At 43.0% G+C, this 72089-nt stretch overlaps 2 protein-coding genes across 2 annotated transcripts in view; both read left to right on the top strand.

The window, feature by feature from the left end:
- The window catches only part of LOC149450014 (peptidyl-prolyl cis-trans isomerase-like), a 13942-nt gene extending 7362 nt beyond the window's left edge, over nt 1–6580 (top strand). The window contains exons 2-5 of the mRNA XM_089692439.1: nt 1664–1694; nt 3677–3765; nt 4146–4318; nt 6257–6580. Coding sequence (XP_089548565.1) covers nt 1664–1694; nt 3677–3765; nt 4146–4318; nt 6257–6389 — 426 coding nt within the window. The 3' untranslated portion in view covers nt 6390–6580. The remainder of the gene's footprint in view (nt 1–1663; nt 1695–3676; nt 3766–4145; nt 4319–6256) is intronic.
- A 19634-nt stretch (nt 6581–26214) lies between these two features.
- Nucleotides 26215–64867, top strand: LOC149450013 (peptidyl-prolyl cis-trans isomerase-like). The gene is made up of 5 exons (XM_089692438.1): nt 26215–26359; nt 48082–48112; nt 49096–49184; nt 59898–60070; nt 64291–64867. The coding sequence occupies exons 1-5, from the start codon at nt 26291–26293 to the stop codon at nt 64439–64441; spliced, it is 513 nt and encodes a 170-aa protein (XP_089548564.1). The 5' UTR covers nt 26215–26290; the 3' UTR covers nt 64442–64867.
- The last annotated feature ends 7222 nt before the right edge of the window (nt 64868–72089 follow it).

Raw genomic sequence — 72089 nt, 5'->3', positions numbered from 1 at the left:
GGAGAGAAGGTCATTGAGGCTAGTACTCTGACTGTCTCATTGTGAGAAAATAAAACTGCAAACATATTGAAATTGACATAAATTAGCAGTGTATAGTTCAAGAGCATCCACTGCTCAATCTGGTGCCCCCTTCCCCAATGCAGATACATATAGCACTGGCTGTGGGAGTCAAATCGGCCCTCTGCAAGTCCATGCTGGGGAGCTGCCCCACTTAACATGAGTATGTTGGGGTGACATCCTGGGCAGACACTGGCAGCATGTTTTGTTTGTGGATAAAGCTTGACAAATGATCCATGTGTGAAACCTTTGTATTAATGTGTAAGTACCAGTGTCTTGGTGTCTGCCTCCTGTACAGCAGACTTCCAACTAAGGCTCCATTCACATTAGGGAGTTTTAAATCGCAGGCAGAATTGCCATGTGTGATAAAATGAAGATATGCAGTCACATTTGGAGGTGCCATTCATTTCAAGGGAACCTGAAAATGAGGGGCATTTTTCTGCACAACAAATGCACTGCGATCACACAAACAATTGTAGGATGTGCAAAAATGGTTTAGGAATACTGTGATTTTTGTATGCATGATCGTTGTTTGTTGCATGGAAAACCACACCACAATTGTGGCAAAAAAATGCCCCATGTTTTCAGGTGCCATTGAAATGAATGGCACCTCCAAATGCATTGCTGTTACACTGTTTTAAAATCACAGGCAGAATAGGTGATTCGACCTGTGATTTGAAATGCCCTAATGTGACTAGCGTGCTGGTGGGAGAAGGCGTGAAGTGTTTGTACAACTAACATTCTTGTTTCTGAAAGTAGAACGTAGCTGGCTAATGTGAGGATGCAGGTCTTTGCTATGTCAGTCTTGCTGTTGGAGGGCCTTGGTTCTGCTATTGACCTCCAGTGCTCTAGGATCCTACACGAGAGAGCATACCAGAGCCTTTGGGAAACTGGGAGCAGATTCCAAGCTTTGGTGTGGTGGGGGGGGGGGGGTTTACTTGTTGACACCACTGTAGTTGGCTGGACATTGAACAACTTTTGCTAAATATTCAAGCTGGTATTTACCATAGTTCAGCTAACCTGTTTCAGCTTATTGTGTTGCACAATGCTAATATGTGCTGTAAATCTGTCTGACATGGGACTGTACAGTAGCCTATAATGGACACATGCTAGATTAAGGTACTATGAAAACCACTCGGTACTAAAAGACTTTGATCAAAGGTTTGTTCAGTGCAAACACTGATCTTTGTACTGGGGGTTTTCTCCATTGCTGAAGGTGTCTGCTAGCCTAAATCCTCTTGTTTGCTTTTGGTGCCTTTAATCTATACTGGGAGGCTACACATGTTCTTCAAATGAAGTCAACACGCTGTAAGACCTGTTCACCAATGAATCAAGGCAGCATTAGAGCTCCCTAATAACATAATCTGCTATGAACATGTGCGTGTCTACCCTTAATGTTTATAAGCCTGTAGACTCTGGGCATGGTGTAGTGAATAGCAGTTACTTATGACCTACTATTAAAGTTATGTGCCACATGCCAGCTTAAGTAAACAGGCTTCCCATCTCATTCCAGTCCTGTATCCTCTGGCACAAGTGTGCCAATCAGTCTAACCTCTTGTAACCAAATATAAACACTTCTGACTTTTTTTTTTTTCTCCTTTTGCAGCTGAGATTTGATGTTTGTCCAAAGACCTGTGGTATGTATGACACTTTATCTGTTTTACGGGGCTAGTGACACTGCATTCTCATATTGGCATGCTGTATGTGGTGGGGAGGTTTAGGGGCAAGGTTTAGACTTTGGTTGCTCATTCATTAGTGGTTGCCAGATTCCTTAAACATTACAAGTTTATTTACTTCACCTAATGTGAGCTTGTCTCATTTGGCCCCTTTCACACTAGCAGACCAATTTGGGTGTTTTACCTCAGACCCTCCAATCTCCTGAGTAGCATATGTAAATGGTCATGTCCATTTTACACCCACCTACATTTGATCCTAGCCACTAAAGACAGGCTGAGGATTGTTTCCCTATCCATCAGATAAATGTAAACTTGCTACCTGTCTGTCACACCCAACTGCCCATAGACAGGGCTGTGTCTTGCTCTGCATAAGCAGTGGGTAGACCAGCCATCTGCTTGTTCAGCAGGGGATCAGCAGACAGACCCCTGCTGAGCAAGCTAACTCAACAGAGCCTACCCCATGTGGAAGGGGCCTTATAGTAATGTTTTTGTTAAGCTTTGCAAGAGTTTGCTTAAGAGTTTAATATTGCATTAGCAGTCAATTGGGCTGTAAATTGTTTTTTATATTTTTTCTGGTACTTGTATAGCACCAGCCATCTACACAGCACTTTACATATATATTGTACATTCAAATCAGCCCCTAACCCTCAAGAGGTGTACAATCTATGGTCCCTAACTCACATTCACATTGATATATACATATGAAGAGCTAACACTTGTTAGGCTACATCAGTGTTTCTCAACTACAGTCCTCATGGACCCCCAACAGGTCATGTTATCAGGGTTTCCCTCAGATGAAACAGCTGTGGTAATTACTAAGGCAGTGAAACTGATCAAATCACCTGTGCAAAATGGAAATCCTGAAAACATGACCTGTTGGGGGTCCATGAGGACTGGAGTTGAGAAACACTGGGCTACATCCAGGCAGACATTTTCAAGTTAATATAAATGCCAAGGTGCCCAGTCCCCTACCTAGCAAAGTGGCTTGCAGTCCCTAGTTTTACACAAACTGTACACTAGATTTCCTGTGTTTGAACACATTTAATGTTCTGAGAATTTTCATACAAAATGTTTAAAGGTACTTCAAACATTTTTTTTTTTTCTATTCAATTGACTCTTCCAAAAACCCTTTTCATGGTGATTTAGTGAACTCACAGCAGAAGCTGATCTGAGTCCTGGTGAACAGATCTTCACTGTCACCTACCAGACCTGCAGATTGTTGGGCAGAGTAAGAATAGAGCTGTGCCTATGTTTGTGAGGGGAGTCATGGATCATACCCCTGCAGAGTTGGGAACACTTATCAATCACGTCCCCTTTAGTGTTTTACAGAACTCCTAGAAGTTTTTTTTCTTTCTTTTTTTGTGCCACTGCATGGACCCTTAAAATATGCCAATAACATTTTTAATCTGGACAGTTGGCACGGTTTTTCATTTGCATGGTAAATTGGTTTACAGCCATACTAAAGTGTAGCCACCCCCCACTGTCATGTTTGAACAATAGTCTAACATGAGCCCTTCCTTATCTGGGGTTTATTCTATAAGTGCACGGTCCTTGCTCTGTATTAAAGGGGCTGTCAGGCCATGGCAGATAGCAGCAGTCTGGCTGTTGCATAATGGTGGGGGGACAAGACTTTATGGCTGTGGGCTGCTTTACATTCTAAATGTTCAGCAAATGGCGTCGACTTTCCCCTAATGAACAAGGAAGCTTGAATCTTTTTGGTTTAGTGGGCTTCAAGGCCCGCCACACAATAATTGGCTTCACAGAACGTTTCATGCTAGGGCCATGTCTTTATGGAGTCTGATCAGGCTCTGATGTCAATGTGGCTTCTGTAAGTGTAAAGGTCTGGCTGACTTCAATATGTAGTCAGCCTGGGAGCTGAGCTAAACAGTTGTCCTGTTGATATAATTCAGCTAAATTTAGTATGACTGTTTTAATTTCTACAGAGAACTTCCTTCAGTTGTGCACTGGAAAACCAGGATTTGGTTACAAAGGCTCTTGCTTCCACAGAATCATCCCAGACTTCATGTGCCAGGTATGATTGCTTTCCTTAGTGTAAAGCTATACAGCATACCAACCTCTAAAATTCTTCAACCTATTTCTTGCCTTTTCAGCCTATACCCTAATGCTTCACCCTACATTGTGGGTGATGCCTTTCATGCTTTTTTTGCTACCTCCCACAGCCATAGTCTTAACTTATTTGCTTGTAAATTGCACAAATAAAGCGCTTATACTTTTTGGTACCAGGAGTGTATAGTGGAGTAAATGGGGAAGGCTGTGCAAAAAGCAATTTGGCAAAGTGTGCCAATGCAGTGGGAAAAACCAATGTTGGTTGAGCACATGCTGTATTCCAAACTGCAAGTAAGTAGAGGATGACTTAACCAGTTACATTAATATCACATTGTTTCCTGATAGGGTGGAGACTTTACCCACCACAATGGAACTGGTGGAAAATCTATCTATGGAAACAAGTTTGCTGATGAGAACTTTTCCCTGAAGCACACTGGACCAGGAATTCTGTCTATGGCCAATGCTGGCCCTAACACAAATGGCTCCCAGTTCTTCATCTGTACTTCTCAAACAAGTTGGTAAGTTACTATTGCAAATTGTTGACAAAGCACCCTATAAGACTTGGTTCACAATGGTATGACTTATGCAATTTGACAGTTTCAAATCTAATGACAAGTTGCTCCCTATTGGCAATAGAACCGCTCAAATCGGTGCTACGAAGACTTTGCAGTGCCATGCTGATTTGAGAAGGTTCCTGCACAATTTTGTAATTCCAGGTGTTGCATACACATCTCTGCATGAAGTCGCACAGATGCAACTTTAAAACTTGTGCAATTTCTTCAAGTGAAGTCACATTATTTCAAAGTTTGATTTGGTGTGAACACAGTAAAAGAATAAAACCAAATAAAGTGAATTCAAAGGTTTATCTTGACATGCACTCATGTATCCCTGTTTTGTGACTAGTAACAGGTGGCATTTCATTTGATCAGGATGTAACTGACATTTACTTGAGTTTATTTGGTTAATTGCATGTTTATCTGATGTACTACTCTGCATATGTGCTCCTGAGCCTACTGTATCTAAGGTAAAGACCATAGTTTCTGGCTAACAGTCTGCTTATAATATCTGTAGACTATTGGGTGAAGTTTAAGCCACAAATGTGGCACTCCCGGTGTGTAGAATGGTTAAATGCCCCACCCTTATTTCAAGCTGTAAGATTTGAGACTTTTATAAGATCTAAATGTGGACTATGTGAAAAGCTAGGACCAGATTCTAGTTCCATCCTCTAACTGCCAGATACTTTAGTATAGCTGAGTTGGTATGCATCACTGTAACCAGTCAAGCCTGAAATGCATAAGACTTTGGCAGGGCTTCTGTTTCAGCATGGCTGTAGTGCACCATTTGGCTACTTCTGAGTCTGGGATACTTGCTGGGCTCACAATGCATTTGAACCATACAGTTGCTGCATATTCCTTGCCAGTCATCTCTAAAATTGCTTTAGTGGATTACACCACTCAAGGTACACTTTTCTGTCTCTAGCATTAGAAGGCAGTGGCAGCCAGTGGTTTTAACTTGTCTGCATCAGTCATACTGGAGTGGAGATCTTGAAACTTTTTGCTTATACACATTGAATGGGGGGGTGTAATTCTGTTCCACTGACATTGAGCCATGGAGCTAGTCCCATACTATTGGCTTGCTAGAGTGTTCTACTTATTACTACTGCCATTGAAGTCTTGAATCCACATGCAAATCACAGCTAGAACAAAGCCTAATGCTGGCATCTAGCATTAATGCTTAAAGATGGGAAAACAGAAGGCAATGGGGCAGGAAATCGGACTAACTTTACTTCAGCACTGTCTGCACATTATTTTGTATTAGACTGCTAACAAAAATATTTGCAAGTTCGTAGACTCCCTCTGTGGAGGGGGGGGGGGGGGCACAACTGCCTAGGGTACTTGCATAGCTAGCACTTGGGGTCTGCAATAGAAGCCTGTTTGAGGAGACAAGCCAAAGCTCATATGGTTGGTTCTAGTTCTGTGGATCACAGGACTGCAGTTTGTTCTGTCCTGTCAGATTTTCAATTAATAGGCTGAAGCCGACTGACACCAAGCCAGTCCAGGCTGTGGGAAAACCTGACTTTAAAGCTTGGATCCACCCCATTCTGGAGCAGAACCTGGCTCTACCTGTCAGCAGTCTGGTAGCCTGAGCCAGCTGCTCCCTAACTCTGCACCCCCCCTCCCCCACAGCCCAGCGCACCAGTGACCATAGGGGGTAGAGCAGACAGCAGTGGTGAGAATCAGCTGAGTTCTTGCACTTAAAGCTGGCAGGGGACAGATTTGGCATCAGACCATTGCTGCATCTACTTTAGTGAGTTCATTTTGAGAAACCATCCCATACTGAAGTCATGGGTATATAGGGAGCCAATGTTTGGCAGTGGCAGATGTGCATTAAGTATACTTTTGCTTTTTTATATATACTTGAACAGCTGTTTAATTGCCATTATGATTCCTTTGCAGGCTCGATGGAAAGCATGTTGTGTTTGGTTCAGTTGTGGACGGCATGGATGTTGTGAGGAAAATGGAAAGCTTTGGATCTCAGTCAGGGAAGACTTCTAAGAAACTTGTGATTGCTGACTGTGGCCAGATTTAAAGGAACTTGGAACTTGCATCTTCATCCTAGTCTTAACATCACAAGCATTCCTTCTCAATCTGCTTCAGAATTCTTCAGTCCTTGACTGTCTCTGGAGTTAAATCGCATCTTGCAAAATCCTTGTTTTGTTCATTTTTTTTCACATGTTCTGTTCTTTGCAGAACACACTCTAAATAAAAAAATAAACAATTTACTGGGTCTTGTGCAAATTTATTGCTGCAACTATACCAGGCTGAGCATGCAAATTGTGTAGTGAATATGGGGGCACCAGTGACTAAGTGGTTAGCACTTCCACCTTTCAACACTTGAGTGGTTGGTTTGAATCTCAACCATGGCACGAACTATGTAGTTTGCATGTTCTCCCTGTGCCTGTGTGGTTTTCTTCCCACTCAAGACATGCTGGCAAGTTGACCACTTGCCCTCTAGAGGATTTACCCCCTTGACGGGCAATTTTTTTTTTTGGCACGGTCTTCAACTGGGTACAGTATTTCACGACTGCACTTGCCAAACAATTTGTCATATTTTTTTTCATGCAAATGGAGCTTTTTTTGGGTGGTATTTGATCACCTTTTGGCTTTATTTTTTGCACTATAAACAACCAAAAATGCTGAAACTATTCAATTTTGGTTATATAAAAAATAATCACAAATTTAGGTTAATGTATTCTGCTGCATATCTTCAGTTTAAAAAAAACTCAAATGTATGTTGGTTTGTGAAGTTATAGCATCTACAAACTATGGTGTATGTATATTGTAATTTTACATAGCTTTTTACTTTGACTGCCTATCACATTTCTTGAGATGCTGAAATGCCAGAGCAGTAAATACCCCAAGGATTTTGCAGAGGCATGTTGAGTGCAATTGAATTCTTTTGGCCACTTTTTTGAATGACTGACTTTTTTCATGGAGTATGGGGATACCACATGTGAGACTTTTTGGCAGCCTAGCCACATACAGGCCCCCAAAATCCAATGACCACCTCCCAGGCTTTCAAAAGGCATATTTCCCCACTACCTATCAGTTTGTACTATCCTGGCATTTTAGAGCCTCAAACACCCCATAACCCCTTTTTGAAAAGTAGACACCCCAAGGAATTTGATAAAAGGCATGGTAAGTATTTTACAGATAAGAATTTGTCACAGGGTTTTGAAAGGATCCCACCCCAAAAAAACACATGGCAAATGAGTTCTGCAAAACACTCACCATGCCTATTGGTAAATACCTTGGATTGTCTACTTTCCAAAAGTCATTTGGAGGGGGGTTGCTTATAATAGCCCGGCATTTCAGGGCTAACTTTAGAAGCTTATGCCATACACCCATTCTTTAAGACCAAGCCTTTTCTGACTTTTTTTTTTTTACTTTTTGAACCCCCTAAACATTATTTTCTAGCAGAGGTGCTAGCAAATAAAACAGTGGGTTAATTTTTACATCACAGTATTTGCACTTTTTTTCTACCCCCCCCCCCCCCCTTATCTGTGGTCTCAGACTAGATATCTCCTCTGCACTTACAGAGGAGGTAATGTCCCTTCCTGCTGCTCATAAAAAAATTCAGCAAGTAATTGACCACTAGGATTGCTTTTACATGAAAGCCAACCACCAGCTGAAACCAGTACCAGAGTGATGCCTGTAGCTGCAGGCATCCCAGTATAACTACTCAGTCCAGCAACGTACCAGTACATTGCATGTCAATGTTTTGCATATATGTAACCAGAGGACATGGGCATACAATGAATCGGCTCTGGACCAATATGACCGTAATTCTTTTTGTAATGGCAATGTTGAGGGTTGGGCCCAAAGTTTTAAATAGAGACTAATAGATTTCCATGTGAATTGTTTGGCAAGAGCTGAATTTGTGTGGGTGGCAATGTATTGTGCATATAAATATATTTGGCCCACAATCAATTGATACAAGTCTGAGAAACAGGAGAGGGGCTTAACTCTAGTCCTGGCAGCAAATGGGGCTGGTCCTTCTAACACTGCATTTTCAGGGACACTATACAAAGGAGGCACTAGTTTAGTTCATACAAACACTATACTAGTAATAGTGGTGATCAGTGACCTATAGTGGGGCATTACAGCATTAGCTGACCCTGGCTGGGTGGGGTTGCTTACTGACCCTGATGCTATCTGATGTTGCTAGTGACTGTAATGGTGATCAGTAAAATTCTATATACTGGCACTGGTTGGGTGATCAAAGGGCTAAATGTGGGGACGCTTAACCATATTGAGACTTTTTTTTTTTTCTCCAATGCAAATCTTTCTCTCATGAATTAAGTTTGACAGCTCAGGATAGTGATCTGGCTGAAGCTGGTCACAGGGTACAGTGATTGACCCCTTGTGGCAGCTGTGGGCCAATCACAGCTCACTAGGAAGAGGAGCAGAGCTGCTATGAATGAGCAATTCATAGCAGCTTTGCTTAAATTGTCATGTGATTGCATAGTGTTCACATAATCACCAGGTCCCATTCACTGGTATCTTCATTCCACTGTGTCTGCTGGACACAGCAGTTGGGAGGGAGCACTGCATGCCTGTAGCTGCCACAGTACATTGCAGGTGGAAAGCAGTTAAATGGCTCCTGTCTAAATTGGCCCTAGTATGTATGAACGATTTGGCAACCTTAGATTGTATACTCCTTGAGGGCAGAGACTGGTGTGCATGTTTAACATGTAAGGTGCTACATAAATTGACAGCACTATATATGTACCTGTAGTAATAAAGGGTGAAGTCAGTACTATCTATTGCATTGCAAAACAGTCATCACATGGGCAGAATTGTTCTGTGTCCATACTGCAACACAACCTGGAGCTGTGATAAAATGCGGGTATTATGCATACTGTACAGCAGTTCATTATACTGTTCTACAGGTCAATTAACAGAGTGCACTTCTGTAAATGTCAAGGTTTGTACAAAAGCTGTGATGCACTGAATTGTACATTAGACTAGGAGGAAGCTAAAGGGCTTCAGCTGTCCATTTAGGTGAATTTGCTCCAAGGCCCAGAACAGTACCTTGAGACCTCAGCTCCTCCCCCACCTGAGGAAACACTGCCACTCCCCTCCGACCTCAGTTTTTGGTGTTTCCTCCAGTGGAGACATCTTTGAAGGCCTCTCCAGGTACTGTTGGGACAGCGAGACCTGGTGGGTTTAGGGTGGAGATTATGCAGTGATGGGGTGGAGGCTGGAGAGTCAGCTGCTATCCCCCAGAACACTGCATGGTCAGGGCTGCTGCCTCTAGTGACCGGGGAGGATGCTGCATTGACCTACTTATACTATGCCCTGGCCCCCTCCGGAAGTTTGTGGGAGCTGGGACATCCTCGTGTCGAAGTCTAGGGAGACCGGGGGAGGAGTCACGCTCTTCCCATGCGTGCCAGCCTTGGAGCAGGCCAGATGGCGGGGGATGTCATTTCCGGCGTAAGGGGCAGGGCTTCTCCTGGGGTCATGGCTTCCGGCAGTGGCCCTGAAGACACAGGGCAGTGGTGAAGATGGCAGTGCTGTATCCTGTGGAGACATCAAGGTAACCACCCTCCTGAAACATGTCCGGAGCAGAGGCGCTGGGACCAGGGGAGGCCAGGCACAGGTAGGTGACTGAGTCTTTCCTACCTGTGGGCCCCTAGCTCCAGGGGGTGTTCCTGGCCCTCTTTGTGGTCAGAGGTGCCAGGGCGGGAGGGGGCAGAGAACCCAAGGTCAGGCCCCCTACTCTCTGCCAGGGAGAAAAGGAGAAAATTGGGGGGGGGGAGCTGGGCAGGTGGCTTGGATGAAGGGTAATAGGTTCCCTAGATCTCCTCGTTTATGCATGGTAAAGCCTGTGAAAAACTCAAGCACCAGGTGCCTAAACGGATGTGCCCGTCATGTAGGGCGGCCCTGAAAGATTTTTGGAAAAGGGCTATGTGGGCCCTGTATTGAGGCGTTAGGGAGGAGAGTCCATCACATGGGAACTTGGTTAAATCAGAGAACTAATACCTTTCACGCCTTCAAATCACTAGTTGAGGATTTGGTGTTACCCCTGGCCACGCCCCAACCACCCAGCAGGTGCTTCCTTCAACTAGTCTAGGGATGGAAGGCCAGGAGGGTGAGCCATCCCTGGACTCCCAGTCTGAGGATTTTGAAGGGGAGGGCCCCTCAGACGATCCCAGTGGCCCCTCTAGATACAAATTGTCCCTGGAGGAGGTAGACTACTTGTTGGGGGCTATTTATGCCAAGCTGGACATTAAAGAGGATAAAAAAAAAACTCACTGCACAACCAGTTGTATCAGGGTATGGAAGAGCAAAAGCGGAGGGTTTTTCCCATTCACGAGGTATTGGTGGATACGATAAGAGTAGCAGGATCCTGAGAGGAAGCCCTTTTTTGCTAAATCCCTTAAACGCAGATTTCCGTTCGATGAAGATCCGTCTGCTTTGTGGAATAAAAATCCCAGGCTGGATGCTGCATTTTCCCAAATAGCTAGAAGGATGGACTTGGCTTTTGAGAATATGGGGGTTCTATCAGATCTTATGGACAGGAGGGCAGATTCCCTCCTTAAAAAGTCCTGGGAATCTACCTTGTCCAATTTGAAGCCCGCCATGGCCACTACAGTAGTGGCCAGAAACATGGAATACTGGCGCACGCAATTGCACATCATGGCTGATTCCCCTAAGGATAGGATCCTAGCATCTTTTCAGACGTTACTACAGGGAGTAGGTTACATTGCAGATGCTTCGGCGGAGTCTGTGAGGTTGTCCACTGGGTCAGTGGCCCTTACCAATAGGTCCCTATGGCTCAAAATGTGGCAGGGAGATATTGCCTCTAAAGTTATGTGGCATTCCTTTTACAGGAGATCTCCTGTTTGGCCCAGGATTGGAGACTGCTAGATCGGCGGAAGGAAGAAGTCCTTTCCTCTTAAGCGGAAAATGCAGGCGCAGGGGGGAAAGAAGTTTCGTCCCCCAAAGAGGATGCAGGTCCTTAGGCCAGAGGGTCAGAAAAGGCCATGGGGGCAGAGAGGTAGGGGCAAAGGAGGAGCAATTTTCCGTCCTGAGCAGCCCCAGAAGCCGCAATGACTTTGTTCCTTGGTGGGAGGAAGATTGGGGGTCTTCCTCCCACAGTGGGAAGCAGAGATCACCAGCCCCTTTGTACTAGACATCGTGAGAAGGGGGTACCGCCTGGAGTTCTCAAAGCCCCTGCCGCGCAGGTTATTGGTAATGAACCTGCCCAGGTGTCCACAAATGGCGTCAGCCTTGCTCGCTTCTCTACGGGAGTTAGAGGAGCAGAATGTAGTGGTAAAAGTCCCCAATAAAGAGATATGGTGGGGTTTCTACTCACATGTTTTTGTGGTCCAGAAACCATCGAGAGCTTACAGGTTAATTCTAAATCTGAAGCCCCTGAATGAAACTATCCGATACAAGAGGTTTCGGATGGACTCAATTTTTACAGTCAGAGCCTTGCTTCCGCCAGGTTCGTTCCTAGCCTCGATAGATTTAAAGGATGCCTATCTGCACGTACCTATTGCGGAAACGTGCCAGAAGTTTCTCAGGCTAGCAGTTCAGGGTCCAGGGGGGGAAGCGTCACCTGCAGTTTCAGGCCTTGCCCTTTGGGCTCTCCTCCTCTCTGAGGATCTTCACAAAGGTTATGTCTGAGGCGCTGGTTCCACTTCGGGTGAAGGGAATTTCAGTAATGGCCTACCTAGACGATCTTTTGTTCGAAAGCTCGGAGGAGCAGCTTGCGCGGGACATAACCGTGGTGAGGAATCATTTGGAGGGTTTGGGCTGGCTGTTGAACCTGGCCAAGTCCAGTTTAATTCCAGCCCAGAGGATGACATATCTGGACTATATACTGGATTCCACCTGTCAGAAAACCTTTCTAACCCCAGAGAAGCTCGTCAAGTTAGACGGAGGAATCAGGTGGTTACTAGAGAGCCAGGGGGTATCGTTGAGGCTGGCAATGTCAATTTTGGGTCTACTAACCTTGTCCATTCCGGCGGTACAATGGGCGGGGTTGCATCTACGTCCCCTCCAGCTGTTCATTTTGAACGTCTGGGACCGGCAGCAGACGTCATTAGATTCCTGGGTGCGAGTTCCCTCCAGGGTAAAGAGATCCCTTTGGTGGTGGAGAAAGGCAGCCAACGTAACCCAGGGGTTACTGTGGAACTTTCCGGTGGCCAGGGAGATCACGACGGACACGAGCACCCAGGGATGGGGAGTGCACCTGGAGGAATCCGTGGTACAGGACGTTTGGTCTCGGGAGGAGAGAAATGAATCCTCAAACTGGAAGGAACTCAGGGCAGTTTGGAAGGCCCTTCTTTCCTTCCAGGACTTGACTGGGGGCCGTCACGTTCGCGTCCTTTCGGACAATTCAATGGTGGTAGCCTATGTGAACAGGCAGGGAGGAACACAAAGCAGGTCCCTATGGGTCTTCACTGCGGTGCTGCTGTCATGGGCAGAGGCAAATCTAGCCGCCTTATCTGCCGTCCACCTGAAAGGGGAGTTAAATCAGGTAGCTGATTTTCTCAGGCAGCATTTGAGAGAGTTGGACTGGGTTCTCAATGGGGAGATTTATCAGACCATTGTAAATGAATGGGGGTCCCCAGCCATAGACCTCTTTGCGTCGGGTCAGAACAGCAAGGTCCCGGTCTTCTCACTAAGTCGGTGGGACGGGGCTCGGGCAGTGGATGAGCTGGCACAGAAGTGGAATTTTCCCCTATGTTATGCCTTTCCCCCGTCGCCTTGCTGTCGGCAATAATAAAAAAAAATTCAGAACAGAGCGGACCTCTCTGATCTTAATAGCTCCATATTGGCCCTGGCGAGCGTGGTTCTCGACGCTGGTGACCTTAGCAATTCGGCCCGCCTTGGGTACTACCGCTTCTGAAAGACTTGCTATCGCAGGGCCCGGTCTTATGTCCCAGGGTGGAGAGATGGAATTTGGCGGTGTGGTTTCTGAGGAACAACTCCTGCTAGTGAAAAGATTCTCAGCTAGGGTAGTGGCCACGCTCCTAGCTAGTAGGAAGAAGGAAACCTGAGCAATCTATTTGAAGGTCTGGAGGTGCTTCGATGAGTGGTGCTCCCGGGCCTCGATGGATGTTTATAGCCTGATGTCGGTCCTAGAATTTTTGCAGGCGGGGCCGATAAAGGGTTAACAGTCAGTACGCTTAAGAGCCAGATATCTGCTCCAAATGTGTTTTTTGAGTCCCCATTGGCAAAAGAAGCATTGGTGGTTAGATTTTTTTTAGGGCCTTGTCAAGAAAGAGACCGGCAGGAAATAGACCATTTCCAAAGTGGGATCTGTCGAGGGTGCTTAAGGTACTAATGGAGTCTCCGTTTTGAGCCTTTAGGTTCCAGCTCCCTGAGGGCCCTCACGTTCACGTAGTTATCACCACAGCAAGGAGGGTGAGTGAGCTAGAAGCTCTGTCAATCAGAGCACCTTTTTTTCAAGTTTTTTCAGACAGGGTTACATTCAGAACGGATCCGGCCTTTGTACCCAAAGTGGCCTCAAGTTTTCACAGAGGTCAGGACATTATTGTACCTTCAATTTGCGCTAATCCTTCATGTGAAAAAGTAAAGTTTTACATGTTGGATGTGAGGAGGTGTCTGCTCCTTTATCTGGATAGGACGAAGGAGTTTCGTAAATCCAATTCATTTTTTTGTTTCTTTTTTGGGGGCAGGAAAGGGACAGAAAGCTTCCACACATAGGCTAGGTGGTTGAGATTGGCAATCAAGCAGGCATATCTGGTTGAGGGCCTAGAGGTTCCAGAGGGCATCAGGGCGCATTCTACGCATGTCATGGCGGCCACACAAGCTGAACAGGCAGGGGCTTCCCCAGGACAGATCTGTAGGGCTGCAACTTGGTCCAGTTATGGGACCTTTGTTAGGCATTACAGACTCGACCTGGTCTTGGTGCAGGAACAGGCCTTCGGACGTAAGATTCTGCAAGCAGTGGTCCTGCCCTAGGGGTGAGTACTCGCTTATCCTCTCAAGGTGCTGTCCTGAAAGATGAAAGGGGAAAATCAAAGTTACACTTACGGTAACGTCTTTTCCAGTAGTCTTTCAGGACAGCACCTGTTACCCACCCTCTGTTGTATAATATTTATGAGAAATGTTTTATTGTGTTTTGGTGTCTCATGTTATGTCTCCCCAGGTGACCGGAGGTGCTAATCCAAGAACTGAGGTCGGAGGGGAGTGGCAGAGGTTTTATTTTGGGTGAAGGTGTTTCCTCAGGTGGGGAGGAGCCAAGGTCTCTCAAGGTGCTGTACTGAAAGACTACTGGCAAAGACGTTACCGTAAGTGTAACTGATTTTATTTTCCATTACAAAAAACACAGCAAAGTATTAGTTACATCCAAAATGTAAACCTTCCCATAAGTTTTACAATTTACCCCAGTCCATATAACTTCCCTTCTCTTTCCATATTTCCATTCTATACCTATGATCTTTCTCTTTGAGGCTTCTTTCTCTTTTTTTTTTCTTCACTATTCTATCTTTCCTTCCAACCTTTCTTTTCCCTTCTCCTATTTCTGCTACTGCCTTACAAATCAATCCTTTTGTTTTCCTACCTCATGGCTGATTCCTGGGCCTCCCACTACTTCCATAAATTATCCAGATGCTGTAAAATAAGACAATCTTCCCCATTCCTTTCTAAATTTACCCATACAACCTTCATCTATATGGTATAACTCCTCTGTTATTTATATATTGCACCTAACCAGTCCCTCAATGATGGAGTCTCCTGTACTTGCCATAACTTAGGAATAAGCCCCTTGGCTGCACTAATTAGATGGTATAATAAACTGTTTATACGGCTTCACTGGTTCTTCTGTCCTATAAAACAAACACACCCACAGATCCTTCTGTATAGTTCTCCCCGATATCGCTTGTATGAAGTGGATTACGTCTTGCCAAAACCTCTGTATTTTTTGAACATTCCCACCATATATGTGCCATTGTTCCCTTTAGATCCACATCTCCTCCAACATAACGGTGAAACTTCTGTTTGTTTATGTACAACACTTGGTGTCAAATACCATCTCGTTAAACATTTATAATTCATTCTAACCGTATTCATGTTAACCACCCTGTGTATTAATGTAAACTTTTTACTTTTCTGTGATTCATTCATTTTTGTTCCTAGTACCCTTTCCCATTTCTCTAAGAACAGCGGAGGACCAGCCCCCCCCCCCCCCCCCCCAAATTGGACGAGGATCTTATATAATCTCAGAAGTAACATGTTTTGATGCTGTACTGGAGCCGAACATCTTTTCAAACGGGAGCATGTCCTCCGCCATCCTCAGTGGCTGAGGCAACGTCGCAAAATTTGTCTTAAGTGATAGTATCTCAATTCATCTAATAACACAAATAACGATTTTTTACTCTTTAAGTCTTAAAGTGCCCAACTTCTTCAACCACTATATCCCCCAAACGTGAATCTACATCTTTAAACCATTTCCCCGAAATATTGTCCTTCCCTGGCAGGAAAAACTCAGTACCGACCAGGGGAATCAACAGTGAATTATACTTCCAATCGATTTGGTTGTGCATTCTATCCCATACTGTTAATACCTCCTGTGTCAATGTACTACTAGTCTCATCCAAAGTGCGGTACTTTTGTGGTATCCAAATAATCCTCTCTAATCGTGTGTTACTTAATATACTTTCTATTTTAAGCCAACTTTTCCCATGTGAATTATATGTCCAATCTGGTGTACTCACTTCTGTGAGATACTGTACAAGTTTAAGCCCTGGTGCAGCTTGTCATGTCGTGACAATTCCAAATTGCATGGCAGGTCACGCCCTATTTTGCCAATAGAACCATTCTAATCAGTGTGACTCAAGCTTTTTGTAATTTACTTTTTATTAATTTTCAAAAATTTACAACAAACAAGCTGCATAGGCAAACATAAAGCAATAGAAGAGAGAGAGAGAGAGAAAACTGAAAAATAGGCTCATCGATCAGAGGTACAAGTATCCCATGGGTCCCAAACTGCCTCAAATGTAGAAACAGAATTGTGACTCAAGCTTTGCGTAGCTGGCTGCACAGATTTGGGAAAAGGATCCTGCACTATGTGCAATTTCATGTGTGACTTGTATAGACATCTGTACATGAACTTGCACAGATGTCAGGTAAGTCACACATGAAACTGCCCTACAAGTGCCTGTGTTGAATAGATGGTGATGGCACTAAATCCTAAACCGCTTTTTTTTTTTTTTCCAATAACTGGAGAGGCTTATTACAGATACGGGGATTTCATTTAAAACTGAACTCTAGTCAAATTGGCACAAACTGATGCAGCTTTTCTGCAAACTGCTTTACCTGCAATAACCAGTTGGTTTGTGTGCAGACAAGGATGCTATAGGAGGGAACCGATGTATCACTTTACTGCCTCTTTCACAGTCAAGTCAAGGTTGAAGTGGGTCCAGGACAACCTGGACTCGGAGGAAGTGGGTTGAATGATGAAGGGAGGAAGTGGATTGAATGAAGGCTATCAGACTAAAGATCTTGCAGATTGAGGACAACTGCAGTAAAAGCTGCTTTATTTTCTTTAATTGGATTTATTTATGTAGCCAAGCCTCCTCCCTTGCAGTGGGGCTGTTCCAACACTGCATGGACTGCATTAATTGTTTAGTATGTTACTTCTAAAAGTGCTTAGACTGGTCATTAGACAGGGCTTTGACCAGTCCTGTAAGCCGCCTCTTGCCTGTACTCTAGAAGTCCATAGCCCTGCATTGGGTATTCCACCTCTGGAGCATCATTGAGTGCCATCAGACAGTGAAATGCTTTTTGTATCTTGCATTCCCTGCTGCAAAGGAGTAATTTTTTAGTATTACTGGAGTTGGGCTTTAAATCTAATGTAACTATACTTGCCTTCACTCAATGCAATATCAAGGAACTGCTGGAATCTTATGAGTTTGTCTATTTTGATTGGCTAGCCTGATGTCTTGTGCAAGAAGTCATTCATTTCAGTATGACAAGTGTCAACGTGTGGACAGGCACATGCTGCGTACATTAACAGCACTATACAGTTGCCTAAAATAAAGAAGCCTTAAAGGATAAGTTCACCTTTTTAAAAATACTGGTGGTTGTTGTGGGTTTTTCTTTTCCAGAAAAGTGCATTTACTTTAGGAGCCTCTAAAGCAGGGACCTGTGATCAGCAGATTGTGGGTGCAATGTCCAGCTCCTGCAGACTGTGTAGCTGTTGGCCTGTAGCTCCAATAGGGGTAGGCAGTTACTGAATGATAGGAAGCTCAATGGACAATGTCTGTTGGTTTTCTGTGTAATTGAAGTGGGCGTGTTCAAAATAGCAGTGTGGAGTTCAATTACGGAGGTCATTGAGTCTGAAAAAAACAGATGTCAATCAGGTGGCCTTTATTTAAGGAGGGATGCAGAAAATATTGTATATGCTGGGTATAGTGCGTTTCTATCTGAATAAAATGGGTCGTTACAGACATCCTTCAGAAGAACAGCATACTTTGATTAAAAAGTTGTTTGGAAAGGGGAAAAACATAAAGAAGTGCAGAAACTGATAAGCTGCTCAGCTAAAATGGATTGAAGAAATAACCAAAATGGCAGACTCAGCCAGTGATCAAAGAAGGTCTAAGTTACCTGTAAGTACTGTAACAATTAGAAGACACCTATGTGAAGCCCAGTTGTCAGCAAGAAGCCCCTGCAAAGTCCCATTGCTGAAAAAAAATTTGCTGAAGACAGGGATCCGCAAATCACATTGCCCAGTGGCAGGGACATCCAGTTCCAGGGGCTGGGCAGGTGGCTTTTTTTTTTTGCAAATTTATCCCTGTTGGGGGTAAGCAGCAGGGTCAGGGGTGGACTGACTACTCTGGGCCAGCAGGGGGCCCCATAAGAGGCTCTATATATCAGTGTGGTATACGATTTATGAATGTATCACAATAAATAGTGATGTATTTCTTTCTGTCCCCCTCCTTGATGATCACCCAGAGCAGCTTCCCCTGGGCACACCCTGGCACCCCTGCCTCCTAAGTATGGTGATCCACCCCCAGGCGGTCCCTGCTCATCTCCCAGGCTCACCCCGCCCACATTTTGAGTATCGGGATCGCCATTAGTTGTTCCTGGCTCCTCCCCCTGGACTTACCCCTCTCCCCCCGGCCTGGCTCCCAAGTATGGTGATTGCCCCAAATGTTCCTGGCTGCTCCCCCAGGCTCACCCTGCCCAGCTGTCGAGTATGTTGATTGCACTCAGGTCTTTCTGGCTTCCCCCAACAGCACATCTCACCCAGTGTCCCCATTTCCCCGACCTCTCCAGGGAAGGATACTAGGGCTGTGAGGACCAAACTCCACCAGGGTCTGCTCTTCCTCCCCAGTACCCAGGATCGTCCTCACCTGGGGTGCAGGAGTTGCTCCAGGCTGAGGACCTGAGCATGGTGCAGAAGCTGCTGCAGAGACCCAAGGTGGGCAAAGTCAGTGAGTACACCCACTATTCTACTCTTTGTCCAATCTACCTACCTACTGTGATGGTGATGGGTTTAATTGGATCAGTCAGATCAGAGTATACTAAGTAGAGAAGGAGGGGGGGGTCAGGAGAGGCTGGGGGCAGGGGCAGACTGACCATTTGGGCACTGCCCAGGAGCCCTATTCCCGCAGATCACACCTACAGTCCTATCCTCCCTTAGTTAAACTATCCTTACAGGTGGTGTCCTCACTCCCTGAAATATTTGGGTACCAACCTGACTTCCTCATATCACTCCATTTATGCGGCTAACTTCCCTCCTCTGTTCCATGCAATTTCCCAATCCTTCAAATCCTGGGACACCCTTCCCATTTCTTTCCTTGGATGGATCAACGTACTGAAAATTACTATATTACCCAAGCTTCTGTATCTGTTTAAGACACTTCCTGTCCCTATCCCCATGCCCAAATTGCGCTCTCTTCAGAAGTCTTTCCTCCATTTCATCTGGCACAACAAATTGCATTGGATTGCCCATACTGTCCTTCTTTCTCCTCGATCTAGGGGGGGTCTGGGGGCCCCAGACATTGTGACATAATATTTAGCTACCCACCTCCGGACCCTTGTCTCGTGGTCCTCCCAGCTCCCCCCTATAAAATGCACCGAGATTGAATCTCTACAACGCACCCTTGTTCTCTCCTCTGTTCTTTGACCAACGCTGACTTCTTCTCTTATAAACGTTTCCTACTAGGACCCATGCAGTTTACGTTGTCTATATGGCGGAGGTGTAGGGTTCGATTCGCCCTAGGCTCCAAGTGTTCCCTCTTGACCAATGTCATTTTTATTCCAAACCTCCCGGATAGTCTGGCCATGGCTCATGTGTGTCCTTGGGCTGAGGCTAACATATTCCAGTTGTGAAATTTGGCCAATCCAGCGACTCACGAGCTTAAATCCTTCCCTGGCATCCAAAAAGCCACTCGTATGACACCCCACCAGTATTTTGTTCATCTACAGATACGTCATATTTTTTTCTCCAAAGCCTCTTCTCTGACTCTTGAGAAGCCTACCCCTTTTGAGCATATCTGCATCCAAGGCTCATACCAACAGGGCATAATATCCGCTGCATATAAACTGCTTTTAGATGCCTGCCCCCTTTCTATTGATGCTCACCTTTATATGTGTAAATGGCCCAGATTCCTCCAATGCGATATTGGTTTGGATCAATGGAACAGGATTTAGGAAGCCCTCTAAATCTTCTATATTTGTAGTATATAAAGAAACCACATATAAAATCCTGATGTTTTGGTATAGGACTCCTGAGATTCTCCATGCTCGTAACCCGAATATTTCTTCTGTCTGCTGGCATTGTGGGAAGGAAACTGACACTCTTTTTCACATTTTCTGGGATTGCCGGTCCATTGCGCCCTTTTGGAGAAAGGTCCTTACCCTATTGCAGTTACTTTTGCGGGCTACTGTCCCTTTTGAGCCCATTTACGTTTCGCTGGGCCTACCTTTTTCGGGCCTCTCTAAATATGCAAGGAAACTTTCTGCCCACATCCTAACGGCAGCCAGGAGAACCATTCCCATGCATTGGCTTTCTTCTATACCCCCTATGTTACTGGAATTGATGAAGGTTATAGCAGAGCTTAGAAAGATGGAGTACCTAACTTTTTTACATGCTGATTCTGTTCCTGCGTTTGAGGCAGTTTGGGACCCATGGGACACTTATAACGCTGACTTGTCTGCTCAGATTGTTTGTGATTGATTGCCATTTCACTGTTCACTGTATATACTTATGAACCGCTCATCGATGAGCCTGTTTTTCGGCTTTCTCTCTTTTTCTTCTTTTACTTTATGTTTACCTATGCGACTTGTTTGTTGTAATATGTTTGAAAAATCAATAAAATTTAATTAAAAAGAAAAAAAAATCTTACATCTGTCCCATTCGGCTTTGATTCAGCTCATCTGAGCACTACACACTTACTTTTATGCAGCCAGCTTGCATGAAGAGGTATGTAGGCTCTAGGGGGGACTTGGAAAAACAAAACACAAAGAAGCACCACAACAGACTTGTAGTGCAGTCGTTTAAAACAACATTTAATAAAAAGCTAATAAAAATACACTCACATTGGAGTAGAGGATGGCAAAACTGCAGGGGATAGGAACAGTGTCTCAGTGAGAGATTTCCAGCCCTGGCCACAGACAGAGTCCTCAGAAGGAAGAAGAAGTTACTCTGGGATTCACAGGAAAACATTCAGAGTCCACTCATCAGGATGTACTCACAATCGTGTTATTAGAGCAATGTATTAACCACTTGCCGCCCAGCCACTGTAGATATACGGCGGCAGGGCGGCACTGGCAGGCAAAACCACGTTTTAAAACGTGTGTTTTGTAAACAAATAGGGGGTGCGCACGAGTTGCGCTGCCGCCCTATCTGTTCCGCCGATCACCGCCGCGGATGTCAGTAGCCAGGTCACAGCTGGTCCTTAGCGGCTGTTTCCCGGTAAACAGTGACAGAGCACAGCTGAAGTAGCTGTGCTGTCTGTCACTTCCTTGTCAGCTCCAGGACGAGCTGATCGAGACAGAAGAGTTTCTCTCTCTCGATCAGCCTTGTCCCGCCCAGCACACACCCCCGCCCCCTAGTAAAACACTCCTCTCACTCAGATAACCCTTCCCTGCAAAATAAAGTTAACCCCTTCCTCCCCAGTGCCATTAGTACAGTGTCAGTGTTTTTCTTTTTGCACTGATCACTGTATTAGTGTTTTTGGGGATGTCAGTGACCCCAAGTCAGTACCCCCCAATGTCAGAATGTCAGCTGCAATCCCGCCATAAGTCGCTGGTCGCTGCCATAAGTCACTGATCGCCGCCATAAGTCGCTGATCGCTGCCATTATTAGTATAACAAAAACCCTAAAAATCCCAGTATCTTTCCCGCCATTTGTAAACGCTATAACTTTCACATAAACCAATTAATTTACACGTATTGTTTTTTTTTTTTTTAGCAAAGACATGTCGCAGAATGCATTTTGACAGAAATTTATGACTAAATTTGAGTTTTGCATTTTTTTTTACTGGACATGTTTTATAGTAAAAAGTCCAAAATATTGTTTTTTTTCCTCAAAATTGTCAGCCTTTTTTTTTATAGCGCAAAAAATAAAAACCGCACAGGCGATCAAATACCACCAAAAGAAAGCTCAATTTGTGGGGAAAAAAAGGATGTAAATTTCATTTATGTACCGTATTGCATGACCGTGCAATTGTCCGTTAAACTAGCGCAGCGCTGTATAGCAGAAAAATGGCGTAAGTTGCAGTATTTATACCATAGTTTGTAGACGCTATAACTTCCACACAAAGCAATCAATATACACTTATTGGGATTTTTTTTTACCAAAAACATGTAGCAGAATACATTTTGGCCTAAATTTATAACCAACTTTGAGTTTACTATATATTTTTTATAGCTGAAAGTAAAAAATATTGTTTTTCTTCAAAATTTTTGGCTTTTTTTTGTTTATAGCGTGAAAAATAAAAAGCACACAGATGATCAAATACCACCAAAAGAAAGCTCTATTTGTGTGAAAAAAAGGACGTAAATTTTGTTTGGGTGCAGCATTGCATGACCGCGCAATTATCAGCTGAATTAGTGCAGTGCCGAGTAGCAAAAAGAGGCCTGGTCATTAAGGGGGGTAAATCCTCTGGAGCTCAAGTGGTTAATGCGTTTCAGGGAAGACATTCCCTTCATCAGCCTACCTAGGGGACTTCCACAATTGCCTAAATATCAGACACCAAATACATATTAACCTGTAGGTGCCAGAAGGGAACTAGAGCTAATGTCAAACAGTGATTCATTCAGTGTTTTACCTCCACAATGGAAAGACTTTAGTATAAAGGTATATGTACCAATCAAACTACCACAAATACATCAGTTACTATATACAGTATATCTTATATCGTACTATATAAGGCAACATACATCCATTATACCCACAAACACATACTTAGTGGGAATAAAGCATTATAAATCATAAATTATAAATCTCAACATATATAAAAATACACATAATGACAATAAAAATTAAAAAATAGGGCCAAATGGATCCACATTCTAGAACTCAAAGGGAACGCCAAAGATTAGTAGTGTGTAGTTATTTTATCATTAGTCATACTCAAATTTTCATAACTAAAACCCTATCAGTAGGACATTACTGTACCATTATCATAAAACATTATTGGCAGCACGAAAAAATATAATCACAAGGAGTCAGATATAATCAATGGCACAAAAATATTGTCGAATGACAACTCTGATGGCACAAATATATTATCAGATAATTGTCAACAAGTCCTTTAGGGTGCAAGATATTAAGCTGGAAAATCCAATAAATCTCCTCAGCCTCATGTCCAATCTGTCGCCATCCAGCAGGTATGAAGGGATCGATTGAATAGCAATAAGGTCCAATTCGCTGGGGTCTTTATTATGATGTGATGTTGAGAGACATGGCATTTTGACAATCCTTTCTCCAAGCTGCTTCCAAAAACGCATGGAGGCAGGGTTCTTCTATATGAGTAGAACCATTAGACCCCTATGGGTGCATTTTGGGGAACATAGAAGAAACATGGAAAAAATATTATCTAAGTGCATTGGGCTTGATTTACTAAAACTGGAGAGTGCAAAATCTGGTGCAACTCTGCATAGAAACCAATCAACTTCCATGTTTTTTGTCAAAGTTTAATTGAACAAGCTAAAGTTAGAAGCTGTTTGGCTACCATGCACAGCTGCACCATATTTTCTACTTAGACTTTCTCTTACATCATAATAAAAACCCCAGCAAGTTGGGTCTTTTTGCTATTTAAGAAATCCCTTCACACCCAGGGGGGACAATTTTGACACAGTTAGTAAAAAATAGATTTAGAGGTTCAAATATAAATTACTGTATCACCCAATATATGGCTTCCATCCAGTAGCAAAAAAATATGCAGACCAAAAAAGAGATTTGTGAAAAGAGATTCACAGAAGAAACGGCTACATTATGGACAGAATGCGATACTCAGAAAGAATTTCCAAATTGGCGATATACACGCCGACCTACAAGGAGGCAGCCATCTTCACATGCCATGAGTCATGCAAAAGCTGTACAGGCGTCATGGAGAGGTCGGAACCCGCGAAATGTCGGCTGATGTAAGCGGTAGTTCCCTGGATCAACACGGCAGTACCTATGAAGGATATTTCTATTTTTTACTACCCATGGCACAGGTGGTGAGTGGACTTTAAACAGGAATAACGAAGAAGGTTTCTTGTTACTTATACTACATATACATCAGAGTGAGAGTACCCAGAGTGACTATCCTCATATTATTTGTCTTATTTCAGGATGGGGACATTATGATGCATTACCTAGATGCAAGGCACACAACATATATTGCAACAGGCGGAAGACCCATTGGGCCTCACTCCATCTCAAATATTAAAGTGGTTTGCAGTCCACATGTTGTGGTGAAGAAACCATATATAGCAGGCCTCTGCTATCTTCGTTTAACTCTCCATCAAGACATCAACAGGGACTCTTGCATCTACAAGAATCTTTGCAACTATTTGCATCTACCACGAGCCCCAATCACATATGCCTATATAGGGTGGTACTGCTTGAATCCATAATTACATATTTGGGGTACTTTTTTCTCCCCCCCTTTCTCATTCCAATTTTTTACCCATATTGCCTTTCATAGGCTTAGGGTTATGTCTCTCTCCATGTGGTAACTGTATTTTGCCTATTTGCATAGCATGTGATATATTATATACCTATGGTACAATTTTTGAAAACACCTCCTACAGGGAGTGTAACCAATGTGCGGTGCTGCAAAGACTTTTAGACTATGGTTGTCACAACCTTTGCAGCACACTTATATCCAGACCGGTCTTGGTGTCATTTTAAATGGTTTTAGGTCTGTGTGTATTGTCTCATACTGAGGTGATGGAAAACCAGGGCGATTGCCCAATTGTCTAATATTAATGTGTAATAAAGCATAATTTTTGGAAATTCTTTTTGAGTATCACATTCTGTCCATAATGTAGCCGCTTCTTCTGTGAATCTCTTTTCACAAATCTCTTTTTTGGGACAATTTTGACCCCTTGATGAGTGGAAACTACCTGCCTGCAAACCAGATGCTCTATGGGTACAACACCAACACAATAGTGCCACCAATTGGAACATAAAATGATCATCAGTCTTTAGATTCTGGTTCCACTGATCTTCCCCCAGAAGAACTACTACCCCTAAGGCCAGTTTAGCCTTCTCTGCAGTGTGGCCCTTTTTAACTATGCCTGCTGCCAACAATAGTTTTGTTACCTGCAACCTCTGCTGGAAGCACATGCACCTAGTACCCACTTTTGGGTTCTACCATAAAGCACAAGCAGTTGACTCAGAAACACGGAAGTTAATGGGAGCTGCAGCTATCCGAGAGAAGGTGGGGACATTTCAGGTTTCCCTCCCCCAAATCCTGCTGCCAAAAGAGTCACCCGGTCCTAGTATTGCTGGCACTACAACTGCTTGAGAGCAGTTGTAGTTCCAGCAATACTAGGACCGGGTGACTCTTTTGGCAACAGGATTTTTGTATGAGTAAAACCAGGTGGAAAAAAACCTCTGCCATTTCATAGCCAGAGCTGCTCCTGGGTGGTAGGAACCAGCTGTCATTGCTTTTCCCAGAAGGACGTCCCTGCTGTCTTCGTTCACTTTAAGGAAATCATGTCTCAGTCGCTGGACTACGCTGTCTGTGGGAGGGTACTTATGACCCCTGGCAATGCATATGCATAGGTATAAATGGGCCCTAAATTTGTAAAGCAAACTTTGTATAGAGAGAGAATCGGATATAAAACATTAATTTCAAAACATAAACTTAAAAAAAAAAAACTTGACACAACTATTATTTTCACTTTAGAAAGAACGCTGTCCACAATGAGACACCTGATTTATATATAGAGACAGACAAATACCTTGGCAGTTATCTGAATACATGTCATTTTCTGCATAGCCAAAAACTTCACATAGTATTAAATCATTTTGCATGACTAGGGGGGCAAAGCAGATTTTAAGTGCTGGCAGTACATTTTTTAAAATAAAAATCCCCATCAAAGTGTCAGACAAAGATATGATAGTGACAATGGATTTGGTTCAGAACCGGGAATGTCCCAGTAAGAGGTGGACACTTCGGGGGCATGTGCCAAAATAATACAAGTTTAGTCATCAGATGGTTCTAACGTTACCAAAATAGCTTTGTCTTCTCTGCCCCTGCTCACCCTCCCTAATCACACAGCATTTGGTGCTACCCACATTATATCTGACAGGATTAGTGAGGAAATATCCTAAGCTAGTATCAAATATTCTTAGGTTCATTGTTACAGGAAAGAGGAGGGAGGTATTATCTGCTATTGTGTGAGACTGACACACTACTGGTAAGCTAAGTATATAAGGCAGTGAACACAAAGCTCCCTGTGCAGCATCTCAGAGGCTTCTGCGACGTGACCACCTTCATCATGGAAAACAAAAGGGTGTTCTTTGACATAACAGCAGATGGGATTCCCCTTGGCCGCATAGTGATGGAGGTACAGTCTGATGAAAAAAGTGATGTTCACTGTTGATTTGAATTTTTTTTTTCTTAATAGTGAGTGTCATATAATTGACTTTGGTGGTCTCAATTTAAAATACCTAGGACATATAACTGGTCATAGACATCACAAAACGATTGGACACACAGCACTAATCATCTCATGATGCCTTCTGTGCAAGCTTCACCTCTAAAGGGCACAGCTTCACTTTCTGCAGACAGTCTTGACACAGGCTTACCTTGGGGAAATAAAAAGTTTATCTCCTTGAGAACAGTCGTGAGGCTACTCTATTGACATAGAATTGTCATCTGACTGCCAAAAAATGTAATGTCTAAAAGCACCTGTAAACCAAATAAAAAAGCGGAAGCAGTTGTAATTGGTCTCATGAGATTGTGGGGTCCAAGAAAAACTGTTACTTGTCTAATTTACCAGTGTGATCAAAGTACATGAAGAATGCTGCCTTATTCTATTAATCACCCTTCTTTAATTATGTTATCTCTTTTTCTATTATGTAGATTATGGAAATGTATTCATTCCGGTAACAAGTATGAATATCACATATTGTTTTTTTTCTTAAATGTTGTACTATCCTTTTAAATTATAAAGCTAAACCTGATTTTGAGGGGAACCAGATTTCTAAGATCATGTGTGAGATAGTTGGTGGCCCATTTCAGATTTGCTCCAGGTCTCTGTACACAACGTATATAGATATATTTATCATTTTTACTCTTTGCTTGCACATTTCTAATGATTTTTATAGTGTCACAATGTATGGAAATCAGACAATTTAAGAAATTACATATTATCACAAACAATAAGATGTATTTTGAAGATTTCTGTATGCAAAATCTTACAAACACAATCTATAGGAAATGTTTAGGTGAGACATAAGAACAGATGCAATTTTTTTTACAGATGAGTAGTTATGTCTAAAATAATTCTACAATATTATGACATGAAGCAGTCAGCTAGTTAGACTTTTAATGGAGAGATAAAAATGTTGGTAAAGCAGCAGAAGCACTGATAATAATAAGTAAAGTAATGATAGTGAAGAAAAAGTGATTAGCTATGCAGCTGGAAACAGCAATGAAGAAAACTGTAAATTTAAAGAATGGTGCCAAATACCCAGGGCCGTCCTTAACACGGGGCAAATTGGGCAGCTTCCCTGGGCTCAGTCATTATTGTGGGGCCCAAAGCAGCTGTCCCTTAAACCTGCGCTTTTCAAGGTTTGCTGGCACTGGCCACGGATAGAGAAGTCAGCCACATTCACGTCCTCTAGTCCCGGCTGCAGCCCTGTCAGGATGGAGTAATCTGTCCTCTTCCGCTCCCCGCACAACTTCAATTCCACTGGGGGGAGCTTCTGCTGCTGTGGAGGCTCCTGCAGGGAGTCTGGGGCCATCTGCCCCTGTGCCCCCCCCCTCCGAGGCTCTACTGTGACAGTGCCAGACCGATCCCATTGCCACACAGCAAGTGCCCCATACCGCCCTGTGCCCACAGTAACAAACCTGACAGAGTCAACTCAGGTGAGACCACATACAGGACACATGCTGGGTGGGCACCTTAACCCCTACACTGCAGTGTTCCTGCACTCTGCACTGATTCACTATCCCAGGGGCTTTTCATTCTAATGTCACCCTACAATAGGAGGGGCCCTGGACTAGAGGTAGCTGTCTTTCTATGGAGGGGCCCCTGGACTAGAGATAGTAGTCTCTCTATGGAGGGGCCCCCGGTCCCTAAACCAGAGGTGGCAGTCTCCCAATGGAGGGGCCACTGGAATGGAGGTAGCAGCCTCTCTATGTAGGGCATCCATAAAGAGATTGCAACCTTCAGTCCAGGGGCACCTTCATTAAGAGATTGCCACCTCCAGTCCAGGGGCCCCTCCATAGGGAGAGTGCTGCACTCAGTCAAGGGGCCCCTCCACAGAAAGATTGCCATGTTAACCACTAGCAACCAAGCAGTGAGTGGTGATGATGTGCAGTAACCTCTAGGAACCAATCAGTGAGTGGAAATGATGTGCAGTAGCCGCTAGCATCCAATCAGTGAGTGGTGATTATGTGCAGTAACCTCTAGCATCCAATCAGTGAGTGGTAATGATGTGCAGTAACCACTAGCAACCAATCAGTAAGTGGTAGTGATGTGCAGTAACCTCTAGCAACCATCAGTGAGTTGTAAGGGTGTTCAGTAATCTTTAGCAACCAATCAGTGAGTGGTGAGGATGTGCAGTAACTTCTAGCAACCAATCAATTAGCAGTAATGATGTGCAGTAGCCTCTAGCAATCAGTGAGTGGTAAGATTGTGCAGTAACCTCTAGCAACCAGTCAGTGAGTGGTAATGATATTCTGTAACCTCAGGTAACCAATTGCTGACTGATCTGCTGCAGTAAACTGATTTTGAGTCTAGTTGCTATTTATGGTATGTCTCAAAGCAGGGGGAGAGCAAAATTAAATGGGGGAGGTCGGGGCCCAAAAAAATGTTTGCTTGGGGGCCAATCAATATTAAAGACGGCCCTGCAAATACCCAGTTTCATTTGGCATTAATATTGGCTACATGCAACCATGTACCTTTCAGTATATGGAAACATTGGAAGTATATAGTTTTTTTTACCAGTTATTTAATTGTGAACACAAATAACTTCAACACCTGCCACAGGATACACTATAAGGCATTAAATCTGTCTTGCTATGGAAAAATAGTGCAGTTATGTGTTGATTAGAAAATCAACAAATGTACTTTTGAATGCAACTTGTGAAAGTACCAGAATTTGTCTTTATGTCAGCTTGTTATTCCCTGCATAGACGGAATCCTACTGGAAGAGAGAGGATCAGCAGTGTCAACCAATCAAGGCTGTTAATCTTGTTTAGGCACAATAGAGCTTTAAAAAAAAAAAAAAAAAAATCTATGTCCAATAGGAAGTGATTGAGGGGGGAGGAGGCAGGGCAAGAGGAGATTGGGTTTAAAGTGAAGGCCCTCTTTAAATACATATGTCACTGGGGGTACAATGTACACAAATAGCTGTGGTTAAAAGGGGTGTCCAGGGGCACACATCCATCCCTGTATGCAAGTTAAAGTGTAGATGTGCAGTTCCCAGTGTACAGCTGCATTCTGTTATTGATTTTAACAGGCAGCAGTAGACAAACACCTGTCACTCACAGATGCTCACTTTTCACTATGTACAACTATCTGGCCCTGTGTGAATGAGCTCTTAATGCCCAACTCCAGGAAGCATCAAAATGTACCATTGCGGTGGGGCTGGGCCCATACTGCAAGGGTTAATTGCTTGTTTAGGTCTAGGGGACACAGAAAAGAATATCTAATTACCCAATCCCCCATGCTACTAGACCTCTCCCCACAGTGTCTTTTCTCCTATGCTACAGTGGTCTAGGGTCCTGACATCATAAAAGGTCGATAGTCCTACACTGAATATAATGATGCAGAAGGACAGTCCACTGCCAGAGTGTGGAGGAGCAAAATTTACCAGGGAAGCAGAGAACAAGTAGGTAACCCTTGCAGTGCAGACATAGCCCCACTGTAAGGGATTATTTTTACCTTTCCCAGAGTTGGGCTTTAAACAAGCCTTCATTCCCCTCTGTAGCGTTACGTATTGTGGAGAAATTTATCTTTAAAATTCACAAAAGCAGCACTGAGATCTTACCTTTTACCTATTACATAAAATTGCACTCAAATCTTGATAAACTTTGGAGTCATTGATTTGATCTCTGAGAATTATTACTGCTTATTAAGAGTATGTAAATCCTTTAATGTCCATTGTATAGGCACAGGTGCACTTTAATGTATACACTGAGATAATAATGCATGTTAGGTCCACATATATTTGGACACAGACACAATTTTCATACTTTTGGCTCTGTATGCCAGCAGAATAAATTAAAACGAAACAATCCAAATGGATTTGAAGTGCAGACTTTCAGCTTTAATTCAAGGGGTTGAACATAAATATCAAGTACATATTTTAGGAACTGCAACCATTTTTATAAACAGTCCCTCCATTTTCAGGGGCTCAAATGTAATTGGACAAATGAATATAATCATAAATAAAATGTTAATTTTTAATATTTTTCTGAGGATCCTTTACTGGCAATGACTGCCTGAAGTCTGGAACCCATGGACATTACCAAAGACTGGGTTTCCTCCTTTCTGATGTTTTGCTAGGCTCTAACTGCAGCTCTCTTTGGTCGTTCTTTGTTTGTGGGTCTTTATGCCTTTAGTTTTGCCTTCAGCAAGTGAACTGCATGCTCAATTGGGTTGTGATCAGGTGATTGACTCGGCCATTGCAGAATATTCCACTTCTTTTCCTTCAAAAGCTCCTGGGTTGCTTTTGCAGTTTGTTTTGGATCATTGTCCATCTGTACTGTAAAGCGCCATCCAATCTACTGCGTTTGGCTGAACTGGGCTGACAGTATATCTCTAAACACTGCAAAATTAATCCGGCTGCTTCTGTCACATCATTAGTAAACATCAATGACCCAGTGCCACTGGAAGCCATGCATGCCCATGCCATCACACTGCCTCCACCATGTTTTACAGATGACGTTGTGTGCTTTGGATCATGGGCTGTTCCAAGCCTTCTCCACACTTTTTTCTTCCCATCATTCTGGTACAGATTAATCTTAGTTTCATCCATTCAGAGAATGCTTTTCCAGAACTGGTCTGGCTTTTTTAGATTTTTTTTAGATGTGGAATATACTATATGTTTTCTATAAGGGTTTAATCATACAAGAAAGGTTTTCCTTGGCAAGGAACGATGTATTATTTTGTACTCTATTTTCTGTTTGGGTGTTTTACCACACATTTCCTATACATAATCACACGTGAAATGCACAGACTTATGTCAATGTACAGCAAAAGTATCACACACAGGCTCAAAATCCTTACCTGTGGGAGCAGCACACTGGTTAAATGGTTAGCACTTCAGCCTGGCAGTACTAGGGTCATTGATTCAAATCCCAAACAAGGCACCACCTGCCTGGAGTTTGCATGTTCTCCCTGTGCCTGCGTGGGCTTCCTCCGGGTACTTGAGTTTCCTCCCACACTCCAAAGACATGCTGGTCGGTTAGTAGGATCCAGTCTAAATTGTCCCTGGTATGTATACATATGAATGTAAGTTAGAATGTAAGTTAGATTGTACACCCCTAGAGGGTTAGGGACTGGTGTGACTGTGGCGCTATATAAGTACCTAAAATAAACTGTAGGTAATATACCATTTTTATGTAAATTACACCAATGGCTGTCCAAAGTATCACCTAATAACCTCTCCCCCCCGACTTTAAAGATATAGTTCACCTTTACCAAAAAACTGCCTATGCAGATAAAGCAGATCCGTAGATGAGACAAGCTGTGCAGCTTTGACCAAAATTGAATAATTCCCTTGCTATAGGTGTAGGCCATTTACGTACCTCATGAAGCCAGACTGGAAAACTCCCTTGATGTTGCTAAGAAAGGCCCAGCTATTACAGTTTGCCTTCTTTCTCTCACCTGATGCAACAGCATGAAGGTGAAGGGTGAACAGTAATAGCTGGGCCTCTCATAGCAACATCCTGGGAGTTTTTCAGCCAGGCTTCATGAGGTACATAAATTTCCTGCACCTATAGCAAGGGTATTATTCAACTTTAACCACTAGCCTACAGGGCACTTATACCCCCTTCCGGCCCAAGCCAATTTCCAGCGTTGTCACACTTTGAATGACAATTGCGCGGTCATGCAACACTGTACCCATAAGGAAATTTTTACCATTTTTTTGAGACAGATAGAGCTTTCTTTTGGTGGTATTTAATCACCTCTGGGGTTTTTCTTTTTTCTTAAACCAAAAACCACTGAAAATTTTGAAAAAAACCCATTTTTCTTAGTTTTGTTATACAATTTTGTAAATAAGTGAATTTTCTCCTTCACTGATGTGCGCTAATAAGGCTGCAGTGATGGGCACTGATAGGCTGCACTGATGGACACTGATAGGTGGCTCTGATGGGCACTGATGAGGAGGCACTGGTAGGTTGCACTGATGGGCATTGACAGGTATCACTGATGGGCACTGAAAGGCAGCACTGATACATGACACTGATATATGGCACTGATAGGCAGCACTGACTGGCACTGATAGGCGGCACTGACTGGCACTGTTAGGCAGCACTGACTGGCACTGTTAGGCAGCACTGACTGGCACTGATAGGTGGCACTGATTGGCATTGATAGGTGGCACTGACTGGCACTGATGGGTGACATTGAAAGGCAGCTCAGATGGACACTGATATGTGGCATTGATGTGCACTGGTATGCAATGATATGTGGCATTGATGTGGCACTGATGGGCACTGGCACGTGGCACTGATGAGCACTGACTGCTGGCACTGACGGACACTGACAGGTGGCACTTCTGGGGCCACACTGATCATCAGGGCACACTGATCATCAGTGCCCTGATGATCAGCGTACATGTCCCCTCTGCAGAAAGCCGATTACCGCCTCTCCTCACCTCTCGAACTGTCAGCGTGACAGCTTGAGAGGAGAGAAATGCCGATAAGCGGCATTTCCATGTTTACATGTGATCAGCTGTGATTGGACACAGCTGATCACATGACCGAGCCGACATCTTCGGCTCTTTCCATGATCCACTGTGTCCGAGGGAAACAGCGCACCGGCGATCGCCGCGCTGCGCGCTCCGTAAGCCGCGCATGCGCAGTGAGAATGGAAGGAAGTCATATGATGTCCTATCAGAACGAGAGAACCACCTTGCGCCCGTCGTTGTACTATATGGCAGGCGGAAGGTGGTTAATCAAAGCTGCACAGCTTATTTTTATCTACAGACACCCCTTATCTGTACAGGCAGTTTATTTCTTTAAATAAACCTGTGCTTTGCCCAGTATCACTTGTCTCTCTCTCTCATATCCTTCACTCTCCTGGTGCTCCGTTTATCTGCCGGAAGTGAAGAGAAACACCAGGTATTTTGTGGCAAAGGAGAGTATATAATTGACTCCTTTTCCTTGCCAATGATGGCAGGTATGTATGGGCAGGTAGAGAGTTTTCAGTCCAGTGTAATATCCAAATTGCAACTTGAAGCTCATAGAGGACCTCCTCTCCTCCTTCCCAGTGGCTGAACAGAGCAGCAGGAGAGTAAGGGAAGGAGAGCAGATGCTGCTGGAAGATGAGGAATGTACGTAAACTGGTGTTGATGAGCAAAGCTAGCAGTCCTTTGCCAATAAATACCTGCACCCAAACCAAAGGATCCAGCACTATTCTATATCCCTATGTTTGAATACACACTACGTGACACATTCAGTATCACATTACAAATCACACGTACTTATGTCCAACATGAACCAACATGACTGAGGATTAGAAAAAGAGCCATCTGAAAAAGAACTCATGATCTATAGAAAACAGTCCTATAGAGAGAAGCTGTGTAAATTGCAGTAGCGCTGAAGTAACACATAACTGAACACTGAGACTCCTATTAATAGCTTCTCTGACTGGTGCATTGATTAATAGCAGTAGGACCTGGTATAAAGTCAAAGCCTCGCAAGCTCAATCCCAAATCTGCAATGCAGAAAATGCCCAGCACATTAATGCCTTTAATACAAGGAAAAAAATAGATTTTATCCTGTCATCTCAGCTAACCTTCATCAGGGAACCCCCAGAGGCCTCCTAATCCTTGAAATAATGGAAATACCCTCTCTACAAAGGATCAAAGAGATGACAGGATGGGCTGTTATGATACCTTCACGTCTTGTATCAGTTACACTTTACTAATAAATTGTAAGCTCCTGGGGACAGATTGCTTATCCCCTTTTGTTTCATCTAGCATTAGCATAGGTATTGCATCCCTCCCAGTATCTAGAGCTATGTGTCTGTACTCTGTGTCTTTATATATATATATATATATATATCATTATGATGTGGAATACACTGTTACTGACAGATCACATACACTCAATATAAATACAATCTCAACACTCAATACAAATTCAAAAAGGTATAGGCCTTGTGTATAAGACTATAGAAAAGATGTACTAACGGTATTTTCCACAGAAACTGATTAACCTCCCTATCTATCTTCTTAGGGCTCCTGGGCACAAAATCATATTTGGCTATCAATCAGTGCCTGTCACCATTGTCCTCAGAGCATGCTCTTTTGTAATTCTGCCCACTACTTGCCATATTATACCATGTATCACATCATGTGCAGCCAATGTGCCCTTGCCTATATCACCATCTTGAGACTCAGCCCTGTTATTGCACCTCACCAATGCACTTAGCAATTAAAGCAGAAGGACACTGCATCAGAGCACCACAAATAAAAATGCTATTTATTTCATTTTTATTATTCAAGGCAAACTCACCCATCCATCCATGTCTCCATGCTTTATTTTTCTGAGAAATCACTTTGAAAAATTCCTCCCTAGCATTTCTGACCATGGCCATCTTAAGTAAGGGCAGATGATTAATGTAGGATTTACTTACTGGAGTCCATCTGCCCTTAGCTCAGGCATTCAGGCAGGAGGGTGTGCTTAGCTAAGAAAAACCCTCCTGAAGACTCCTAGGATTTATGACATCACATGCCAAGGCATGGAAACCAGGAAGTAACTGAAGAAATGTAAAAAAAAAAAGTTTAAAATAAGTAAATATAATATACTTTCCTATCTATTTACTAATGCTAGCAGCATAAGGATTACAAATAGTCATTGTTGACTAAGAGAGTGAAATTCCACTTTAAACAATCCAATTTGTGTCGTTCTTATACTCTTCTTCAAAGCCAGGCTTCCCCTTGCACTGCCTTGATGACGCCTATTGTTCTTTGGGACACTAGCATAGCCTTTACAGTGCCAACAAAATGATCAGAAGATGCTGGTTTGGCCACTATAGGCAACATACAGTAGCTCTTTCAGGCACTTTTAGACATGTTTGCTTTATTTAAAAAAGCGAATGTGTTATAGCAATTAAATTCCATGTCTCATTTTCTTATTTGCACATGAAGCCTTACTTTTAGTATGGTGCAGTTTTACAGACTCCTCTTCTGTACTGAAATTGCTTACTCTGATATTACTGCACACTGTAATACTATTACTAGGCTGCAGCTAGAAGGAACTCTAATGATTTGTAGTATGACTTTAGGAGACTAGCAACCAACAAGCTCATCAGGAATGAGCAAGTGGTCATTATGTGTTTTCTGTTATCCTCTTGATGCAGGTTCATTACACTTTGTTTATGCCATTTTTGTTCAGTTCTGTGTTTGTACTGACATTCACTTTCTCTATTTAATATCCTCTATGTTAGTAATGGTAAAACTCTAACACAAATTGATACACTTTTTCCATGTGGTCTGTGCTGCCACTAAGAGAAAGTAATTATCTGTACAATGTGATCCATTTCTGTTTGTCACATTAAACTTGGAATGAGCTAGTGAGCAACATGTGTTTTCTGTTCTCCTCTTGACACTTAGATCACCGATAGTCCTGTAATGTCAGCATCTCAGAGTGTGCATTTAAACCCTGACTGTTCCTGGCCGATCACTTTAATTCATTAGGTTTCAAGTCTCTCAACTGTGAAGGATGAGCATCACATGTGGGTGTTAACTAGCATCAATTCAGCATGCAAATACAGCCCGCCTAATAATGCTCACTCCTCCAGACTGACACCCATCCAACAAGATATTTGATATATTTCCTTCCAAGAGCCAGCTTACTGCTTGTATCAGGATGGAGTGCTCTGGATAGGGGTACTGAAGTACGGCACTTTTGTTTTCAAGAACCTATGTACAGCACCCTGCTGGACCTTTAAACTAGCCTTGATCTGCCTGCATTGCATAAAGACACAGAGACGCTGTCACAGAATTTAATATTAGACATATAATGAAAATGGAAAAGTTATATTTAAAAATGTGGATGGCATATCTGGTGGTCATGCCCGAGGCTGCTTCGTTTTTGGTCTCGTGTGTTTGGCCTCCTTTTCACCTTGTTCCATCTTTCTATACGACAGGATTTTCGGTATGCTTTGCTTCATTGTCCCATACCGGGCCTCTTGGCTCACCAGCAGAAGTTGGCTTCCTATTTGTTTTTGTGGGCCTCTAGAACAATTTCTCAGGCCTGGAAGAGCCCGTTTGTCCCTCTTCTGGGGGTGCGGGACAGATGTTGAGTATCTGCAACAACTCCCAATGTAAATTCTTGAAAATATGGGAGCCGTGGTTGCAATATACCTTTCCCATGCTCAACCCCGGCTAGCCTGGGGATGTGATGTTGTTCGGCTTTGGCGTTCTTGGATCCCTGCTCTTGGTTTGGCTATCCTTTTTTCTTTTGTACTCCTCCTTCCTTCCCCCCCTTTTTTTCTCTGTTTTCTTTGGTGTCGCAGTGGCTAGGTGCCTATAGTCTGAGTTATTATCAGTGTTATATTTATGTTTTGTTATTTAAGTGCCATTGATGGCCCCTGCGTGGGCGTATCTTTTGCCCTGTTGGTGTTAGAGCACTGATTTCTCTAATTTCTAGTTCCTCTATGTGCAATTGATAGCCCCTGCATGAGCGTGATTTGTTGCTTCTGTGTTAATTGTTATAAATATAAAAACCATTGAAATACAAAAATGTCGTTGGGATGGGGGGGGATCAGGGAAGGCAAACTATAAGCAGATTATACTTCATCTTTAATTAAATAGTGCAAAAAGCAATACCCCATAGCAATCAATCGCATTTCCCATTTCAGTCAGTTACAATGCTCAGAACAAACACAAAGACTGTACATGGATTACTATAGATTATCTGCACTTCGCACAAGACTCTCCTACCATCCGGGTTTTAAAAATCAGACTCAGAATGTAATTTAATAAACACATATAGGTAGCATACTGCTGGGGCACCAGGGGGATATGATGACGTTGTATACTAAAGATTGCTATGGGATGGTGGCACGTCACAATATAGGAACAGATGTCACTTGATTATAAAGAGGGACAAAGGAATTACTTCCCAAATCTGATTAATCCTCAACCAGCCTTACTGGAGCCGCTCCCTCCACTGTTGGCATGCCGGTCAGGAACTCATTACTGATGCTGGATTAATGTGGCAGCATTTACAGTGTTAAATGCAGCTCCTCTGTACAGCTGTGTCAATTTTACAGTGCATGCAGTTTTATATAGCTTAACAAGATCTGTGTCAGAGGTATGGAGTCTCTGAATGAAATGTATATCTGCGGTACCTCAGCTGTTCTCGTTATTTTTCTGCAGCAGTTGGGCACACTGCGATGTCTGTCACCCCAGGGAAGATGGCTGATGATGTCATCGCAGTGCGTGGGTGCAAAATATAGGACAGCAACACCAATTCTAGCAAAGTAAGACACAATTAATTCATTACCGAGTATATATCCAGCTTTTCTTACATACTGCATGCTGTAGGAGCAACACGTTCTCCTCCGACTAATAAGCATATAGGATATATAGAAGTGATTCATTAAAAGGAAAGAATAGTGTATTGTCAGTGAACGAACACTCTTACTGTAGCTATTGCAATGCAAGCTAAAGTGATTTTTACAGGACACATGAAAAAAATGAGCTACCTCCTTGCCTCCTTCTGAAAATGATATTTATCTCAAGAGGTAAAATAAAAGAAATTATATTATGCAATATATATGTAAAGCGCTGTGTAAATTGACGGCGCTATATAAGTACCTGAAATAAATAAATAAATAATATTCATTAATTTATTGCCACTCAGTCAAGATTCCCAGCTCATTGCATTTAGCACTGTTCATTTTGGTATGGTGTGATTAAATTTGAAAGCCTGAATTATATAGAGTAGGGGTCTCCAAATTGCAGCCCATGGGCTGAATGTGGCCCTTTGCTTACCTTTATCTGGCCCTTGGGGCACTATTCCTTCCACTGACACCAAAGACAGGGCACTATTCCTCCCACTGACACCCACGATGTGGCACTATTCCTTTCACTGACACCCATGATGGTTCGCTATTCCTGACACTGACGATGGGGCACTATTCCTCCCACTGATACTGAGGATGGGGCACTATTCCTCCCACTGACACCTATGATAGGGCACTATCCCTCCCACTGACACCAACAATGGGGCACTATCCCTCCCACTAACACCGACCATGGGGCACTATTCCTCCCACTGACATTAACGATGGGGCACAATTCCTCCCATTGACACCAAATATGTACATTTTTTTACTCCCACTGACCATGAAGCCTATGGCATGGCTTACTCCCATCAATGCCATGGTATTATCTACTCCCACTGGCCATAGTCTTGCCCCCCTAAAGTTTGGAGGGCAGTAAACTGGCCCTTTGTTTTGAAAGTTTGGAGACCCCTGCTATAGAGCATCAAGAAAAGTGCAGGTTTACTGTCACCTACCTGCATGTGGAGCTTGAGATGGCAGGAATGGCCTCTCTTTCTGCTCCAGTCCAAACACCCCTGAGTTGGAGGAAACAGAACATAGGGTTAAAGAAGTGGCACAAATGCCAATACTGTAATTAAAGAGTTTGCACATAATCTATGTGCCTGTGTGGGTTTCCTCCGGGCACTCTGGTTTCCTCCCATACTCTAAAGACATGCTGGTAGGTTAATTGGCTCCCGTCCAAATTGGCCCTAGTATGTGTATGAATGAATGTGAGTTAGAGACCTTAGATTGTAAACCCCTTTAGGGTAAGGACTGATGTAAATGTAGAATATATATATATATTGCACCCATATACATACAGTGTATATATATATATATATATATATATATACACACACTGTATGTAAAGTGCTGTATTAATTGTCAGCGCTATATTAGTAGCTGAAATAAATAAATAATAAAACTGGCACTGGAACTCGAGAATGGCATTTCCAAGCAGACTGGAGTATCAGGCTAGTGTGGGTCATTGAATGAGATGAGGCAGAAAAAACAAGCCAGAGTCAGGAGAGGAGGGGATACAAAACTAGTAACAGGGACTGGTTAGGTCAGCAACTTGCGGTCAACAAGGTAACAGGACAGCAGGCAGAATCGTAAGCCAGAACTGATGAAAGAGTAGATTTGAGCAGACAGGTAAGCCCTGGTTCCCAATACTGCGAATTGTCATGTGATTTGACTGCATGAAAAATCACATGCAATGGTCAGCAATGGAACTGTTCTAATGTAATCGACTTAGAAAAGTAGTTCCCGCACTACTTTCGCCGATTTGGTGCATGATTTGCGTAGACATCTGTGCATGAAGTCGCACAGATGTCTAGCAAGTTGCACCCCAAGTCGCACTGCCATCCAACTTTGAAATCATGCGACTTCAAGTGAAATTGCACGATTTCAAAGTCGATACAGTGTGAACCAGGGCTAAAAGGACAAGCCGTCTCAGTAAGAGGCGTAAAAAAAGAATGAGGTTGCAGGATAACAAATCAAGGGTAAACTGCTGAAGAGTTTTGTGCACTAAGGTCTAGTAGGGCTCAGCTTTAAATAGCCTGTTTGGTGCCACTGCTATTGGTGAGCGTGCTCGCATGTTCACACACATGTAACAATATATACAAATCATATGGTGCAAACCTCAAGTGCAAAAACAATACAGAAAATTAATTAAAACTAGCAGTGGCGCAAACAATTATAAGTCCATATAGTCCATATCATTTTGGAAGTCCATAATCAATAATCAGTAAAAAGCACACAGTAGGCAGCTCCACTAAGAGACTGAAATATATCCCTGTAAAAAGAAAGAGTAACACAAGGGGGCGCCACTAAGTGCAGTATTAAAAGCAATTTTAATAAACCATAAGTATTGCACTCACATGATACCAGAAGTAAAGAGCATTGTGTGACATAGATAACTCCGACATTAGGGATCACAGCAGCTCCTAAGTTTATATATCTATGGCAGCATGGGGGACCAGACACAGCCAGAGGGCAATCCAGACTTTCACACTTCACAGAAGGCACCAACTTCCGAAATTGTCCTGAGAAGCGGAAGCGGAAGTGACGTCAAGGACCATCGTGGACCGCACGACCGGAAGTGGAGTCAGGGGAGGGAGGATCCGTACCCTAGGTGACGTGTTTTGGAGCACCAATTAGCTCCTTTATCAGGTTTGATAAACAAAAAGTTAATTTATTTCAAAAATTCAATTCAAAAAGTGAAACTCATATATTATATAGATTCATTACACACAGAGTGATATATTTCAAGCATTTATTTATTTTAATTTTGATGATTATGGCTTATAGCTAGTGAAAACCCAAAATTCAGTAACTCATAAAATTAGAATATTACATAAGACCAATAAAAAAAAGGATTTTCAATACAGAACTGTTGGCTTACTGAAAAGTATGTATATGTACAGTATAGTATGCACTCAATACTTGGTCAAGGCTCAGCCTGTGGCACTGCAGAGGTGTTGTGGAAGCCCAGATTGCTTTGATAGTGGCCTTCAGCTCATCTGCATTGTTGGGTCTGGTGTCCCTCATCTTCCTCTTGACAAAAACCCACAGATTCTTTATGGGGTTTAAGTCAGGCAAGTTTGCTGGCCAATCTAGCACAATTATATCATGATCATTAAACCTGAAAAGTATGTCCATGTACAGTATAGTATGCACTCAATACTTGGTCAAGGCTCAGCCTGTGGCACTGCAGAGGTGTTGTGGAAGCCCAGATTGCTTTGATAGCGGCCTTCAGCTCATCTGCATTGCTGGGTCTGGTGTCCCTCATCTTCCTCTTGACAAAAACCCACAGATTCTTTATGGGGTTTAAGTCAGGCAAGTTTGCTGGCCAATCTAGCACAATTATATCATGATCATTAAACCTGAAAAACATGTCCATGTACAGTATAGTATGCACTCAATACTTGGTCAGGGCTCAGCCTGTGGCACTGCTGAGTTGCTGTGGAAGCCCAGATCTCTTTGATAGTGGCCTTCAGCTCGTCTGTATTGTTGGGTCTGGTGTCTCTCATCTTCCTCTTGACAAAAACCCACAGATTCTTTATGGGGTTTAAGTCAGGTGAGTTTGCTGGCCAATCAAGCACAATGATATCATGATCATTAAACCAGGTATTGTTACTTTTGGCAGTGTGGGCAAGTGCCAAGTCCTAGTGGATAATGAAATCAGCATCTCCATAAAGCTGGTCAGCAGAGGGGAGTATGAATTGCTGTAGAATTTCCTGGTAGAGGACTACGCTGACTTTGGACTTGATAAAACACAGTGGACCAACACCAGCAGATGACATGGCTCCCCAAATGATCACTGACTGTGGAAACTTCACACTGGACCTCATGAAAATTGGATTCTGTGCCTCTCCACTCTTCCTCCAGACTCTGGGACCTTGATTTTACTTTCATCTGAAAAGAGGACTTTGGACCACTGAGCAGCAGTCCAGTCCTTTTTCTCCTTAGCCCAGATAAGACACTTCTGATGTTGTCTCTGGCTCAGGAGTGGCTTGACACAGGAAATGCGACAGATGTAGCCCATGCCCTGGATATGTCTGTGCGTGGAAGCTCTTGAAGCACTGACACCAGCCGTAGTCCACTCCTTGTGACTCTCCCCCAAATGTTTGAATGGCTTTTGCTTCACAATCCTCTCAAGGCTGTGGTTATCCCTTTTGCTTGTGCACCTTTTTCTACCACACTTTTTCTTCCACTCATCGTTCTATTAATATGCTTGGATACAGCACTCTGTGAACATCCAGCTTCTTTAGCAATGACCATTTGTGACTTACCCTCCTTGTGGAGGGTGTCAATGACTGTCTTCTGGACAACTGTCAAGTCAGCAGTCTTCCCCATGATTGTGTATCCTACTGAACCAGACTGAGAGACCATTTAAAGGCTCTGGAAACCTTTACCAGTGTTTTGAGCTAATTAACTAATCAGAGTGTGACACCATGGGGTTTATTTACTAAAGCTGGAGAATCCAAAATCAGACTCCCTTCTGCATAGAAACCAATCAGCTTCTAACCTCAGCTTGTTCAATGAAGCTTTGGCAATGAAACCTGGAAGCTGATTGGTTTCTATGCAGAAGGGAGTCTGATTTTGGACTCTCCAGCTTTAGTAAATAAACCCCCATGAGTCTACAATATTAAAATATTTCACAATATTCCAATTTTCTGAGATACTGAATTTTGGGTTTGCACTAGCTGTAAGCCATAATCATCAAAATTAAAAGAAAGAAATGTTTGAAATAAATCACTCTGTGTGTAATGAATCTATGCAACATATGAGTTTCACTCTTTGAATTGAATTACTGAAATAACTTTCTGATGATATTCTAATTTATTGATATGCACCTGTATATACTATGCATAAAAGTGCGGAAACTTTTTGAAGACCCTGCGGTACGTCCTGTCTATCATGTTATCATCAAGTGTCATATCCAAGTAAATAATATCACCAGAGACCAGTGGCGTCCCGAGGCAGGTGCAGGGGGTGCAGTCGGCACCGGGTGACACTGACCGCACGGGGTGACACCGGACCCGCTCCACGAAAAGGTAAGTTGTAAAGCAAGCCAACGATCCCCGCAGGATGGATCGGATCCATCCTGCGAGGATTGTTGGCTTTCTTTACAACTTACCTTTTCTTGGAGTGGGTCCGGTGTCACCCCGTATAGGTTGCATGCCGAAGATCCTGCGGGGATCGTCAGCATGCAAACTATACGGGGTGACCCCGGTGTAGCGGCAAGATGTGTCTCCCATGTAGATGTCCCCTGAAGCAACTGCGCATGTCCCGGTTTCAAATGCTGATACTAGAATATTTTATTTACAGGCATACCTCGGTTTACGAACACCTTGGTTAACGTAATTTTTGGTTTACGAATGAAAATCCATTGAAAATAATGGCTCGGTATACACATTTTTTTTGCAATACGAACGGATTAATTGGTTTTCAATGCATTTACAATTTTTTTTTTTAATCATGTCCCTATATATTACTATGTCTTTAAAATGCACTTTATAAAGAGTTTTGAACAGATAAGACTTTTTTTTACTTTTTTCTGACCTCCGCAACGAATTGATTGGTTTTCAATGTATTTACGAATTAATTTTTAATCATGTCCCTGTACAGTATTTATGCCTTTAAAGTGCACTTCATAAAGAGTTTTGAACAGATAAAAGACTTTTTTTTTAACTTTTTTCTGACCTCTGTAATGGATTAATTGGTTTTCAATGCATTCCTATGGGAAACCACGTGTCGGTTTACGAATTTTTCGCAATACGAAAAGTCCCGCAAAATGAATTAAATTCATAAACAGAGGTATGCCTGTACTTTTTCATATTTCTAAACTATAACTTTCTAAGACTTGGAGGAATCCCTTGCAGTGCTGATTTTGGTTATAACAGAAGCAAGAGCAAGTGAATTCTGAGATGAAGATAAACATGCACACAGAAGAAGACGTATTAACAGAGCATGAAGATGACTGAGTGATATCCCGTCTCAGATTCACATTCTCAGATTTATAACTGTGCTGTAACTGCAATGACATTTCCTACCTAAATAAGCCATTCATTCAACAATGTTCAAAGCATGTCTGAGAAAAATCAGCCTGCTGATACTTTGTTAGGAATTGTAGCACTTTCTTGTTCCTAATACTGAAATACTTGCTGCTGGCTCTGCTACTTGCAATTTTTTAATTGTGGATGTCTCTGTGTAATTTCTCTGTGCTGTGTCTACACGCATACTGCATGTTATTTCAAATTATATGTCTGGATAAAATAACATATTCAAGACATATCTGCAATAAAAGCACATTCTGTTGTGTTCTTTATATTTAAAAATGCTGTAAGTACAAAGAAAAAACTGTTGATTCTGTCAAAAACCCTTGTGACCTCCTGTAGTTAGTGTATCTGACAACACTGCCTCAGCTCTACCAAAATCCCCAGCAGTGTTGTCATCCTTGCCAAGTTCTTCCATACTGGATTACAGAAAACCTCCTCCTCTCCTTAACCCCTTTGCGCTGGTGCCTCCTGGCCCTTTAAGAGGTTTCAGAAGCTGGGAGGCGGGGCAGGGTTTTAGGTCATGTGACCGCCGTGATTCGCTGTCACGGAGGTCACATGATCGGAAAAGGTCCTGATTCCAAGGGAAGATTGGGACCTTTCCGCGAGTGACGGAGATATGTGCTGGGAGAGCGCAGGGCTTGCGCTCTCCCAGCACATATGTATTTTCAAATGGTACGCAAATATGACGCTGAGAGGCCGCATATTTGTGTGCGGTCGGCATCTAGGGGTTAAGGAGCATATGTTCTGTAGTCCAGCAGGAAAGATAACACTACTTTTCAGTGTATCAGTGGCAGCTCACTACAAGAAAGTATACGCTCCCTGAATTTCTGAAAGGATCAACAAGTATTTTTCTGTTCCTGCAGCACTTTTAACCACTTTGGCCTTATTTCATTATAACATCCCATGGACCTGCAGACTGTCAGTGTATCTGTCTGCCTGTACCTCAATCAGGCAGGCAGTTACACTCTGACAGGAAGCTCAATGAATTATGTTCTATCTTTCCAATCTAAGCATTGAAAGTGTGATCTCTGTATCTTACAGTTGTGATGAGATAGCGATAACTCCAATCTTATTTGAATAAAAAAGGCAGATGACACCTTGTAGATCTGGTGAAGTTTATTCCATAAACTGAGAGAATCTTACAACAATGAACATCGGATAGGTCAAAAGATCATAATGTGATCTACTCCATAAGACATGAGGCTTGAAGCTGAGGTGCATTACTGGGAAAATGAACAAAAGGGTGGGCTATCTATACAGCATGAACTAAACCAAAGGAAAGGGAGGAGCAGAGACAAAATAAAAATTACACTTAAAGGCATATGACAGTCATGTGAAACATGACAAATTACCTAGAGTGATCAGCAGCGTTCTGGTTTGTCATTGAGAACTAAAAGCCACCAGCTGCAAAGGGTGTCGGCTATAGTTTTCCCATTCACAGAACGCTGTGATTGAATGACCTGCATGGCCACATTTTTTTTTAGTTTGTGACAGCAAGCAGGGGGAGAAGATCTAGCTGTCAAAACAGGGACTCCAGGGGGTGCATAACATGTTACATGTTACACCCTGCATATGGGTGTAACATGTTACAAAAGGTAAACTTATACTTTAACTTGAGAGAAATATGCTATCTACCATTGCTGGTCCCCTAAAAAAAATGGATGCCTGGCTGTTATGCTACCCCATTGGCTTTACTGACCTGGAATAATTACATAATTATGTGCCTTAAAGTAATTGTGGACTGGCCTAAAAAGAAAAAAAAAAAGGCTGCCAAAGTGCAGCTAACTTGAGATGACTGCAAATATATGTTCTAGTCGTCAGATCAGTCCCTGTGTCCCTATGGATCCCTTGGAACCTAGGTCCAGGATGTACAAGGACAATGACTCACTCTAAGGCGTACCATACACATTACAATCTGACCATACAATCAACTTAGGATCTACCAAAACTATGTTATATAAGGACCTAAACAGGGGCGGACTGACCATTTGGAAACTTAGGCACTGCCCGAGGGCCCGGGGTCAGTAGGGGGCCCCATGAGATGCCCCTGGTACCTTTTTTATAGGCTTTTTTGAGTTTAGGCAAGGACACAGGGGCCCCATGATCCCCTATTGCCCAGGGGCCCCATGAGTTGTCAGTCCGCCCCTGGACCTAAACTATCCAATCAATTTGTATACAATCAGGCAGGTCCTTTAACTAAATGCTTGTTGGTAGATCTAAAGGGGATTGTACAATAACATAGTAACATGTGGTCAGCTTATCTCGGGATTAAACCCCCTTTCAGCTTGGAAATAAGTCAATTCACCTGTCATTCAGCTGTCAATTGTCAGAACTAAAGTGGGAAGCAGAGGACCTGTGATCAGCCTCTATGGACCTTCACAAGCATACAGGGAACAATTTGAAAACTTACAATGGTACTTGCAGCAGCATAAAGAACCTACATTTAATGGGCTCTGTCATGGACAAAAACAACAAAATGGCTGCTGTCCCAAAACTCTGCTGTTATGGCTGAGTGGTAGTTTGTTCTAACGTTCTAAGCTCAAGACACTTCCAGCTAGTGTTTAAGTGTGCTACTTCCTCTCGCCCTCTCCACATTCCTATTGACATGTCACAATAAATAAAAGGAAGGAAATAAGAAAAAGAAGCAAAGTAGCCCTATAGGGCTGTCAAACTGGCGGCCCTCCAGCTGTTGTTAAACTACAAGTCCCATCATGCCTCTACTTTTGGTAGTCATGCTTGTAACTGTCCATCTTGCATTTCCAACTTCCTTGTAGTTTGGCAACAGCTGGAGGGCTGCCAGTTTGACACCTATTCCCTAGAACCAATATGAATGTGCAGAAGGCAGAGCAGTGGCTAAATGGTTAGCACTTCCGCCTGCCAGTACTAGGGTCGTTGGCTTGAATCCCAACCAGCTGGTAGGTTAATTGGCTCCTGTCTAAATTGTCACTAGTGAGGTATGTGTATGTATGAATGTAAGTTCGGGAACTTATATTGTACGCCCCTTGAGGGTTAGGGACTGATATGACTGTACAATATATATATGTAAAGCACTGAGTAAATTGACGGTGCTATATAAGTACCTGAAATAAATAAATAGAAGGCAGGAAGGGAAGGACTTGTTTTAGCACCATCGTGAAGTCTTGCCTGTCAGCATGGCCTGATATCTGACCATAAAGGTCCTTGTAGGCATCTTAAAGTGCCTACATTTTATGCCAGTTGTTTCCCTATGACAGAGTCAATTCGTACGTGAATAAAAGAACTAGTAGTTTTTTTAAATTTACATGTTTAAAAGCAGAAAATTTTATATATATATATATATATATATATATATATATATATATATATATAATTAATTTTTTTTATATAGTATTCTTTTTTTTTTTTAAACATACGAAATGATATACAAAGACACTCTGGGGTTTATTTATAAAAATTTGCATAGGTAATTGTCTATCGAAACTGCAGCTACATTTGTTCTTTGCAAACTACCCAGCTGTTTTGAGAATGCTGCAAAATTGAATGTTCTAAGGCTTTTCTCTGCTGGTTGAATGTTCTTCAAATATTATGTGCAGTGGCAAAGATTGGTTTATTCATAACAACCATAGAGTGAATAAGGAAAATACCACATTATGGCTACTGAATGGAGTTGTGGATCATAGGAAATATATATACAGTACATCTTAGTAGATGATTCAGTTTAATCATTCTAGGGAATTCTGGAGGGAATAAGCAAAAATTGTAACCATTGCTACTACAGGATGTCCATTTATTTTCTGATTCCTTCCAGAGCTAAAATTGTAACTCCATCTCTTCTTACTAAGATGTATTTATTTCCTATGATCATCAGCTCCGTCTCATGGCCACAATGCAGTATTTCCCCCAATTTAGTCTATTATGCATGAACCTATCTGCACTACTGACTATAATATTTGATAAACATTCAACCAGTAGAAAAAAAAAACAGCTTAAAGACGTTTGATTTTTTCCCCATTCTCACAACAGCTGGTTAGTTCACACAGAACAAATGTACATGCAGTTTTGCAGGATGAATAGCTATGGCCTATGGCCAAATTGTTCATAAATAGACCCATATACATTGCTTTCTTGCTTTTTTATTTTCTATTTGCCTAAGTGGAAGCATTTTAACACTGTGATTTTTTGATGACTTTGCTGAGATGGGCAGCAGCTGCAGTAGCAGCAAAAGTGTAGATCTTTATGTGAGCAATGTAGTGCACCTGGCTGACCTCTGCTCCTATCCTTTCTTAGCTCCGGTTTGATGTAGTGCCCAAGACTGCAGGTAGGGCACTTATTTAGGTCACGGTGATATGAATACATTTCTCTTTGTGTGTGACTAACACAGTCAAGTGCAGAAAACTGCAGGATTCATACAACATTAAACAATCTAATTACCCACCAATACGATGATATACAGCGTGGCATATATAAAGAGCATGCTGATGCCATTATTTACAAAGAGAGTTTTTGAAGTTACATCTAACATCTCAGAACTAACCCTTATTCAAATTGTAGGTCTCTTTTGTATTAATAAAAGGTTAGTCCACTTAAGACTCATTTTCAGTTTTGAATGGATGATAATGGGTTGAATCATCAACCAGCTTTTTGCAGATTTCTGCACCTAAGTTCCTAACTATAACAACCTTCTATGCTCATTCTGGAGAAAGCAGAAGCAGGACAATCGTGCTTTCAGAGTCCACAAGTGACATATGAAGCCAGTAGGAGACTTAAAGTATAACTAAAGGCAAAACTTTTTTTTAGTTTTGGATAGAGTGGAGAGGGGTTAGAACACCTGTCAGTTTTTATTGCTGTCTGTGCCCTCATTAGAGAGATTAAACCGCTCTATTTGTCATGTTTACCCTTATCATTGAAAATTGAAAACATTGGGTTGTCCCCAGAACAGTGATAGAAGGGAAATCTTCCAATGAGAACACTAGTTTGGCTGAACCTGGTGACAACCTGTTTTGGCTTTGGGACAGGAAGTGAAGGGAAATCTCCCCTTGGGGACACAGACCGCAAAGAAAAACTTAACAAGGGTTATAACCCTCTCTTAGTCTATCCAAAGTGAAAAAAATATGTTTGCCTAAAGTTCTACTTTAACATTGACCCTACAAAACTAAGATATGAGCTTTGGGTGGACTAACCTTTAAAGTAATCTTGCCTTCCCTGTGTTTACTGCGTCTTTATATTTTTCAGCTATTATAGGACTCCTTTGTTTTTTGCTTCATTTGTTTTCCATTACATTATCAATTTTCACTTCTGTAGAGAACTTTCTGAAGCTATGTACTGGGGAGGTCGGATATGGCTACAAGGGCTGCACTTTCCACCGTATCATCCCAAGCTTTATGTGCCAGGTCAGTAGATATTTCTATTTTTAATATTATCACATGCAAATCTATGTATCTTTTGCTGAAAGGGTCTTGAACCATCAAAACTCACTTCTATTTCATTTGAACCCATCACCTTCTTTCTCCTCTATAACTAGCCTAATCTTCATCCTGTGCCATTCTATTTCCATACTCTCCTTTTCTCTTTCATCACCTGCTGATTTCTGGAAGCTGTTGCCAAAAAAGGAAGGCTAGTCACCAGTATTAACTGCTGATTTTCCCCCATTAGTGACTTACTATGCCTTAAAGCGTAACTACACTGCATCTGAGCACCACAAATCAAAAACGCTTTAAATTAATTTTGGCAAAACCATCTCAGGAAGCTGAGACTCACCAGGCCAGGCAATGTTTTTCCAATCTTCTCTTGTCCAGTTTTGCTGAGCCTGTGCGAACTGTAGTCCTGTTCTTAGCTGACAGGAGTGGCACCCGGAGTGGTCTTCTGCTGCTGTAGTCCATCTGCTTCAAGGTTCGATGTGTTGTGCATTCAAAAATGGTATGGTATCATTTGGAACCAGTCTGCCCATTCTCCTCTGACCTCTGACATCAACAAGGCATTTTTGTCCATAAAACTGCCGCTCACTGGACCATTCTCTGGAAACCCTAGAGATCTTGTGCGTGAAAATCCCAGTAGATCAGCAGTTTTTGAAATACTCAGACATCTGGCACCAACAACCATGTCACTTAAATTCCCTTTCTTGCCCATTCTGATGCTCAGTTTGAACTTCAGCAAGTCGTCTTCACCACATCTACATGCCTAAATGCATTGAGCGGCTGCCATGTGATTGGCTGATTAGAAGCGGAAGTTGTCCTCCCCCCTCTCTCCCCGTAGTCTTCTGGACACGTGACAGGTCCCAGAAGACTACGGGACCATTCACAAAGCCCAGCACTACTCGCACATGTGCAGTGAGCAGTGAAGCGCTGTCACAGCCGGGTGCCCACACTGAAGATGCCGGCGCCGGGAACACAGGGCAGCTGGTGAAACGGGCTGCGGGGTGGGGACACACACCGCGGGATCAAGGGGCAGGTAAGCCAAAGTTTGTTTTTTTTTTAAATCTACACGTGTATGGCCAGCTTAACTTTTCGAATTCAGTTGAATTTTTTCGAATTCAGTGGAAATCTTTTTGATTTCTAACAACTTTCCGAATTTTGTTGAATCAGTTTTGAATTCTGTTGAACCAATTTCGAATGTGAATGACTTTTTGAATTTGATCTAAATGTTTTACAAAATGAATTCAAATACGAATTACCGAAACAAATCCCAAAAACCAACTGAATTAATTTAACGAATCCAACTACACGAAATTTGTTAGATTTCGAATCGAAATGAAACAAATTTTTTTGTTTTGCACATGTCTAGTGGTGTCCTATGAACCAAATATGCAACTTTATAACTTTCAAACAAAAATTTCAAAATATAAAATTGGAGTATATTAGTGAATATATTAGTGACGGCGACACCCCTTCAAAAGATTTTAAGATAATAAATTGCAATATATATGGTTACACCCCCCTCAAGAAATAAAACAACTCTTCACTTACAATAGGGGATGTCACCATCACAATTATGCTGCAATATTATATTTTTAAAATTTTTTGTTTGAATGTTATAAAGTTGTATATTTGGTTTATAAGACACCACATATATATGGTATTCAGAGGGAGGGTCCCACCATCATGTCTATGATGAAATTAAATTGAAATTAAGTGACTGTGGTGAAGAAGGGAGCACAGAATTGTATATTTTATTGTAATATTTACATAGTATTTAGATTTTTAAATATTGCTCAGTTTAACTCTAATACAAGTTTCCATCATATTTTAAAATGTTGGTAAAATATGCACTCAGTTTTGTCAGTAAAAATAATCTGTAAGAGGTTGGCAACCAAGACTGCTGCTTGTGTGGGCAGGATGTGTACTGCTCCAATTACATGGGATGAAAAGGAGAAGAGGGACGGCGGGGATCAGAGCAGTATGCATTTCTACCACACAAGCAGCAGTATTGAGATGCTGTGGGGAGTAGGTAGAGAGCCACCTTGCCAACCACTCAGTTTCCGCCACCCCCCTCTGCCAATCCCTCCACTAGCTTCCGAATGCCCAATGGGTCAAATTCAAAATGCTAACACTGACGTACAAAGCTGTCCATAACACTGCTCCAAACTACATCACCGACCTGATATCCAAATACCACCCAAAACGTACTCTTCGCTCCTCACAAGACCTCCTTCTCTCTAGTTCCCTGGTCACCTCCTCCCATGCCCACCTCCAGGACTTCTCCAGGGTTTCACCTATCCTCTGGAACTCCCTACCCCAATCCATCAGACTATCACCTACTCTCCTCTTCTTTAGGCGCACCCTGAAAACCCACCTCTTCAGGGAAACCTACCCCGCCCTCTGCTAATCGCCGATCTCCTCCACTCTTCCTACCACTCCATCCCCCACAGCTATTCCTCCCGTACCACTATCTCCTCCCTCCTAGATTGTAAGCTCCAAGGAGCAGGGCCCTCAAAGCCCTCGTGTATCGCATTGTATTGTTATTGTACTGTCTCATGTATTGTCTCCCATTGCCATGTACAGTGCTGAGCGAACTGTTGGCGCTATATAAATACTGTATAATAACAGATTATACATTTAGCCCAGTGACAGGCACCAGATCAAGTAAGATCTGTGACAGCAGCTTCCCTGCACTGCTCTGCTTGAGAAGACCATATCTGTATTATACATTATTGCATCCTATACTGTAACCTCCTGACCTCCCCTGTACTGTGCCCTCCTGCCCCCCATACTCTGCACAGACATGCTGTACATGTATTCAGGCCATTGATGGGCTAGGAGAGGCATTTATGAGGCACATTCACCTTTTGCCAGGGCACATGTAGCAAGTCACCATTTCCCTGGTAAGGGTCCCAGTGCACTACTTTGCCCAGGGGTCCATGAGATGGCACTGGTAGCAGAAGCTAGTGGAGGGTTTAGCAGAGAGGAGTTGAGTATGCCGTGCAGTTGGTTAGGTGGATGAGTCTGACAGCAGGATTCATAATAGTCTGAAGAGGAGATAGTCTGTGTAGGCCAATGAGGAGGGAGTTGCAATAGTCAAGGTGAGAGATAACCAGGGAGTGAATTAGTAGTTTGACGGTGTCGCTACTTAAGATGGGGTGTATTTTAGAAATGTTCATTTGTTCAGTGATTGAATTTGGACTGAAAAAAGAAGGTCAGAGTACAAAATTACACCTAGAACCCTGGCATGAGGGGAGGGACTTAAGCCTAGTACACACAATCAGAAAATCATAAGAAAAATATCGCTTTCAAAGCAATCATATGATAATCTGATCATTAGTACATAGCTTTTGCCCAAAATTATTTGAAGGGACAAGCATGAAAAATTTCGTACAATTTTTGTACAATGTTCGTTTAACCATTAGCCGCCCGGCCAATGGCCGTTTGGCGGCTTCAGAAGTGTCTCTCCGTTCCGGGTACACGCCATTTGGCGTGCTCCCGCACATGCGCCGTTTGCGCTAATGCAGAGCGGCACAGCAGTGCGATCTGTCACTGGCCGTGCACCTCGGACACGGCCGATGACAGATCCCAGTATCGGCTCCCATTGCTGGTACCATGTGACCTGCTGTGACCAATCACAGCAGGTCACATGACAGTTGTATACAATGGATGGCTTCATTCATGATGCCATCCATTGTATACTAGTGCCTAGCTGTGAATGGTCACAGCTAATCACATGCACATGTCATGTGATTAGCTGTGACCAAATTACAGCTAAGCACAAAAAAAAAAAAAAGAAAAAGCTGAATGAATCGATTTCATTCAGGTAAATGCTTGCTTATAGCAAAGTAATTCTTTGCTATAAGCAAATTGTGTAAAAATAAAAAAAAATACTGATCACTTCCCCAAAGTAGTATAATGTTACTATGGTAACATTGTACTACTTTGGTCATAGTAAAATATGAAAAAAAATCTTAAAAAAAATAAAACAAAAAATGTAATAAAAAATTAAATATAATAAAAAAAATATATATATATATATATTTTTTTTTTCATACTGTCACCAGTCAGTGTCCCTGTTCACCGCCATGCCAGTTATATGATGACGCTGTACTGCACTGGTGACAGTATGTAAAAAAAAAAATAGTGAAAATAATTTTTTTAATTTTTTCATTTTCTGAAAAATTATGACAAAAAAATACAACTTCAAAAAACTCGCCATGCCTCTTATGAAGTACGTCGGACTGTCTACTCTGCAAAAAGGGGTCATTTGGGGATATCTGTACTATTCTGACATTCTTGGACCTCAAGAACTTAGATTGGCTGTCAGTACTTCAGGATTGATCAATATTCAGATCTATACCATAGTTTGTGAACTCTATAACTTTCCTACAAACTAAAAAATACATCCTAATTTGGGTTATTTTCACCAAAGACATGTAGCAGAATACATCTCGGCCTAAATTTATGAAGAACAATTATTTATTTGTAAACTTTTATAACAGAAACAAAGAAAAATGTGTTTTTTTTTCAAAAGTTTTTTTTTTTTTTTGTTAATTTAGCAAAAAATAAAAACCCCAGCGGTGATTAAATACCACCAAAAGAAAGCTCTAGTTGTGTGAAGAAAATGATAAAATTTTAGTTTGGGTACAGTGTTGTATGACCGCGCAATTGTCATTCAAAGTGTGAGAGCGCTGAAACCTGAAAAATGGCCTGGGCAGGAAGGTGTAAAATTGCACGGTATTGAAACGGTTAATCAGTACAGTTTTCATCTGAAAATTCAGTACAAATATAATACAATACATGACATCAGTTTCAAATTTTTATTCTGTTGTACAAACATTTTCGTAACTTTAGTAACCTCTTCATTTTCGATATGAGACTACCATGCAAAAAAAACAACAGACGATCATTCATCCGAGAGTGGTGAAATAGATATGTTTGGCAGCACGAAGGGAGGAATTATATTTTAGGAGGGCAGATTTATACAGGGTGAAGTCTTGGAGGGTTTGAGCTTTACTCAGCTCAGTTATGTCTTTTGCAACTTATGGTGTTGTCAATTTGCCAGGATGAGGGGAAATATCCATAAGTATTAGCAGAAGCAGCCCAGAGAGTCAAGAGCAATAGTGGAAAGAATAAATACAATGGTATCACTAAAATGAACACTGAGCACAACACTTATGTTGAGGGAGAGCTGGAACTAGCCAGCCATTTAATTAATTACTTCTGTTCAATCTTCTCAGAAATAAATTGCACCAGCAATAAAAAAAATTGAGGAAACATATTGGTTCTAGTAATGATTTCTGGAGACAGAGTTAGCAGAGGAACTGGCTCGGTTAGATCATTTCAGAAAATCTGATTGAATTATTTAACAATATCACTAATGTTTTGGACCAGGGTGGTGCTTTGGACATAGCCTATCTATATTGATTTCAGCAAGGCATTTGGTACAGTTCCACATAATGATCTAATACAAAAGTTGTACAAGCTTGAACATAACCCTTGTGTAGTATTCAGTTGGCTAAAGAATAGATAGCAGAGTGGGGCTGTAAATGGGTTTAATTCAGAACAGAGACTAATCACTAATGGTGCACCACAAGGCTCTCTGCTAGGTTGTGTTCTATTTAATCTACAGTCAGGTCCATAAATATTGGGACATTGACACAATTCTAACATTTTTGGCTCTATACACCACCACAATGGATTTGAAATAAAACGAACAAGATGTGCTTTAACTGCAGACTGTCAGCTTTAATTTGAGGGTATTTACATCCAAATCAGGTGAACGGTGTAGGAATTACAACAGTTTGCATATGTGCCTCCCACTTGTTAAGGGACCAAAAGTAATGGGACAATTGGCTTCTCAGATGTTCCATGGCCAGGTGTGTGTTATTCCCTCATTATCCCAATTACAGTGAGCAGATAAAAGGTCTAGAGTTAATTTCAAGTGTGCTATTTGCATTTGGAATCTGTTGCTGTCAACTCTCAAGATGAGATCCAAAGAGCTGTCACTGTCAGTGAAGCAAGCCATCATTAGGCTGAAAAAACAAAACAAACCCATCAGAGAGATAGCAAAAACATTAGGCGTGGCCAAAACAACTGTTTGGAACATTCTTAAAAAGAAGGAACACACCGGTGAGCTCAGCAACACCAAAAGACCCCGGAAGACCACGGAATACAACTGTGGTGGATGACCGAAGAATTCTTTCCCTGGTGAAGAAAACACCCTTCACAACAGTTGGCCAGATCAAGAACACTCTCCAGGAGGTAGGTGTATGTGTGTCAAAGTCAACAATCAAGAGAAGACTTCCCCAGAGTGAATACAGAGGGTTCACCACAAGATGTAAACCATTGGTGAGCCTCAAAAACAGGAAGGCCAGATTAGAGTTTGCCAAACGACATCTAAAAAAGCCTTCACAGTTCTGGAACAACATCCTATGGACAGATGAGACCAAGATCAACTTGTACCAGAGTGATGGGAAGAGAAGAGTATGGAGAAGGAAAGGAACTGCTCATGATCCTAAGCATACCACCTCATCAGTGAAGCATGGTGGTGGTAGTGTCATGGCGTGGGCATGTATGTCTGCCAATAGAACTGGTTCTCTTGTATTTATTGATGATGTGACTGCTGACAAAAGTAGCAGGATGAATTCTGAAGTGTTTCGGGCAATATTATCTGCTCATATTCAGCCAAATGCTTCAGAACTCATTGGACACCGCTTCACAGTGCAGATGGACAATGACCCAAAGCATACTTGTTTTTCAAGGGAAAGAAGTGGAATGTTATGCAATGGCCAAGTCAATCACCTGACCTGAATTCGATTGAGCATGCATTTCCCTTGCTGAAGACAAAACTGAAGGGAAAATGCCCCAAGAACAAACAGGAACTGAAGACAGTTGCAGTAGAGGCCTGGCAGAGCATCACCAGGGATGAAACCCAGCGTCTGGTGATGTCTATGCGTTCCAGACTTCAGGCTGTAATTGACTGCAAAGGATTTGCAACCAAGTATTAAAAAGTGAAAGTTTGATTTATGATTATTATTCTGTCCCATTACTTTTGGTCCCTTAACAAGTGGGAGGCACATATGCAAACTGTTGTAATTCCTACACCGTTCCCCTGACTTGGATGTAGACACCCTCAAATTAAAGCTGACAGTCTGCAGTTAAAGCACGTCTTGTTTGTTTCATTTCAAATCCATTGTGGTGGTGTATAGAGCCAAAAATGTTAGAATTGTGTCGATGTCCCAATATTTATGGACCTGACTGTATATATAAGTGATATACCTAAAGGGTTATTGGGTGTGGTATGTCTTTTTGCTGATGGCACAAAGTGTGCAATAGGGTTGATATTTCTGGAGATATCTGTAACATGGAACATGATTTGGCATTGCCGGAAGATTAGTCAAAACAGTGGAAACTGAACTTCAATGTCTGGAAATGTGAAATAATGCATCTAGAGAAAAAGGAATCCATTGACAGAGTACAGCATTGGGGGTACAGTGTTGGCCAGCACTGAAGATGACTGCAAAATGAGCAGTGGGAAAAGCACCTAGAATTCCAAGAGGTATCACTAGAGGGGTCACCTGCAGGAGGAAGGAGGTTCTGATTTCCTTATATAGATCTTTAGTGAGAATACTGTGTCCAGTTCTGGAGACCTCACTTACAAAAAGATATTGATAATTAGCCCAGAGACAAGAAACAAAAATAGTGAAAGGTAATTGGGATAAAACACATCAGTGACTTCAGGAACTTAATATGTACAGTCTAGCGGAAAGAAGGGAAAGGGGAGACATGATTGAAACCTTTAAATACATCAAGAGGGCACAATTTTAAATATGAAACCAAGTTCAAGAATATGAGGAAATGACCTCAAACTAACAGGAGGAAAGTTCAAAACTAATCTTAGCATTATTTTTCTGAAAGGGTAGTGGCTTCAAATATGCCTGGGACAAACATAGATTATAATCAGACAAAAAAAGTTAACAAAGAAAAAGGGCAGACTCAATGGACCATTTGGTCGTTTTTCCTGTCTTCACTTTGATATGTTTCTATTCCCAATGCACACATTCCTGAAAGTGGATGAAAAGTAGGTGGGTTCTGCAATGACCATTGGCTGGAGACTGGAACAACACAGAACAAGGAATTTGTCACCAGCACACTAGGAAACTCCATAATACACTTTATTGAGCAATCACATCACATCAAAGGAAGCAGGAAGGTGAGAGATTAGGATAGGAGTGAGATTTATAGGAGTGTACAGTGTACATACCCCATTGTCCTGGAGTTTATGTCAGCATGAGGGTTCAGTACTAACAGGATGTGGTGAGCAGGGGAGGACTGACTATTTGGAAACTTGGGCACTGCCCGAGGGCCCGGGGTCAATAGGGGGCCCTATGAGATGCCCCTGGTACCTTTTTCATAGACTTTTTTGAGTTTGGGCAAGGACACAGGGGCCCCATGATCCCTTATTGCCCGAGGACCTCATGAGTTGTCAGTCCGCCCCTGGTGGTGAGTGCAGTAATAGAGAAAGGGTAGGAACGCGAGTGATATATTTAAACTGTGCTGTGAACAAGTAATGAGAATTTGAGAAGAGATGATACTACTGTGAGAAGGAAAGGTAGAGGTTGCATTTTTTAAGGTGGAGAAAGTAGGAATCAGACTTGGAGCTCAAAAGAAAGAGCTGGATGAGACAATACTGGTTCAGTTACAGTCTGTCTGGACTGAAGCACAGTTCTTAGTCATTTTTTCTTGTTTCTGCTTGAGATGAACTGCTTGATACTTGTGCATAAATGATACTTGTGCCCTGTACTCCCTGGATGTGCCTTCTTCATAAGCTGATCTAAATTTATTGCAGGATGGGCCTGGAGAATGTTTGTCAATTAAATACGGTATTTAAGAACCAATGAGACACTTGAATGAAAGGGGAAATTTTCACAAGAGATATCAGCTCTTTGATCATGCAAGACGTCGTAAAAAATCTATCTAAAATATATTGGCAAGTTTAACAGCTGTTTAGGAGCAATTACCATAAGGCATTTGTTAGCAAGATGTTGTTTGTTCATTCCCCTAGCATGGAACTGGTTAATATACATATTTAAAAGGAGCAGCAGTTACCATTAAAGTGTTACTAAAGGCTAATTTTATAGTGATATGGGGATGCTTAGCTCAACGGTTGATGCGTTTTTAGTGAATTCATGGCAGACAGGAACTAAACTTAAAGGCCTGGTAGCCCACTTTTATTAAATAGTAACTGAAAAGTCCTATCAAACACAAAGTTTCCCACGCAGGGGGGTTTCAACTTCACTCAAAATACACAATGAAAATGCCAATCCCCCCGACTCTCTGGTTAGCAGTACCTCTGCTTGGCTTGGTCTCCCAGACCACTGACTGTTCAGGCTCACTCAGCCTAGGTGACAGCTACTTGCTGTTAAGGCCCCACATGGCCTCTTGACAGAGTTTACCCTATATCTCAGCTTGCTTCCTCCTGAGACTCACGGATTCCCTCCAGCCCCTTGTACTCACTAGCCTCTGCAGCTTCCTCAGCCTCCCAGACCCTCTCTTGGTCTCCCAGACTCTCGTAGCTGGCTAGACTTTCCCAGTCCTTGGGCCCAGAATCCCCGTCACAATGGTTGTAGTCTCCACCCGGAGCTTCCAGCTCTCCTGACAGGGCTCTGTCTTCAGAGTTACAGCAATAGCAACTGCTATGCCATCTCCACACTTGTGAGCTACACTCAGATCTGCCTTATAACGAGTGTGTGCACCTTCACACACACACCCTGCAGAACTTCTGAAAAACCTAGACACAAAATTGAAGACTCCATCCCATCCAATACTCTTTGAAGCCTTCAAGCTTACAGCCCCAATCTAGACTTACTAAATCCAGGGAAAGCTTAAAACATATCTTTCTCTGCTCACCAAACATTTGCTGGAGCCTCTGAAACTGACTATTTGAGAGTCCTGTGTCCTTCTCAAATCCATTTCCACAGTGACAGAGGCTTGCACTTTCACAATATATATAACATACATGTTATACTCATCTGCTTTGTGCAATGGTACTGCACAGAGTGGTCCCAATCCTCCTCCTCTTCTTGTGTCCCCCGTTGGCAGTCATGGCTTCTCCTTTTCTTAGTGTGTCCCTATAGCAAGCTGTCCACTATGGAGGTGCATGGTGTCTGCTCTCATCTGAGCTGTGTGTCTATGGAGCCGCGCTTGGACCCACCCCCACTTCCTCCTCACTGCATTTGATTGACGGAAGCAGAAGCCAATGGCTCCCTTCACACAGGGAAGGGGGAGGACAGAGAAATATAAACATTTTTGCCTCAATGCAAGCAATACATTAAGATAAATAAATATTTTAAGCTTTAGTATAACTTTCAGCATTTGTTCATAATGTCTGTTTACAATTCCAACACAGCATGGAGATGGTTAAAATTGATATTTCAAATCAGCAGCAGCAAACTGTGAAAGGGCAGAGAATGTATATGAGAATGTGACAGGAGCTGCACATGGTAAATTGCTAACTATTTTAAATCACCTAAGTACTGTTTGTTCATGCAGATGTGTAAGATTCTCTTTAAAAGGTTTAAATGTGACCCACAATCAAATCTATTCTCATATCTCTGATCAGTGTCACTTAATATACATACTACTGTATTCTTAAATCTGTTCTGCTTTCCATCTAAATTCTAGGGTGGTGATTTCACCAACCACAATGGCACTGGAGGTAAATCAATATACGGTGGTAAGTTTGAAGATGAAAACTTCACTCTGAAGCACAGTACCCCAGGTGTCCTCTCCATGGCCAATGCAGGGCCCAACAGCAACGGCTCTCAGTTCTTTATTTCAACTATCAAGGCTGATTGGTAAGATGATTGATAGCATAGCTAATGAGATAATGCAGATATTTTCAATAAAGGAATAAGGTGTTAAGAGTGCATCTATAGCAGTCCAAAACTGGGACAAAAAATAGGTCTGGGCATTTAAGACTAAGCAGCCCCCCCCCTTTTTTTTTTTTAACCAAATTACAAATAATGACAACTACTGGTTTCTAGGTGTCTTTTAGTAGCCTGCTTTGGTCATTTATGACTGGACAATGAAAGACCAGCAATAGCCTGGTCAGGTGAACTCCCTCCTACTGTCAGCTTATCCCCTTCCAGTCCGGGCTGATTGTGGCATTCCTCTACTACATGCAAAAAACATAATTTTTTTGCTAGAAAATGACTTAGAACCCCCAAACGTTATATATTTGTTTTACGAAGAGGCCCTAGAGAATAAAATGGTGAATGCTGTATATTTTTATGTCACAGGATATTTGTTTTCAAACACAAATTCTTTTGGATAAAATACACTTAAATTAATTTTAATGTACAAAAACACAAAATAATACCCAATTGTTTGGTAAAATATAAATAAAATGATGTTACAATGAGTAAATAGATGTCATGTTTTAAAATTGCGTCTGGTTGTGGAACGGCGCCAAATTACGGTACCTATAAATTTTTATAGGCAACATTTTAAAAGCCTTTACAAGTTACCAGTATAGAGATACATGGGTGGTCTGGGGCTAGACTTATTGCTCTCACAACGATCAAGGCAATACCTCACATGTAGGGTGCGATTTCCATTTACATATGCGTGAGGGACCTGTGCGCACGGGGGGAGCTTTAAATTTGTTTTGCTATTGTATTATTTAAATTTTTTTTTAACACTGTACCTTTACTTTTTTATTGATCAACTTTATTTCTATTACAAGGGATGAACAACATCCCTTGTGATAGCATGGGCCATGACAGGTCCTCTTTATTGGAGAGTTCTGGGGTCTGTTAGACCCCAAATCTCTCCTCTGGCATTCAATGCAAGCAATCAGATACAGATCAGTCTGATCGGTTGCTTCACTGGCCGCTAATGGCCAGGAAAACACAGAGCTAAAACAGAAAGTGATGAAATCCTTGTTGCTTCCTCTTTCTGACATCACACAGCGGGAGGAAAAAACATCCGTTCCTCTCACTGTCTGCCTAGAGCTGGATGCCGCTGGTCACATACTTACTAGGCTCCCCGACTGCATGGGAGATCCCGGTAAAGGCGGCAGTGGCAGGAGGGAGTGGGAGAGGGAGTGGGATCCACCTGTAAAAGTAATCCAGCAGTTTGTTAGCTCCCGGATTACTTTTATCTTGTGCAAAATCGTTGGGGCTAAAGACTGTTATTTTGATCATTGCTGCAGTTGCATCGATGACGGAGATATCATCCTTCCCCTCCGAGGACGTTCATAAATGTACAGCTCCGGGAAGTGGTTAAATGCAGGACACCTTTTGTTGGTCAGAACCGTCTATCTCTTGCAATGTGAGTGATACTGAACAAAGGATAACAGAAGATAAAATGTCTGATCTCTTCACTTCTATCTTGTATTATCCTCTGTTCAGTATCACTCACATTGTGAGAGAGAGAGAGAGAGAGAGAGAGAGAGAGAGAGAGAGAGAGACAGTGACCAAAGCATCTCATCACAGTTAAATTACTTGACAAGTAAAACAGCACTTATCTGGGATCCGTGGGTTCTGCGGCTGCAAAGACATCATGCGGCGATGGGGTCTCCTCTCCTGCACCTCCTCTTCACAGTCACCTGACCTATAGTCTCCGCCCTCAGGCCCTGACTGCCATATGCAGTGAATTGAATATATGGCCTCTGCAGAGAGGCCAGGGTGAGCGGAACGGGTTCAAGGAGCAGCCCGGCTGCCGCAGCTGCCTTGGTCATGCGGCCCCGGCCCACCGAGCAGGTGCCCGATAGCCAGTCTGGGCCTGATCTATAGCCAAGAACATTTTTTGTTCTTGATAGAATGGAAAAGGGTCTGGTCAGCCAGACAGTAATTAGACACTCCTAGAAGAGGTAAGGACAATGACATGCAAGGAAGTAGTGGGCTGTGCTGGAGAACTGACTCTTCCTGGAGTAGTCAAATTTTCTAGTAAGTTCAACTCTCTGCAAAATAACAAAAATAATTTGTGGAAAGGAAAACAGACAAACATTTAAAATACTTGATTTTTTTCTGTTCTTTTAACCGCAGTTGAAGATGGAATCTTTTTTAAAGCGCATTTAAACCCACTGATTTGTTTACCCAAACAGATTTAAAGTATGACTCTCGTAATAATCCTCACAGTTTCCAGTTCTCTTCTGTCAGTTCTCCATTAAACTCTCAAGCCCTCAAATGGCTGGTGTCATAGCTAACCACATATGCAGCAGCATGGCAACTGCAGGTCTAAATATCAGCTAAGGTGGTGCCATCTTAACCTGTGAAATATAAGAACATTAAGTTTCACTTTGTGGATGTGTCCCTTACAGGACACAGACAGTAAAAAAAAAAAAACCAAACAATTTACAGGGGTTTTCATCATTCCATTTTCTATCCAAACTATATTTATAAAATCTTTGTCTATAAACAAACTTTAAATAGGTTTGCAGATTTTTTTTAAATCTTTTTTTAATACGATTTTTGAAAGCAAGACACTTGCTGTTTGTGAGAGTTTGCATCCAGTAAGGCTATACATTGGATTATTGATGGAGGTTTTTCCTTAACTTGATATCTCTGTTCTTGGCAGAGAGCAGCTTGGAGGTTAATTCCCTTATAATACAGACTTGCAAACTGTAGACTACAGAAGTCTTTGGGGAATCTGGAACATCCAGGCAGAATCTTGGGGGATGACAAGGAACATATCAGTGGGACAGCACATGCAAGCCTCACAACTCATGTTATTTAGCTCTCGTGAGCAGACCTTTCTTTTAAAAGATCATAAAGTTGTTTTGAAAGGCTAAAGTTTTTTTTTTACCTTCATGCGTTTTATGAAAGAAGGTAAAAAACCTTCTGTGTGTTGCTCCCCCCACAGCCCCTCTATTACTCACCTGAGTCCCTTCTCAATCCAGCGATGTGCATGGGAGCCCCGGGTGTCCCAGGACTCCCTCTCCTCATTGGTTGGGACAGCAGTGGGACCCATAGGGTCAATCACAGTCAGTAAGCCAATGGGGAGAGAACAGGGGATGTGTCAATGCCCTCATAGCAAGTGGCTTGCTATTGAGGGTACTGGTCAAGGGGGAGGAGCCAGAAGCACTTATGGGGGACCCGAGAAGAAGAGGATCATGGCTGCTCTGTGCAAAACCACTGCAGAGAGCAGGTAAGTATGACATTTTTTTTTTTTTTAAAGCCGAACCTTTACTATCACTTGAAAGGGTGCCGTTTAATATAGCAAGATGAGGTAAGGATTCATGTACAAGATACCATAACATCACCTAACATTTTGTATCCCTGAGATGTGCTCCTTAGGTACATAAGGATAGCAAGGCTCTCTCATTTTGGCACTAACTATAGGTTTCATTTATCCCAAGTTCTTAGGCATTGATCCCTTGATACATGGGGCATTATGCTATGTAATTATAAATTACTTCTAAAACATAAAACCAGAAAGTGAGACAAATCAACAATTTCCAACTCCAAAAGCCAATCCCCCACCTATACACTAGGTCAGTTTGGTTTGTTAATTAAGCTTTAAATGCTAGTGAAGAAACAAGCTTACTAATTACAAGCTTAGGCTCTACACATTATACAATTTTATTGTACAATTTTCCTTTAGGTTTACCAAAACCATATAATATGAGGTCAAACATAAACACTTAATTTCTATGCAATCAGGTAGGCCCTTGCACTACATAGTTGAAGGTAAATCTAAAGGAAATTGAACAAGAAAATTGTATAGTGTATTGCCAGCTTTACAATGTTATTTGTTGGTGCTACCTGTTAGTATCTTTCTATAAATACACTGCAGAAATCTATGAATTGTTGAATTGTTTTTGTGTGTTCTACCTACTAATTATCCTTAAAGCAGAACTCCAGTTTTAAATTTAAAATTCAAGAAGCCAGGGTCATTAGAAAATTTAAAAAAATATATTTTGCTTCAGACAGCTTTCTGCCATTAAATGAGATCAGTCTTGTGGGTTGACAAAAAAAACTAGAGTTCTGCTTTTAATCACAGCCACCAAAACAATAAACTTGCTGTATGCTCATATATTTTGTTCTTCTCTGTTGCTATCATACAATCAAAGGCTGAATGGGAAACATGTGGTGTTTGGTAATGTGGTGGAAGGAATGGAAGCGGTGAAGAAGATGGAAAGTTATGGCTCCAACAGTGGGAAGACCAGCAAGAAGATTGTGATTACCGATTGTGGAGTCCTAGAAGACACACCTTCTGCTTGACAATGACACGCAAATGAAACACCATGTGACCGTAACATATAACGTCATCATAGTCAACACAGAGAAGCTGACTTCAGTGACGACATGCATTTGTTCTTTGTCAACTACATTGTCTCAGTATATATAATAGCATTATTTATTGACACAGTATGCGACCAGATCATTTCAGCAACTTGCCTCTGCCTTTTGCCTCCTACTGAAATAGTCCATTATACCCCGTAGTTAAAATCGGTGGATTCCGACTAATGGCTTGTTCATTACATGTAGTTCTCAGTCTCAACTGCCTTTGATGTTTTCCTACCCTCTGCTGGAGCACACTTTGCAAATCAACTGTTTACATCTGGGAAAGCAAGCTCAGGACTCTTACATCCATTTAATGTTTTTATCATGTTTAAACTTATACTTAAAAATAAAATATGAAGGAAATATGGAGTTATTTATTATTAACCACTTGCCCTCCAGAGGATTTACCCCCCTTCCTAACCAGGCCACTTTTTGCGATACGGCGCTGCGTTACTTTAACTGACAATTACGCGCTCATGCAACACTGTACATAAATTAAATTTATGTCTTTTTCCCCACAAATAGCGCTTTCTTTCAGTGGTATTTGATCACCTATGCTGTTTTTATTTTTTGCACTATAAACAAAAAAAGACCAACAATTTTGAAAAAAAAAACCCCAATATTTTTGACTTTTTGGTATAAAACATATCCAATACAAAAAATTTAAAAATCTAATTTCTTCATAAATGTAGGCCAAAATGTATTCTGCTACATGTCTTTGCTAAAAATCCCAATACATGCAAATAAATTGGTTTACGTGAAAGTTATTGCGTCAACAAATGGTGGTATATATACTGGAATTTTTTTTTATACTAGTAATGGCGGCAATCAGCGACTTATAGAGGGACTGCAGCGAGCATTCTGGGTGAGAACTGACTAACTGCTACTGACATCCCAATGACACTAATACAGTGATTAGTGCTAATAAAAAGCCCTGACACTGTACTAATGACACTGGGCAGGAACGGGTTAACATCTGGGGAGATCTAAGGATGAACAGTGTGCTGTGTGCTGTTTTACATGATGTGCTGTGTGTGTTTTACTAGGGAGACATGCTGCTGTGTATTTCTCTGCTGTCCAGCTGTAACACCCCCTTCCCTCTCTCTGACCACAACCTGATCACCTTCTCTATCTCCTCGTCCTCCAACGCCTACCCCTCCAAATGTCACACTACTACCAGCCGTAACCTCCGCAACCTTAACCCTGCCTCCCTCCACTCTGCAGCTGACCAACTCCACGACCGCATCCTCCCCCTGTCCTGCCCCGACTTGGCTTTGACCGCCTACAACAATGCGCTCTCAACAGCCCTTGACTCACTAGCGCCTTTAACCACACGCAACATCAGACCCCGACCGCTCCAGCCCTGGCAGACTGATCACACCAAAACCCTCAAACGACAAAGTCGTGCCCTAGAGCGACTATGGCGCAAAACCAAATCCCAACAAGCCTTCACCCGCTATAAATCTGCCTTCCGCACCTACACCTCCTCCCTCCATGCTGCCAAACAGGCCTACTTCTTGACCCTCATCAAGGCCCTCTCCTCCAATCCTCGCCGACTCTTCTCTGCCTTCAACTCTCTACTCTCTCCACCCCCACCTCCACCCAGCACCTCACTCACTGCCCTTGAGATTGCCAATCACTTCAAAAACAAGATTGACACAATTCGCAAGGACATTGACCCAACTCACACGCCCTCTCAACCCGTCCCCTCTCACACAGCTACCCCCTTATCCCCCCTCCCCCTCGACATAACCGCAGGGACTTCGTCGCTGCTCAAACTCTCTCCAACCCCCTTCACCCTCACTCAGCTACCCCCTCATCACCCCTCTCCCACGGCCCCACCACTGCTCTGACCTCCTCTTCCACCCCACCCTACATTCCTCATACTGAAGCTCCCCCCACACTCCGCACCTTTGACCTTACTACCATCGAGGAAGTCTCCAAGATCCTCTCTGATGCCCGCCTCACCACCTGCCCCCTCGACCCTATCCCCTCACAACTCCTACGACCTTCCTCCTCCTCCATCCTACGCTCCCTCACCCACATCTTCAATCTCTCCCTCTCCTCAGGCACTTTCCCCTCCCCTCTGAAACATGCACACATCACCCCCATACTTAAAAAGCCCTCCCTGGACCCCAATGACCCGAACAACCTCAGACCCATCTCCCTGCTCCCATTTACATCTAAACTCCTCGAGCGCCTAGTCTACACCCGCCTATGCTCTCACCTCAACGACAACAACCTCCTCGATCCCCTACAGTCCGGCTTCCGTCCCCTACACTCCACCGAAACTGCCTTACTCAAACTCTCCAACGACCTGCTAACCACCAAAGCTAATGGCCACTATTCAGTGCTCCTACTCCTTGACCTCTCTGCGGCCTTCGACACAGTCAACCACCCCCTCCTCCTCAAAAAACTACACTCCCTCGGCCTCAGAGATTCTGCTCTCTCCTGGCTCTCATCCTACCTGTCACAACGCTCCTTCAGCGTTACCTATAATGCTACCACCTCCCCCTCACTCCCCCTCTCTGTTGGGGTCCCTCAAGGCTCTGTCCTCGGGCCCCTTCTCTTCTCCATCTATACCTCCTCCCTTGGCCAACTCATACACTCTCACGGCTTCAACTACCACCTCTATGCCGACGACACACAAATCTATCTCTCAACCCCCCACCTCACCCCCTTGGTCTCAGCCCGAATCACACACCTACTGAGCGACATATCAGACTGGATGTCGCTCCACTTCCTTAAATTGAACCTCTCCAAAACCGAGTTTCTTGTCTTCCCCCCAGCCCGGACACCACCCCCCATTGATTTCTCCGTCACATCCAACAACGCTACCATCAAACCCGCCCTGCAGGCCAGAGTACTGGGTGTCATTCTGGACTCCAACCTATCCTTCCAGCCCCAAGTCCACTCTTTAACAAACTCGTGCAGACTCCACCTCCGCAACATCGCCAAAATCCGCACGTTCCTAACCCCAGAAACGACTAAACAGCTCATCCACTCCCTCATCATATCACGACTCGACTACTGCAACTCCCTCCTCACTGGCCTGCCTCACCGCTGGCTATCCCCGCTTCAGTCCATCCTGAATACGGCTGCCAGACTCATTCACCTTTCCAACCGCTCTGTCTCCGCCACCCCCCTCTGCCAATCCCTCCACTGGCTTCCGATTGCGCAACGGATCAAATTCAAAATCCTAACGCTGACGTACAAAGCTGTCCACCATACTGCCCCGAACTACATCACTGACCTAATATCCAAGTACCGCCCAACACGCACACTCCGCTCCTCACAAGACCTCCTTCTCTCTAGTTCCCTGGTCTCCTCCTCCCATGCCCGCCTCCAGGACTTCTCCAGGGTGTCACCCATCCTCTGGAACTCCCTGCCCCAACCCATCAGATTATCACCTACTCTCCTCTCCTTTAGGCGCACCCTGAAAACCCATCTCTTCAGGGAAGCCTACCCCACCCCCTGCTAACTTGCCGACCTCCTCCACTCTTCCTACCACTCCATCCCCCACAGCTATCTCCTCCTGTGCCACCACCCCCTCCCTCCTAGATTGTAAGCTCGAAAGAGCAGGGCCCTCGATCCCCTCATGTTTTGCATTGTATTGGTATTGTTCTGTCACATGTTCTGTCCCCCTTTGTAATGTACAGCGCTGAGCGAACTATTGGCGCTTTATAAATACTGTATAATAATAATAATAATGACAGTATTCAGTATATGAATTCCTTTACTTTAACCCAGACCAAGCAAAAGTGACAGTGACGGGTTAGAACAGACAATATCACTTCAGGTAGGTGCTTGGGATGTTGTAGGAACAGTTTTACTTAAAACTGAACTAAACTCAATTTTTTTGGCAACAGACAGGCTCTTTACTGCAATAATACTGTCTCTTCTGCATTAAAATAACCTCATCTGCCTGTTCGCAATCCTCAGCAGAATGTACATTTATGGCACAGTGCCAGTGTACTGGGATGAATGATTCCTATGCATATGTGGGAGTGACGTCATCATGCGCTGGTCAATCAAGATGACCAAAGACTGGCACCCAGAAGAAACTGGGTAGAAGATGCCAGCACTAGCTAGGGACCTCACGGGCATTGGACCCTTGGAGCAGAGGTAAATATTGTTGCCTTAAAAAAAAACAAAATTAAACCTAGGGGGAAAAAAAGATAAAATGTTAGAAGAACGCCTGTTATTGTTATATTTTGTCGTAACCTCTGAAGCTGTCACTGTAACTGGCAGGAGAGGACTGGGCTGGGGGCAATTTGCCCTCAGGCCAGTACTAATCAAATATGTTCAGCTGGTTGCCCTGAGCAGAGATACTTTTCCATTTCCACTTTTCCATTTAGAAATTGATGAGTGTGGGACCTGCAGTCAGAGACATTATAAAGCTACTTGCTCCCCAATCAGGCCCTTGCTTGACCACAGTGCCTGTCAGAGGAAAGTCTTCTTGCACCAAATTCATTAGGACTTTCAGATGTCATAAGACCAAACATGAGAGCCACAAAGGAAGCTGATGCTAAACCACTTGCCAACCACCTAATGCATATCTGTGTCAGCAGGGAGAGTAGGCCCACACGCTGCACATGCGTTCATGTTGCTGTGCTGACCACTGTGCAATTACTCCCAGCACATGGCCAAGCTTTCACAGACATCTCCTCTACTCTGTGATCAGGAGTCGGTGGAGCAGACTCCAATTCATGTGACCACTGTGACACAGTGACCATGTGATCGGAAAGTACACCCTGCCACCCTTCATCAAGACAAAAAGGAGTTAAAGATGTAAAAAGGTGTATCTCAATAAATCTTGTCCTTAAAGAACACTCACATTCACCATGCCCAATAACCACTGACATGCTTTGCAAAGTATCCTATCCTGAGCCCACCGAAATCTGTCCCTACCATGAAAGGGCCAGCTGATTGTGTCTTCCCTAGGCCAAAGGTTGCTAGTCCTACCATGACATTTGAAGAGCTTTAATTGCATGTACATGTGAGAACATATGCTGTAAATACAGGCATGTGAAATAAAAAAGTAATTCAGATACATAGTGGTCCTTTAACCACTTGCCTACCAGGCACTTATACCCCCTTATTTACCAGGCCAATTTTCAGCTTTCAGCGCTGCCGCACTTTGATTGACAATTGCGCGGTCATGCAACATTGTACCCATATGAAATTTTGATCATTTTTTTCTCACAAATAGAGATTTCTTTTGGTGGTATTTAATCGCCACTGGGCGCTTTACTTTTTGTGCTATAAATAAAAAAAGTGCAAAAAATTTGAAAAAAAAAAGTTTCTTTGTTTCTATTATAAAATTTTTCAAACAGGTAATTTTTCTCCTTCACTGATGTGCGTTGATGAGGCAGCACTGATGGGCACTGATAGGCGGCACTGATGGGCACTGATAGGCAGCACTAAAGGGCACTGATAGGCAGTACTAATGAGGTGGCACGGATAGGCGGCACTGATAGACAGCACTAATGAGGTGTCACGGATAGGTGGCACTAATATGCAGCACTGATAGGCGGCACTGATAGGTGACACTGATGATGGGTACTGATAGACGGCACTGACTGGCATCACTGCTGGGCACTGACTGGTGGCACTGACTGGCACAACCCCTGGGCACTGACTGGTGGCACTGACTGGCAGCACTGGTGGGTGGCACTGGTGGGCAGCACTGGTGGGTGGGCACAGGTGGGTGGCACTGGTGGGCACAGGTGGGTGGGCACAGGTGGGTGGCACTTCTGGGCACAGGTGTGTGACACTGCAGAGTGGCACAGGTGGGTGATCTGCTGGGCACAGGTGGGCGGAGCTAGTGGGCGCACTGCCGGGCACAGGTGGGCGGAACTTGCGGGTGGCACTGCTGGGCACCGATCATCAGGGCACTGATCATCAGTGCCCTGATGATCGGTGCCGATCCCCGCTCTGACAACTGCCGGTTCTCGGCAGTACTTTCCTCACGATCTGACAGCGTGAGGAAAGTGCAGCCGAGAACCGGCACTTGCATTTTCCTCTGATCAGCGTGTCATTGGACACCGCTGATCACGTGGTAAAAGGCCGCTGTAATTGGCCTTTTACCACATCACGTGATCAGCTGTGTCCGTAGGACACAGCGATCACGGAGATCGCTGGGTGCGCGCCGACTGGGGCGTGCAGGAGAGCGCGTTCTGGGAGGACGTCATATGACGTCCACTCAGAACTGGCCGGCCGCAATGCAGCCGTCATTCGGCTATTTGCGGTCGGCAGCTAGTTAAGAGTTCAGGTGGCACATGAGCAAATCTGTGCCTTATACACTCCACGGCCACTTTATTAGGTACACTTGTTCAATTGCTTGGTAATGCAATATGCTAATCAGCCAATCACATTGTAGCAACTCAATGCATTTAGGCATCTAGACGTGGTGAAGACGAACATCAGAATTGGGAAGAAAGGGGATTTAGGTGACTTTGAACATGGCATGGTTGTTGGTGCCAAACAGGCTGGTCTGAGTACTTCAAAAACTGGGATTTTCTTGCAAAACCATCTCTAGGGTTTACAAGGAATGGTCTGAAAAAATCCAGTGAGCGGCAGTTGTGGCGATGAATATGCCTTGTTGATGTCAGATGAGAATGGGCAGACTGGTTTCTGCGACATTCAAATGATAGGGTCAGAATTTGGCGTAAACAATATGAAAGCACGGATCCATCCTGCCTTGTATCAATGGTTCAGGCTGCTGTTGGCGGTGGTGCATTGGTGTGGGGAATATTTTCTTGACACTAGCAAGGTGTACCTAATAAAGTGGCAGGTGAGTGTTTCTGCATAAAGCTGGTGATTTCAGAAAGATGCTTATCTATCACAATGGGGAGGAGTGTGGAAGAATAGATAGCGACCACATACAGCAGCAGTGATGGGAAGGAGGATGCAATGTGTTTCTGAATAGGTGTTCTAGCCCAGCACAGATGGAAATCTACAGAATGAAAAAAACAAAAAGGAAATGCTAATGACATTATCACTCGGTTGCATCAAGCAGAAGTGGAAGATGGTATAAAAAAGGCTACCACACATTACAAACTGATTTCACAATCTGCCAAATTAAGGCTGAATGGTGAAAAAGAGCTGGGACAAGGTCATCTAGTGCCCAGGGCGAGGATGCCAAACTACGCCCTCTCCCCCTGTTTATGATGTGCAATCCTAGGGGATCCTACACCCAGCAGTCACTCACTTGTTAAAATCACTGCTGCTGTCACTGTTCCTTTCAGCCTTGCAACCAAAGGAAGGCGCCCCCATCCCTACAGTAAATAATTGTACCCAGGGCAGATGCTTTTCCCGCCAACCCCTTGTCCTGGCCCTCAACTTACAATCCAAATGTAAAAGAAGTTTGTAAGCTGTGTAGCAGGGGCAGACCGACCATTTGGAACCTCGGGCACTGCCCGAGGGCCCGGGGTCAGTAGGGGGCCCCATGAGATGCCCCTGGTACCTTTTTCATAAGCTTTTTTGAGTTTGGGCAAGGACACAGGGGCCCCATGATCCCCTATTGCCCGGGGGCCCCATGAGTTGTCAGTCCACCCCTGCTGCGTAGCCAATCCTGCAAGAT

The sequence above is a fragment of the Staurois parvus genome, unplaced genomic scaffold (assembly GCF_062004578.1).
Source record: "Staurois parvus isolate SC_StPar_1 unplaced genomic scaffold, SC_StPar_1.0 ptg000586l, whole genome shotgun sequence".
Taxonomy (NCBI): Eukaryota; Metazoa; Chordata; class Amphibia; order Anura; family Ranidae; genus Staurois; species Staurois parvus.
The sequence above is the reverse complement of the archived record's forward strand: the minus strand, read 5'-3'. Positions and strand labels throughout refer to the sequence as shown.

Bases quoted from the DNA above. Each gene is read 5' to 3' on its own strand.
- LOC149450013 (XM_089692438.1), top strand. From the start codon at position 26,291: ATGGAAAACAAAAGGGTGTTCTTTGACATAACAGCAGATGGGATTCCC. The intron at 26,360-48,081 runs GTACAGTCTGAT...ATCCTTTCTTAG, and splicing joins TTGGCCGCATAGTGATGGAG to CTCCGGTTTGATGTAGTGCC. The intron at 60,071-64,290 runs GTAAGATGATTG...ATACAATCAAAG, and splicing joins TCAACTATCAAGGCTGATTG to GCTGAATGGGAAACATGTGG.